The 71,559-nt window shown below is 47.9% G+C and overlaps 1 protein-coding gene and 1 pseudogene across 1 annotated transcript; one reads left to right on the top strand and one right to left on the bottom strand.

The window, feature by feature from the left end:
* The first annotated feature begins 36,116 nt into the window (after positions 1-36,116).
* Positions 36,117-37,276, top strand: LOC131481196 (protein CDV3 homolog; annotated as a pseudogene).
* A 17,158-nt stretch (positions 37,277-54,434) lies between these two features.
* On the bottom strand, positions 54,435-55,747 carry LOC131481198 (UL16-binding protein 1-like). Its single transcript, XM_058668902.1, has 4 exons — positions 55,385-55,747; positions 55,300-55,333; positions 54,990-55,079; positions 54,435-54,442 (listed from the first exon to the last, which is right to left on the bottom strand). Exons 1-4 carry the CDS (start codon positions 55,745-55,747, stop codon positions 54,435-54,437), a joined length of 495 nt encoding a protein of 164 aa, XP_058524885.1.
* Positions 55,748-71,559: the final 15,812 nt, after the last annotated feature.

Consider the following 71,559-nt stretch of genomic DNA (forward strand, 5'->3'; position numbering starts at 1 on the left):
ATATTCAGTCAGGGCCCTGTCCTCTATCTCACAGGAGCCTATTGACATGGAGGGCTGTCCCTTAGCTCCAGGTTCCAGGATCAGGTGTGTGGCTCCTTCTCAGGCCCCGGTTCCCTCCCTCTACTCATAGGTAACTCTGTGGCCACCTGATGGTGTGTTTCTCTCTCTGTGGGGAAGCACACAGTTTGTGTGAACTCACATTCCTGCCTCCCTCTCCCAGACCACAGTATCCTCTCCCTCTCTCCTCTCAATCTCCATCCTTTCTCCTTCACTCCTCTGCTTCTCTTTCCCTCTCTCTCCCTTTCCCTCCTCTTCTTTCCATCCCTGTCTCTTCCTCTCTTCTCCCTCTTCGTCATCTCCATCCACCTCTTCACATCTCTCTGCACTTCCTCTTTTCTCCCTCTGCCCTTCTCATCTGCCCCCTCCCCTCCTTCTAGGTCCTCTGCCTCCTCTCCCTCTCCTTCTAGCTCTGTCTCTCTCTCCCTCTTGCTCTCCTTCTCTCTCTGCCCTGCCAGGCTCTCGCTCCTCTGCCTCTCCTTCTCTCTCTCTCTCTCTCTCTCTCTCTTTCTCTCTGGATGCTCTCCGTCTCTCCCTCTTCTGCCTCTCCTTCACTCTCTATCTCCCTCCCTCCGTTCCCTGTCTCTGCACTCTCTTCTCCATCTCTAAGCTTTCTCCCTTTCCCTGCTCTCCCTTTCCCTGCTCTCATCTTCCTCTTCCTCTGTCTGTCTCCTTGCCCTTGTCTCCATCTCCCTGTAACTCTCCCTCCTCTCAATCTCCCTCTCACTCCTCTCTCTCCCTGCTCTTCCTCACTCCCCCTGCTTCCCTCTCCCCTGCCTTTCTCCCTCTAGCTGCCCTCCCCCTTCCTCCCCTCCTTATCCCTTCCCTCTTACCAGCTCAGTGCCCTTCTTCCCTGCAGGCCCCAGTCTTCCAAGGGTTAACTCCACAGCTTAGCTTGTTTCTAAGGGGTAACAGAATGGGCAATCTTGGCCTAATGCATTTTAGCCCCTGGCTTGACTGCAAGTTCCTCTTCCCTGCTTCCTCTTTGTTAAGATGCCCCCAGGGGAGCTTAGGAGCCCATTGAGCATTGGGATAATACTGGGAGGGACTAGGCAGACTATAAAAGATGCAGGCTGACCCCAAATGAACTTGGCATTCTGTTTACAAAAGTGACGCACTGCGTGTTGTCTTGTGTTGTCTTGTGTGTTGTCTTTTTGTAACCCTAGTCCCTCCGTTCGGCTCGACTCAGGGTACACGGCGACGTGGGCGTTCCCGACATCTGGAGGTTCCACCAAGATCTTGAAAGAGAGGATATGAGGAAGGTTTGTCCCGGGAGGCTGGCCAGCTGATTAAGGTAAGTGGGACGAATTGTAAGTCTCTCCTAAACTGGTAGGAGAGGGAGTTTTATTTGGAAATAAAGTCAGGTTTTAGTTTTATTTTGAAATATAGTGAGGGTTTAGATTTATTTTGAAGTATAGTCAGTCTCTAGGTTTATTTTGAAGTATAGTTAGGTCTTGGTGTTTAATTTATCCTGCGAAAAGGACGATAAAGTGGGTTGAGCCTTCTCCCAGGATAAATTGGTCACCTTCTTGAAGGACATTTACATCAAATTGGGAACGCTGTTAGTCGGAATAGGATGACCGGAAAATTAAGCAATTCAAGCAAGGTTGATTAAAAAAGAAAGAAAGAAAGAAAGAAAGAAAGAAAGAAAGAAAGAAAGAAAGAAACATGTTCTGTAACTTAATTTAAACCTAAAACGTGAAGTGTACCTATATATTTGTTTTACAAAATATCTAAAGATTAAAGTATGTCGAAGAAGAGGTTAGAAGCCGGCAAAAAGTTTAAGAGTTATATGTCTCTGTTCTGATGTGTTTGGTGTTTGTGCATATGTTTGTTTAGTCATATTGTTGGTGTTCTATTATTTTTGTCCAGACAAAAACTAGATTTTGTTTTAATATTATTTCTCCAGTTCTATCTTTATCTTGAATTGTTAAGTTGTTGTTCTTGTTCTGAATTAGGTGTGTGTGTGTCTGACTGACGAGATGGGACAGACCATGACTGACCCCCTTTCTCTGTCCTGATAAATAATTTTAGAGAGGTCTAACAAATTTAAAGGTTCATATGACGTTTTCTTGCTTTTTAATCTTCAGCTTACAGTGTTGTTCTGGTATTGATCAAGTCTAACATACAGTACATGTTCATTTAAATGCTAAAGGTACTTTTTATTTTACTCATTTAGACCTCTAAATTCTTCAGAGTTCTGAACCAAGTCTCATGACTTTGGGGGTTCTAGTAGGATCTGGAACTCTCAAAGATTGAGACAAAAATTTGAATAGTGTAATTGTCATTCAAAATAACTTGTATTATAATCTCATAATATTTTAAATTATGCTAAATTTGTTGCATCATATATGCTATTAAATAGATGAGTACTTACGCTCATTGGTCAAAATGTTTCCTAATAATGAAATTAATCCAGATTGTTAATTACTTGTGTTCTTACTTACAAGGAAGTATGTGGGATTTTTGCCTTACAGGAAAACAATAAATTCTTTTAAATTGTATACTGAAATTGGTTATGATGTGCATAATTTCTGAATTTTGCTTTTAAGACAATGGAGTTGGAGTCTGATTCCTTGTGAGAAACAACAGTGTTGTAACATCTCTTTTTGTTAACTAACTTTGGTAAATTCCTAGGTAATCTCCCAAGACAACAGCCAAATTGAATTTTTTTCAGCTCTCTTGACTTCAACAAAACAAAAGCTAAGGAGAAGCTCCAGGCCCTGAAGCCATACATAAAACAAGGGAGGGGCATACATGGAGTCTGCCCTTTGAAGAATTTGGGACCTTGATCTTGCCCCTGTTGTAGTGATTCTTATCTGCCTGCATTTGAAAAGGGGTGAATTCCCAAATCAGCTAGAAGGTTGTTTGAAAAAACTTTTCTTTCCTGGTTTTGAGGCAGGTTCATGTTAAAATGTGTTTCCATGAATTGGGAGAAATGGTTGAAATTTGCTTAAAGCCATTGTTTTTGAAGTTTTTGAAGTATGCATATGAAGAACCTGGAAGTTTTCTGCCTTTTGTGATTCCTCCTTAATGGCTTGGCTGGGGGCTGTGTGAACTCCAGCCCTGATAGTCTACATGACACCAGGCAGGACACCTGGCATGTCACTTAGGCAGACCACTCCTCAGGAAGGAGGTACCTGGTGTTTGATAAGATCCACCACCATATAGCTCATTGATTTGTACTTTTTAAAAGTTGCTAGTTTCAAACCCACCAATAGAAGCCTGCTAGATCATGACTGTATAATCAATAGCCTGAAATGTACAAAAACTGGGGGGCTTGGGCTCTGGGGCCTGCTCTCTCTTTCTCTCGGGCGCTCTCTCTGGCTCATGGGCTCGCTGTTTGCCAGCCCTGTGGATCCTGCAGGTTGCCCCTCCCCACCCAGCCATGCTGGGCTGGGGGAGGTGGCTGGGAGACCTAGGTTAGTTTGAATAAGCCACCTTTTTGCCTTAGCACGGACTTCAGGCTTGATGATTATCTGGGGATTTCAGAAACCAGCACAACACATACATAAAAATGCTAGTAAATATCTAAAAATAAAAAATATCTCTAATTTTGAAAGCTGTTAAAAAATTGAAGCACTGAACTTTAGATAGTCTCTGTTTAATTGGTGACTTTATCAAATGTCTATCCAGCTTCAGTAAGCTCTATTCTTGTTCCAACCTTTGAATTTGTTAAAATTCTTAAAAAGTTATGACATGATTTTATACATTAATTCCTGTGTTTAATTCTCATGATCTATAGAGCTGTGTTTTCAAGAGTATTTTCTGTTAGGTATTACTTTGAAATATTTGGGTGATCATTTATATGTCACAGAAGTTTTTGATATGTTACTGTTCGAATCAGTTTGATTAAAAGGATGGACATTATAATGAAGAATCTTTGATCAGATATTTTAAGGCCTCTTGGCATATTTAATAGGTTTAATTCTTCTGGTTTTGGGAGTTCTATACGGGCCCCTAGCAGCCTCAAACTCAGAAGAATGTGCTTCAAAGGATGTATCTTTCAGTTGGTAAAGTTAATTGTAGCACAGACAACTGATTCAATCTGTAAAAAAAAAAAAAAAAAAAAAAGAAGAAGAAGAAGAAGAAAAAAGAAAAAATGGGGGGCATTTCTAAAGTTTAATAGTAACCTATAGGTATGGTTTATTCAGATTATTAAAAGCAAAATGTAATTCTAAACAATTGGTAACTTTAACACACGTAAAAGAATTCTCAAGTAGCTGTTACAAAAGCGGGTTTTGTTTTATAATATGTGTTACCTGATGTACATGTTTATGTGGAAAGCTATGTAGTCTATCTTAATTGGCTTATACATGAAAATATTCATAAATGTGAATTGCTAAGCTAACTCCTTTTGGAAATAATGTATGGATACACAATTAAGCTTTTGGAGAGGCATGTCTGTTTCTGTTTTCTCAGGACCTACAAAGCCTGTTCAGCTGAATAGTTTCGAATGTATTCAAATGGACTTACTATTCAGGACTTCAACAGAGAAGCCTTTCAAGTGCCATGATGTACAACACCTGACAACTTCTGCCTTCTATCAGGAACTACTACATGGACCCTCATACTGCTGCTGTTTCCCCACGGCACCCCCTCTCAGCGGGAAGTAGTTAAGAATGGATGATGCCATCCCTTTTCCCTAAAAACTTTTGGGGTCCATTTCTCTGTTTGGAAATGTAACAGCCAGATGGGATGATAGGCATTTAGGGTCTCTGGTTCCTGGTAAAACTGTCTTGTATATATGTAACATCGTAGCACTATGAGATTGTTAAATGTTAGTGTTTTTGTGATAGGAGTTAGACTGGGTGGTAGGCAGTTAGGGTATTCTGGGTCCCCAAGTCATTTTTCTTCCCAAATATAAAAGGGAACTTCCCCACCATATTTTAGATTCACCAGAGCAGTCTCTTCCAAGGGACAAGGGTGCTATTAGCATACCAATTCCTCACCTGAAGCACCAGCCATTACCTCTGGCCAAGGTGTGGGAAGGTCTCAGGCCTATCTCTTTATCATTGAAAGGAGGGCAGGAAGTAATATGCAGATGCCTAAGGCCTGGAATGTCCTGTCTAGCACCTCTCTGGTCTTTTTTGTCCCAAAGGCAGATACCTGGAGACCAGGAAATTCCTTTGCCCTTGGAAAAACCCCCTCTTTGAACTAAAGCATACTATAGGGCAGTGGTTATCAAAACAGCGTGGTACTGGCACAAAGATAGAGAGGAAGATCAATGGAGCAGAATAGAAACGCCAGAAGGAAACCCACACAGATACAGCCAAATAATCTTTGACAAAAAGACAAACGACAATCCAGGCAAATGGGAAGGTCTGTTCAACAAATGCTGTTGGGACAACTGGTTGATAGCCTGCAGAAACAAAAAAATAGATCCACATCTCTCACCATACACTAAGATCAGATCTAAATGGATAACAGATCTAAACCTACATCCAGAAACCTTCAAACTTTTGGAAGAAAATGTTGGAAACACACTGGAACACTTAGGGGTAGGCCCTCACTTCCTAAAAAAGACTCCAGATGCAGTAGAAATCAAGACCAAAATAAACAATTGGGACCTCATCAAACTAAGAAGCTTCTGTACAGCTAGAGAAACAATCAACAAAGTAAAAAGGCAACCCACAGAATGGGAGAAGATCTTCGCACACGACATAGGTGATAGAGGGCTAATATCCAGAATATACAAAGAGCTACAAAACAACCAAAATGTCAAAACAAACAGCCCACTCAAGAAATGGGCACGGGAAATGGGCAGACACTTCACAAAGGAACAAACCCAAATGGCAAATAAACATATGAAAAAATGCTCAAGTTCCCTGGCAATAAGGGAAATCCAAATTAAAACATCAATGAGGTACCACCTAACGCCAGTAAGACTGGCCCACATGAATAAAAGCACCAACGACACTTGTTGGCGAGGTTGCGGGGAAAAGGGAACCCTACTCCACTGCTGGTGGGGCTGCAGGCTGGTACAGCCTCTATGGAAATCAGTATGGAGAATATTCAAACAACTCAAATTCAACATACCATATGATCCAGCAATAGCACTCCTAGGAATATATCCAGAACACTTGTTTTATGAGAAACCAACATGCACTCCTATGCTCATAGCAGCACAATCAGTAATTGCAAAAACATGGAAACAACCAAAATGCCCATCAACAGAGGATTGGATAAGAAAGCTATGGTTCATCTACTCCATGGAATACTACTCAGCCATTAAAAAAAACAAAATGCAGTTCTTTGTGGCCAAATGGGCCAAACTGGAAACCATAATGCTAAGGGAAATGAGCCAATCCCAAAAGGTTAAATACCACATGTTTGCCTTAATTTAAGATGATATGATGTTATGTATAACATGTTATGTTTTGAATGTTATATGTTGTGTATAAACTAAAATTGAAGTGTAGGTGAGGTGGTCACAGAAGGTGGCTGGGAACTCGCATTTACTTTTAACATTTTGGTTACTCATTACTATGTCAATTAATTCCATAATGATGTAAATTTTTGCTGATGGTATGTTGGAGCTTTCAATTCACTGGGATGATACTCTGCTGGCTCTATCTTCAGACCAGAGAGGGTATACCTAAGAAGCCGTTGAACTTGACTGGACAATAAGATGCTGGACTCTATGTTTGGTATACGCTTGCAATGGGGGAATCTCAACGGAACTTGAGCTGTGTTCATGCAACAAGGTGGAGGAATCGACCATGGTGGGAGGGTTTGGGGAGGGGTGGGGAGAATCCAAGTATCTATGTAACTGTGTCACATAATACAATGTAATTACTGAAGTTAAATAATAAATAAAAAAAAAAAACCTTGTAAAAAAAAAAAAAAAAAAAGGTCCCAACACCCCCCATGCATGGGTCTTTTTCTATCTCAGAACCCCCTCTGGTCACTAGGACGGGAGTCTTTCTTAGCTTTTCTAATAAATCTTACTGTAAAACTAAACTGTGTCCGCATGAAAATTCTTCTTTCCTGCGAGACAAGAATTTGAGGTTGCTGCAGTATTCGGGGTTCAAAAACCCTACAACATTTTCAACAATACTTGTACATTGTTAAGACCTGGGTACTCCTCATGTCAGGGAAAGTTGTTCTAATGGCATTAGACGGGCAGCATGGATGTTAAAGGAATGGAACAGAGTCTTAGCCTTGGGACTGATGGTCGTGGCCATGATTGCAGTACTGTTTCCTCTTCTCTGCCGCCTACTCAGGCAACAAGCCCGGGAGCAGGTCATCATTTGACAAACCATGACGGCCTTAGCTGTGGAAAACCGTAGCGCTCAAGTCAGGTTGAGCATGTTGTGATGGGCAGCCAGAGACGGGTAAGATCTGGCAGAGCTGATGACCAACCTAAGACAGGGATCCCACGTGCCCTGGGTGGGGCTCCCCATGACGGGTAAGGCGTCAACTGACTGCTGGACAACCTAAGACAGGCGTCCATTAAAAACAAAAAAAGGGAGACATGTAGGCCCCAGTCTCCCAAGGGTTAACTCCACATATTAGCTTGTTTCTAAGGGATAACAGAATGGGCAATCTTGGCCTAATGCATTTTAGCCCCTGGCTTGACTGCAAGTTCCTCTTCCCTGCTTCCTCTTTGTTAAGATGCCCCCAGGGGAGCTTAGGAGCCCATTGAGCATTGGGATAATACTGGGAGGGACTAGGCAGACTATAAAAGATGCAGGATGACCCCAAAAACTTGGCATTAGGTTTACAAGAGTGACGCACTGCCTGTTGTCTTGTGTTGTCTTGTGTGTTGTCTTTTTGTAACCCTAGTCCCTCCGATTGGCTCAGGGTGCACAGCAACATGGGCGTTGCCGAAATTCCCAACTTTCCCTCCTCCTGCTCTCCCTCTTCCCTTCCTCTCCTTCTCCCACCTTCTCTCTCTCCCCCTGGCTCCTCTCCCTTCACCGCCCCCCTCCACCTCTCCTCTCCTCTAATTTCTCTCCTCTCCTTCTCCCTGCTAGCCATCTCTTGCCCACCTGCTCTGACCACTGCTCCAGCTGCATGCTCGGCCCCAGGACCTAGGCTGCTCAGGTGCCACCCTCACCTGGGAACAAGACCTGTGCTCCTTGCTGCTTTCACTCCCACACACTCCAAAGACAGCTCCCTTGTTCTCCTTTCTGACTCCCCTGACTTGCAAAGCTTCTGAGCTGGACCCACAGGGGGCTGAAGACAGGGTTGCACACACAACCAAGCTGAAAATTCCCTCAGGTCACATACTTACCTGCACACCCCGCAAGGGGAAGAGGGAGCAGAACGCAAAGAATAAGCTTGAGGACTTCCACAGGCACCATGACTGAGCAGTGCCTGAAGCCGTCCCCTCTTTGTGGCAGAGGGAAGAAGAGTGGATGATCAGCTGCACATCCAAGACTTCTGGAGCTCCCACGACGGCAGCAGGAAATGCTGCTCTGGAGGGAATCTGCTGTCACAGGAATATTGGATGGAGTTGCAGGTTCATTCTGGTGACTGATATGAGTCTGCTTCCCTTTCCCTGCTCTCCATGGGCCTCTCTCAGAGGCTTCCTGCCCCCCTTTCCCAAAAGTGCACAAGCTAGTGCAGCTCAGGCTCTCCCTGGCCCCTGGGGGTGGTTACAAGCAACAGGACCTTCCTGCATCCCAACACCCTGGACTCAACTCTGCAGAGCACAGGCTCCTGTCTACCCTGTAGTCACCCTGTAGGACAGGAGCAGGGCTCAGTTCACATTCCCTTGTCCAGGACCAGGGCTGTTGGGGTTAGAAGCCACAGCAGCCCTTGGACTCTCCTCGCAGGACCCGAGGAAGGGACCATCCACATCACACAGGCCCATAAGTCCAGGCAGTCACCCAGGCTTGCCAGCAGGACAAGGGGACAGCCAGCCTTGTCTCTCTCAACACCATGAGCAAGGACCTGGCTGTCACAATCACCAGGGAGACACACAATGAGCTCTCTGTGCACCAAATGCACACACTCTGGGAACCCCACAATCCTCCAGAATAGATCCTGACTTGAGGGAATCTATGAGATGGCAGATGTAGAAAACCCAGTGAGATGTAAGAGAATACAGAGTGGGCCTGTCTGCCTTCTGGTGGAGAGACAGGGAGCCTGTCTTGGGTCCAGCGGGGTGGCTGCAGAGAGCCTGTCCCCTGTGTGGCAGTTTGGCAGGCAGCAGGGGTAGCCTGTCCCAAGTCTGGCCCCATGGTGAGGTGGCAGGGAGCAGTGGGGAGCCCTCCAGTGCGCTGCTGAGTTCTAGCTTAAAAAAGAAAAAAAAAACCTCCAAAAAGCAAACTGCACTTCTTAAAACTTTGAGCCACTTCATTCTGCCTGCAGGTCTCATCCCTGCACTTCACCCCTCCACTTGCCCTGGTTCCAGCACCTGCCCAACTCACTAGCGCAGAGGCAGGAGGGCAGCAGTAGACCGGGGTCTCCTGCTGGCTCTGGGCTCCTGGCTCTTTGGGGACCAACACCACTGCTGAACCGGTGCGGAGCCGCTTCAAGTCAGAGGTGGCGGCAGCATGGAGCCAGGAGTGCAAATGAGTAGGCTGGCCAGCGAAGGAGGAGGCAGGAAGACAGAGCTGCAGACAGGTGGGCGGAGAGCAGAAGGGAACCCTCTGAAAACTTCTGGCTTTCCCCCCAGTGATTTTTCGTAAGTGTATTTACGTCACTGGCTTGGCACGGGCAGGGGAGAACTGGCGCGTGCCTCCGCGGGGGCCTTATTAGTTCTTGGCGTGGGTGGGGCAGAGACGGTGGCCGGCAGCCAAGGAGCCCAGTGTTCAGGAAGTCGCTCAGGGTATTTCTTGGTGGAGTAAACGGTGACCGCAGCTGGTGGGGAAAAACTACACACCAGGGCGCGGGGGGGCGGGGGGGGAGGTGGAGCGGGGATGGCAGGTGGTGGGATGACATGGGCCAATGGGGACAGGGGAGGCTAGTAACTCCAGCGGTGGGGGTGGGGCGAAGACTGCTACACAGGCAAAGAAGCTGCAATGCCTCTCTGGGAGTTGGAGGAAACAGAGACCTCAGCTGGGCTGGTGGAGGAATAGGGCACCCCGGGGTGGGGGAGGCGGTGGAGACTTAGCTGGCCCTTTCCTCGCGCTCCCCCGTTCCAGGGTCTCAGGGTCTCGCCCTGCCTCCTACCCAGCCTCTACCTGAGATTCCAACTGGGAACCTCAGAAATGCCAGGCTGCTCACTCTGCTGAGCTATATGAGCTTCTCACAACAAATCCGGCTCTTGCCCTAGTAACACGGTTGTTTTATTTTTCTTTCCATGTGCTGCCAGCCCCATTGAGGACGTAGGCAGGCAGCAGAGGCTGAGGGGAGCACACTGTCCGCAGCCTTAGCTCAGATGACAGCCTTGCCTAGGGCAATATCACCTGTGCAGGTGAGGGCTGCTAACAGGACTGGGGAAATGTGGAAGAAAGGTCCAGGCCCACTGAAAGTAGGAACAGCAACAGCAATAACTCTGCGTCCATGTGAGTTTAGGAGAGAGCGGGTCCCTGGGGGAATGAACACACACCTCCACCTACACGGCCCAGCACAGTCACTCTGCAGAGCCTCTATGGGCATTTCCCTGATGGCCAGTCCTGGGAAAACGCAGAACTTGATACCAAGAACTCCAACTTCCTGAGCTGCAACAACCCATCCTCTTTGCTTGCAAGTGAAGAGCTACAGTAAGCTGCTCCATAAAGGGCATCTTGTTAACTCATCTGGATATTAATGCCAGGTAGGTTAGGAAGGAAGTCAGGCGGCAAGGACATTTGAAGGAACCCTGGGACATAGGTGGACCTCGTGAGGGTGGCAGTGAGCAGGAGATCAGTTCAAATTTAGGTAAACAGGTGGCAGACCAATGCTTGGGTTCTCAAGGCTCAGAAGAAACACAAGGAGTCCATTGAGATTCCACTGTAGCACCATGAGAATAAGCTACACAGAAATCAACCAACAGCAACTGCTGGGAAGGATGTGTGGGAATATTTATCCTAATCCAATTTTAGTGGGAATGGAAATTAATGAAGACACTGTGAAAGTCAGTATGGAGAGTTCTGAGACAACTGAGAATTGATCCGGCATCCAACCAGCCGTCCCACTCCTGGGAATGTATCTAAAGGAAGTGAAATTGGAATCAAGAGGTTAACCTGCAATCCTTTGTTGCCCTGCAGCACCATCCACTTAACTAAGACACGGAAATAACTCAGATGCCTGTCAACTCAGGAATGGATAAAGAAATTGTGCTACAGCTACTCTGTGGAATACTACTCGGTCACAAAACGTCTTCCTGTTCGCACAAAAATGGTCCCAGCTGGAAACCATTATGCTTCCTGAAGTCAGTCAGTCCCAAAAGGACAAACATCGTATGTTATCTCTGACATAAGCAGGCCAAAATGCAAAGAAATACATACACACCTATTTAGGTATGTAAATAACTCTCTATATGCATATGTATAAAGTATACAGGGGAGATTTCATACCAGGAAGTAAAACGACTACCCAGTATGCATTCTACTCCTGACTAAAAGTAGAAATCTTAATGAAATTTATAAATACGCATTGACATTATGATATGCGGTTTTCTACGTTTTCCGATACTTACCATGGCATGACACATTTAAACACCAGAAAGTTAAACTTGTAACTTGTCCTAGGGACTTTGCTATTGTGATAACATGGAGGAAAATGAGAGGAGAGGGGGAAAAGAGGGAGGAAGAGGGGTGAGATAGAGAACCCCTATAGCTACAAAGCTGTGTCATGGAAATAATGAATAAAGCGTTTTGTTGGTTGTTCGCCCTCGCTGCCTCATCGCTGACTGGTTATGTGCTCTCCCTCCTCATTCTGATTGGTTGCTGGCTTTCCCTCTTAGGATGGTTGCTCATCTCTAGTTGATTGCTGGCTTTCTCTCCCCTTCCTTACCTGACTGGAGCGCACAAACTCGGGATTCCAGGCGGCTACTCCCCATGCTGAGCCACCCAGGCTGCTGCTGCAGCTTCAGCTTCTTCTGCTTCAACTGCTTCTTCTGCTTCTGTTTCAACTTCTTCTGATTCTGCTTCTGCTTCAGCTGCTTCTGTTTCTTCCGCTTCCTCTTCTGCTTCTTCTTCTGCTTCAGCTGCTTCTTCGGCTTCTGCTTCTTCTGCTTCCTCTTCTGCTTCTTCTTCTGCTTCTGCTTCTTCTGCTTCAACTTCTTCTGCTTCTTCTGCTTCTGCTTCTTCTGTTTCTGCTTCTGCTTCTGCTGTTTCTGTTTCTGCTTCTTCTGCTTTTTAAAATTGCAAAGTCAGATATACAGAGAGGAGGAGAGACAGAGAGGAAGATCATCCGTCCAATGATTCACTCCTCAAGTAACCACAACCGCTGGTGTTGCGCCGATCTGAAGCCAGGAGCCAGGAACTTATTCCATGTCTCCCACATGATTGCAGGGTCCCAGAGGTTTGGGCTGTCCTCGACTGCTTTCCCAGGTCACAAGCAGGGAACTGGATGATAAGCAGGACTGCCAGGATTAGAACCAGTGCCCAAATGGGATCTCGACGTGTTCAAGGGTAGGACATTAGCTGAGAGGCCATGGCCGGGCCCCTGTACACGCTTCTTACATTTAGTGGCAACAAATTGGGCTCTTGTCGTAGTAATGCAGCTTTAAAAAAAGAAAAAGAGGAAAGAGAGAGAAAGAGAGAGAGAAGAAAGAGAGTGAGAGAAAGAGAGAAAAAAGTTTGTTCTTCTGGCTACCTGAAAAAAAAACCGGGGGGAAAAAAACTCCTAGATAATATACCCCAAAGCCAAGGGGCCGGATAAAATGCCCCTGGAAGCCCAGGGGCCAGTGGGGCCAGTCCAGGGCTGAGGACCAACCAGAAAAAAACCCAAAATATCGTATAAAAATCTCGTAGCGTTCCAGGGAGGCTCTGACCCAAGGAGCTTATAGAGGGAGGCTGCCCTTCCCACTCTACTTCCGTTCCACACCCACGCTGATGCGCCAGTCTCACACTTATGACTCCGCACCTGCTCCCTGACCGCCCTTCCCGCCTCGCTCCTCACTCCCCACTGCCCTCCCAGAGCTGCTGGCTGCCCCTCATCACTGCTGGAGCCTCATCCTCCACCGTGCCTCTCCCAGGAGGGTATAAGGTTTAGGGCCCTCTGTCCTCCACTGTGGCGCCCAGCGCTTACAAGGCGAGACTTGATGAGCAACAGTGCAGGGCCCCCAAGGCGGCTGACACAAATCCTCCCCTGTTGGTCAGGCTCCTCTCTGGTTGCTTTTTGCGAGACCAAGGGCTCCCCCTGGCGGTTTGTGCTCCTTGCTCCTGGGGGTCACTATCACTAATGGCTCCTCTCTGATTGCACTTGCTCCCTGAGAGCATCCCTAAGTAACCCCTTGCTAGCTGATCCTGCTCTCTGGCCAATAGCGCCACTCACAGACTCTGGCCACTGCCACTGCTGCTGACTGGCTGTCGCTTTTGCTCACTGCAGAATCCGACTTTTAAAGCTTGGCAGCCCCTAGCTGCAGGCAAGGACCTAGATTGCATGGTATCTAGGCCAGTGTGACACTGCTGGGAAAAAAGCAGCGAACAGCTGGTGGGTTTCCTGGGTCTGGTTAATGCCCAATCTGTGTTAACCACACCAGTGTGCCAGCGTAGTTCACTACTCTTATTTTCTTTTGTTTTCTTTTTTTTTTTTTAAATGTGTTGGGAGACAGATACCAGCACGCCAACACACAGGGTCTAGAGAGTCTTGGGTGAGTATGTGTGGGTCCTGGGTAAGCAGGTAGGGCCCCAGGCTGCTTCTGCACACTGCCAGAGGACCAGGCTTAGGGATGTGAGGACATGGGGACTGTGGATTGCTCAGGGAAGTGGGTCTGGAATGTGGGAGGGAGGTCTGCTAAGAGAGAATGTGACAGGTGAGGAGTGACTTCTTGGGGACTTCAACCAACCTGGCTACTGCACATGCAAGGAAGCTGAGACTGGGTGGTTTACAGGAGGGAAACCAGAGAACCTTTTGAGGCTAAACCAGTACACCTGCACACGTGGGAGACCTGAGTTAGGATTGTTAGTATCAACCATCTCCTACTAGCACACATACAAGCCATTGCTGGGTCCTGCCTGGCAAGCCTCAACCTCAGGACCCGCCAGAGAGTGTTGGAGCCGGGGATGGACCATGTTAGGCTGGGCCTTCACACTAACCAGCTCACAAGAACTCTGGGTCTGGGAGCAGATTCTGTGGGGGGATAGGCTTACCCCTGTGGGACTGCCATGGCAGCTGGTTTGCTCAAGGTCTGGGGGTGGTGACGGGCTGAGCTAGGCATGACCACAGAACTCAACAACACCATGGGGACAGGGGTTGAGAACAGGCAGGGCTAGTCCAGCCTGCAATACCCACAGGCACACCCAAGAATTGGATATGGGACAGGCTGGGCTGCAACGTCCACCAAAGGCCAACATCGAGACACAGACTGCCTGGTGGGTGCTTAGTACCTGCTGGCTCATGTGAGATTTGGGTCTGGTAGTGGGCCTGGTGGGGGAGCTTGGGGAACTTCTGTCTACAGTGCTGGCACCCCATATGTGTCGGGAGCACTGCATGTGTGCCCTAAGATGGTACTGAGACCTCTCCTCCTCTTGGAGCTTAGCGGTACACAGGTTTCAGGAAGTGCCTTCTGACTGACCCATAGCTGCATGCTTAGCGCGAGTGCTATGTGTGATCAGAGCTATGATTGGCATGCCTGTCATGTGCGTTAGTGACCTTTAAGCTGATTGGACTAGGATTGTATTTAGTAGTGGGGGTTCCAGGAAGAAAGGGGACAGGACAGGAAGAAGAAGACGGAGACGGACGGACAGACTGTAAGTAGTTATTCCAATATCCTTCCCTGGACCCAGCGCAATTCCTTCTTCCTCACAGCTCATGAAGTTCACGCCCGTCCAGCCGTCCACCAATCAGATGTAACCTGCCATTCCACCTGAGAATCCCACCCCCAATCTTCCAGCCCCCTCCCCAACTCCGCCCACTCGCCAATCATCCCTAGGCATTCACCTGCAGGCGCCAATCCCCTGGGGGCCTGGCCTCAATCCCTCCCAATCTCCACCCCCACACCTGGCAGACAAATGGCCCCCCCAGGTGCAGCTCTCTCTCTTATCCCTCCTTCTCTGGTCTCTGTATCTCTGCTCTCTCTCTCTGGTCTCTCTCTCTCTTCTCTCTCCCTCTCTCTTCTCTCCTCTTCTTCTCTCCCGCTGGAGATCTGATAGCAGGGTGTGGGAAACTCCCTTGTCAGGATGCAATGCAAAACCTGAGTCAGTGTAGATTTGTTGGGCTTTGCTTCAGCATCAGTTGGCAAGTACTGGGCCTGGAAGCAAACCTTGTCAGGCTAGACTGCAGAAGTACCTGGAGAGTGCAAGATCAACTAGCAGTGTATGCCTTGGTTGAAGTGCATGAAGGACAGAGCCAGATCCCGTACAGACAACCACACACAAGAGTCATTTCAGGAATCACATCAGAAGAAGTTTCTTTGGGGATTTCCTCAGCTGAACTGCTGGACTCAGAATTCTGATCATGGGGAGAATTGTAAGATCTGGGGTCTGATTGTGGAGTGCACGTGTCAGAACTGGGTCTCCTCAGTGGCTTAGAGCTGTGGAGTGCATGGTCAGATGCAAAAGGAGGATATGGCCCGTCACTGGGGTCAGCAGGGAACATCTGGTACCATGGCAGAGGAAGGGAGACGGCACACATTGTTCAACTACCCTGGCCAAGCATTGACAGCAAACAGCTGAGTGAATGGAGACTCAAATGTGGCTTATGTCAGCCAATGGACCTTGGAAGGGTTTCCTCATCCTTGGAGCAGCAAGATCAACAGCATCTCAGAACTACTGAAAACACCTAAGCAGAACCTCAGAGCATGCTCCATATTGGGGACCCTGGGAGGAGATGAGGTTGCTGTTCCCCATCCCTAGGTAATGAGGTGGTTGGGAGGCGGTATGCAACTTCTTCCTCATCTTCTCCCTTTCCCCAGACACAGGAAGAAGAAAAAGCAAAGTTAAAAGCAACATTCTCACTAATTCTGTCCCTTCCCAACTTACTCAAATATGTAAGCATGATAGAACATAAATTTATAAGATGAAAAATTAAAATAGTAATAAAAAACATGATCATGACAAGGAAAAGTGAGTTACTGCACAAGCTGGCATAGGAACGTAACGTAGACTAGCACAGACTCTCATTAATTGCTTGCAGGATGCAAAAGTGCATCAACCTCCTTCAAAGAGAAGTTCTTTCTTACAAACTCATTTGATGCAGCCATCACACAATCTCGTAATTGCACAGATGAGATGAAATTTGAAGTTCTGGGAAGAGCTTGCACACATATGGTTATCATAGCTTCATTGGGAGAACTCAGGGCAAGCAAATTATCTGTCAGAAGGAGTGTGATAAGCACACTGGTGAATACACACAATGGTGAAGCATTCCACAATTTAAAAAATAAGCTATAAAAGACATGGACAATCCAGAAAAGTATATTGATAAAGAGCAAAGCCAGTGTGGGACACCTGCACAGATCAACTTCCAAGTTGATGACTTTGTGGGAGAGGGAGAAATACACAGTGCAACATGAGCGGTTTGCAAGGGGTGGCAAAACTGTCGAGGAGGGAGGGACATACAGGAGGAGCACGGAAGACCTGAGCACAGTTAAGACTTGTGCATGATGTCATCATGGTGGACACAGGACAGTATGCACTTGACAAGACCCATTGACTGTACCTCACCTAAGCTGCAGGTCTTAGTGAATAATAATGTAATCAGTGTTAGTCCATCAGTAAGGGCAAACAGATCAATTGAACTGATTATTTTCATAGTAGGGAGAATAGCCAGGGTGCAGCAACTCTTCTTTTTACCCACTGTTCTCTTCTATACTTACCTGGATAAGCCTATTTATTGAAAACGAAAATGATAACCACAATCTCAAAAGATGACAGGTATGTCAGCACGTGGCAGCACTCAAAGCAGTGCCAGGCCTGGACAGCAGCAGAAAATCTGCTCACATGGATTGCAGGTGATGGAACAGTGCATGGGGGCTTCCTTGAGGGTGCTGATCACCATGGGACAGGGTTGGGACAGGACAACAGGCAATAGGGCTGATGAGCCCGCACAACATGCACTACAAAACTCAGAACTTCCATGGTACATTGCATAGGGAGGGAACACAAAACATCCAGGGTGGAGATGAAATGGAGATTCAGGAAAGGTTCCAGTGCTCTCTGTGCCTCTGGAAGGAGTGGAGGACGCTTGTTCACCAGCCAACAGAAAGGAGCACCTGCATCATCAGAGGCACAGTCACAGCTCCTGCTCAAGCCTGGGGTTGGGCACTGTGGAACATGACCCCAAAGTGATAATGCAGTGAAAAATCTCAGTACAGGGGATGCTAAGTGCAGGGGCAGAACTGGGAAGACTGCCTTTCCTAACTTTTCTGTATTTACCGTGTCATGACACCTTTAAATACAAATGTTTAAGTTATAACTTGTCCTAGGCACTTTGCTATTGGGATAACATGGGGAATATGTGAGGAGGAGGAGGGATAGTGAGGGAGGAAGAGGAGGAAGACTGAGGAACCCCCATACCTGCAAAACTGTATCATGAAAATAATGAACAGAACAATTTAAAAACAATAATATTGAGTATGTGCAGGAAAAGTTGAACAGCCCTTGACATCCTGCTACTGTCACTGACAGAGAATGAATCCAAGCAGAGGATGGGTCACCACTCAGCATGTGGTCAAATCCTTGCAAGGTCAGACTGTAGGTATGGCTGTCCTCTGACATGAGCTGCACAGTGCTGACCTCAAGAAACTCCAGAGTCCAATGGCTGCTGCACAACACCCTTCCCACCAGGAGACACACCAGGAAAGCCAAGGGCACTGAACTCCATGTACTTGCTGCCTCCCTTGTTGGGCAGCTCAGCTATGCCCCATGCAAGTCTTGCTTCCTCCCTCACTCCCCTCCCTCTGCTGTGGCAAAAACCACAACAGGGGACTCAGAAATAGCAGGATGTGGAGCCTCCCTCCTGTTCCCCCAGTCTTCCCCTTCTAAAAACCTGTGTCTCACCTTCCTCCTCCCAAACCCCATCCTCTCCACCTGAGCCTCCCAGGGCAAAGCCAAGAAGCTCAACAGAGCCAGGAGGCACGGAATATACTCCCTGCCCAGAATCAGTGTTCTTGAGCCCAACACTAGGACCAAACTACCCACTGGGAGTCCTGAACAACCCAGCCCTGAGGCTTCCTTTCCCTTTGGGGTGCTTCTCAGGGTCCCACCTACCACCTGCTGACATCAGCAAAGTTCCATTCTTTCTGCTCCTCCTGTCCCTCAGCCCCCCATCCTCCATCCCCTTTGATTCAGGGTGATTTCTGGGCAGCTGATAGGGAACCCTGGCTTTGTGATTCTTTCAACAGCAGAAGACACTTGGGGGACAGGAGGGAGGGTTAGAAAGGTAAGGGGGCTGCCTCCTTGCAGAGTTCCTCCCCTTTGCAGGATTGCAGGAGTGGCACAATCTCTCCCCACCCAGAAAGTTCACCTGGCCCCAAGGGAGGCTCTCCCACGTGTTGCCATTAGACTTTCAGCTTAAAATAAGGCAAGAAAAAATAGCCCAGAAAAGTCAATTCCCTTTCTTAAAAGTGAGCCACTTCCCAGGCCATTCTGCTTGTAGTTTCCAGCTCCTTCCAGCACCAGCCCAGAGCCAGGAAGGCAGCAGCACAAGCAGAATCAGCAGACAGGTGAACCTGGGGCGCGCAGGCATAGCAGGCTCCTTGCTCAGGACTGGCTGGGGGCAAGGGTTCCTTCACTGACGGCTTCCCTGCAATGGTCCTTCTCTCCTGGCGCAGACCATCCACTACACTGCAAGCTGCTGGATGACTCATAACTGATATTCTTAGAAGCGTCCCGAAGCACAATAAACTCCAGGCTGCTAAGAGTCATAACTGTTGCGCTTAGCCGCCTCCCGCAGACTGGCTCCTCCAAATACCTCCCCACCACCTGGCCCGTAACTGTGGACTGCCTCCGGGCTCCTTCACTGAAGGAATTCCAGGCGACCACTCTCCATGCTGAACTTTAGAGGATTCTTACATGCAATGGCAACAAATTGGACTCTCGTCTTAGTAATGCGGCATTTTTTTAAGGAGGTTTTTTCCGCCGGCCACGGGGGGTGGGGGGGGGAAGGGGGGAAGGAAAAAAATCGCTCCGGGAACGCCACCACAACAGCTACTCTATGGAAACAGGAAGCCGGTCCAGGGCAGCCGACCACCTGGAAAAAAAAATTCGGAAAAATCCAGGGGACGTTCCCCCGACCTAAAGCGCTTATAAAGGGTGGCTGCCCTTCCCACTCTGCTTCTGATCCACGCTGGCGCTGTCCCTACACGCTCCATGATCGCCCTTCTTGCCTTGCTCCATAGTTCCATACTGACCCTCTCAGAGCTGCTGGCTGCCCCTCTTTGCTGCTCTCGCTACCCTGTCACCTCCAGCTTGCTCATCCTTCCTGCCCCTCAATGTGGGTAGCTCTCTCAGCAGGCAAAGTGAGACTTTAGCCACTAAGCTACCGCACCCACCACAGTGCCACTGACTCCTGTGTTCTCTTGTTGGTCGAGCTCCTCACTGTCGCACTCCTCAAATCTTGCTTCACTGGAGGCGCTCACTGGCTGACTGTGCTAGTGTCACTGACTTAGGGTTCACTGGCTGCTCCAGCTCCTCCCTGCTGGCCGGGGCTCCTGGCTGCTCTCTGGTCACACTTGCTCCCTGATAGCATTGCTCACTCTGAGCTCCCTTGCTGAGCGCACTCACTCTCTGACAGTGCTCCTCGAGGGGCACACTGGCTCCCTGGTCAAGCCCCTGAAGCTGCTTGCTGGCTGCTAGTGTCGCTGGCCTTGGTTCCCTGGCTGATAATGTCCCTGACCGCTTAGCTGACTGTGTTTGCTTGCTGCTCACGCTCCATGGCCATCACCCTTGCATCCCTGATTCTGTGCTGGGCCACCAGTGGAGCTCCTCACTGACCGCATTTCATAGCCAAGAGCACCAGGCACAGACTACTGCAGCCCCTACAGCTCCCTGCTTATGCCTTGGAAAAACAATGGGGATAATTCAAGTCCTTGGCCACTGTACCCACAAGGGAGATCTACAAGAGACTCCTGTCTCTCAGTTTTGGATCAGGTCAACTCCAGCCATTGTGGCAAATTGGGTAGTAAACCAGCAAATGGAAGCTCTCTCTCTATTTCTCTCTCCTTTTCTCTGCATTTCTGCCTTTCAAGTAAAAATTAAATAAATATTATTTAAGATGCAAAGACCATCTATCTTTCGCTACAAAAAAACCCACCTGTCACCCATACAAAGATACATACAACTGAAAGTAAAAGGATGGAGAAAGAGACTTCATACCAATAAAAAGGATGTCTACTATCACCATTATTCAATTTAGTGCTTAAAGGTTTAGCCAGAGCCATTTTGCGGGAAAAAAAAATCAAAGGATACAAATTGGAAAGGAATTTTAAATGACATGGTCCCATCCATAGGTGTCACAAGGACTCCACTAAATGATTATTGGAATTTGTAAAAAAAAAAAAAAATAAAACCAATACATGAAATCAAGAGTCATCGTACATACAAAGCCATGGCTGAAAAGAATTTGTAAGATTAGTACCACTCACAATAGCTATCCAATTTTTAAAATACCTAGGAACACATTTAACCAACAATGTGAAAGATCTCTACAGTGAGAATTACAAAATAGAAGACACAAGAAAATGGAAAATTTGCTCATGTTCATGGATTGGCAGAATTAACATTCAAATGTCCATATCACTCAGAACAACTTACAGATTTAATGAGATCCCAATCAAAATACAAAGGACATTTCACTAAGGTAAGAAAAAAAGCCTGCTAAAACTCATGTGGAGACATAAGAGACCCTGAATAGCTAAAACAATCTTAAGCAACAACAAAGCTGGATACATCACGATGACACACTGAAAGACACGCTAGAGGGCAGTTATCATTCAAAACAGTCTGTGGACAAACAAACAAAAAATGACACGAATGTCCTCAAAGGATGAAGTTCAAATGGCCAACAGACACGTGAAACATGCTCCGGCTCACTAGTCAACAGGGCAATGCCAGTAAAAACCACAGTGAGAAAATGGCAGCAGAGGGTCCAGACAGGTTGGGGAGGACAGAGAATCTTTAGACAGGGTGAGGCACAAGAAGCAGATTACAGGGGGAAAGAGGGGTCAGTCAGCAGACAGTGTGGGGTACCTGGAGACAACCTGGACACGGGGAATGGCAGCAACGGCGGAAAAGTGTTCCAGTGGACAGAAAAAACCACCAGCAGCCGGCGAGCAGCAATCCAGGTCTGGCAGTCTTGGCCTCAGCACCACCAGACATCCAGCAGTGGTCTCTGCTCAGCTCTTGTGGCAGCCAGGGGGAAGTTGGGTTCACAAGGGAAGCTTGGCAGGCGAATGCAGTCTGAAACCTGCCAATCTCGCTGAACAGTTTGGGCCAGCCACAAGCAGAAAAAAAAGCAGGGGACTCCAGACACCATCTTGTGTGGAGAACCAGAACACAGAGTTGGCCAAATGGCCCAGCAGGGGCTCCTTTCTGGCTGATCACATAGAACTGATTGTGCTGGGAGGACAGCACCAGCTTTGCCCCCTGCAGGGCATTTGCAGTCCCCAGAACTGAAAGCCAGCAGCCCCAATTCTCCAGCAGTGCCCCGCTGGGCGACATCTTATGCAACAGGGCAGCGAGTGTGGATTGATTTTGTTTTAAAGATTTATTTATTTTTTACAACAAAGTCAGATATACAGAGAGGAGGAGAGACAGAGAGGAAGATCTTCCATCTGATGATTCACTCCCCAAGTGACCACAATGGCCGGTGCTGCACCGATCCAAAGCCAGGTACCAGGAGCTTCTTTCCAGGTCTCCCACACGGGCGCAGGGTCCCAAGGTTTTGGCCATCCTCGACTGCCTTCCCAGGCCACAAGCAGGGAGCTGGGCAGGATGTGGAGCTGCCGGGACTAGAACCGGCGCCCATATGGGATCCCAGTGCATTCAAGGCCAGGACTTAGCCACTAGACTACGCCATCGGGTCCATGAGTGTGGATTTTAAGTGAAAGCCCAGAGTGGGCTTGTTTCTAGCTAATTGCACAGAGCTGAGCCCACTGAGAAAGCAGCGCCAGCCTTGCATCATACAGCGTCTGTGTAGTGCCTGGAGCTGATGGCCAACAACCTCAGATTTCTGTCGCTGTCCCCATGGGTGCCTTCTTGCACAGAAAGGCAAGGGCTCAGAGCATTGGTAAGCTGCAGGAGCAGCAGTGGTAAACTGCGCGTGCACTACATCAGTGGCACTCAGATGTCAGTGCCATGGGGCCAGGCACTGTTAGGCTGAAGGGAGGACAGCTGAGCTGCCCAAGAGCTAAGCTGGGAACAAAGTCACTTCCACCTTAGAGCACTGCACAGGCTCTACAGAAAAAAACAGTCCTGTTGAGGCACACTACCGCTGCTGGGCTTCCCTGAGGAACCACCAGGAGGCAGAGGTCGACAGGAACGTTTATTCGAGCATGCCCGGGTCTCCAAAGAAAAGGAAGGCCTCGACCCTCCAAACTTTAGGGTTTTTAGACAAAAATCAGCCAATCAGAGGGTTAGTTTTCAGTATCCTACATTTGTATGGGACCTTTACACTAGTGGTTAGTTCAAAAGGTAGGTTGGGGCCTTCTATCGGGATGATGGGACAAGTGTCGTGTAGGCAATATGGTTCCCTCAGGGTACCTGGGCAACTGCCTGTAAATTGCCAGACCAGGGGTCACACAATCTCTTAGCAGAACAAGCAAAGCAGAAGTTACAGAAGCAGGAATACAGCAGTTAGCACCGAGCAGGGGCAAATGGTTAGATTTTTGAACTAGATGTTCTTCAGTTGCTGCCAAGTTTCACGCCAAATTCCCTGCAACATTTGTCTCTGTCTCTTGCACCAAAAGGGAGAGCTGCAATGGGTGTGGGTCAGTCAGGCAAGGCTGCTGTTGAGTTTCTTCAGAGATCTCCTCTGCATTCACTCTCCTCCTCACATTTACTCTCTGTAAGAACTTGTGCAATAAATTGGTCTTCCATACTTAAAAACAAAGAGAGAGAGAGAGAGAGAGAGAGAGAGAAAGGAAAATGCATGCTTAGATCAAACCTTAAGCATTTCTCTCATTCTCCCAAATCCAGCCCTTCCACAGCAGGGTCTCTGGGTCAGTTACCAGGGAAACTGACTCCTTCGGTAGGCAGGGTCATATCCCTACTCAGCCTGATGAGGATGCAGAAGACAGATGCTCCCCATGTTTCCCATGATAGGACATGAGTTCAGGTTCCCTAACGAGGGGGTTGGAGATGGTTGTGTAGGCAGACAGCTTACTATGAGCACAGCCTGGAGGTTCCCAGGGGTTCCAAGGATTTCCCACATCTTAACAAGTGGTGAATATCCCGCAAAAGGAAGCTTTGTGTCACATGTAACTTGACAACTGCAACCCACCTGTGACTTGCCAGCCCAGATGGGAACAACCTTTATTGTCAAAAAGCTAGGCAACAGCCCAAGGTCTCCAGGGCAGAAGTTCTTCCCCAAGCCTCTCCACTTTCCTACTCCAGGGAGTGGACTTTAGCTGACAACAAGCCTTGTTAGTTCATTGTAGCCTTGATGACTCTTGTAGTTTCCTGCTGCCAGGGTATCGAGAACCTGGCCACATTCTGCTCTAACAGGAATCTAGCGCGACCTGCGGCCGTAGGAGCTGGGTTGGCAAAGGCCTGCTCTCCTGCTCACCCTGCCATGCACTGGTGAAGACACCCCAGTGACACTGACTCATCATGTGGAGCTGCTATGGATGCTGGCTGCCCCACCTGCCCCCTGTGACACACATCCCACGCCCCCACTCAGCCTTTATTAAATGGGACTCCTGGCTAACACAGGCCTGACCTGGTGAAGCTTTCTTCATACTAATATGCTATGAACTAGCTGTTGAAACCTAGCTTGGGAAAGGGTCTCTCTGCCTTTCCCTACACCAGCCTTGCCTGTGACAGCAAGAACTTCTCAGAACGCAGGGGCTGAGCTTGCCTGTTGAGTGACTGTGAATGAATGCTGTTGAGTGACATGTGGTCTGATTTTCCTTGTCTCATTTCTAGAATGAACAGGTGTAGCCCAGGAAACAGGGGTAGACTCAGTGATGTCCCTCTCCCATCACCTCACTCCACCCATCTGTCCCTGCTTCCCTCCCACTCAAGAGAGCCCCTTACTTACCAACTATAATCAAGCAGATAATGAACATGACAGGGATCAAGACGCTGATGCTGATGATCACGGCCTTGGACTGGACTGTTTTTGGGGTCATGGTTGATGGTGCTGAAATGGAAGCAGAAACCTGGAGACCCCTGTCCAGACCCCAAGCCCCAGGAGTTGCCTCCCCTGCACACAGCTGCCACTCTCTTATGTGCTGGGCCTAGGGTAGCAGGGAGGCAGGATGGGTCCTGTGCTCAGGGAAACATCTGCCAGAAAGGGAAGCTGGGCTGACCAGGCTGACTGTCCTTCCTGCTGTGGCCAAGAGGAGTAGATGCTGGGAATGGGGGTGGGGAGGGGCCACAGGAGCTGACGTTGTGGGCATCTGAAGGATCCCAAGAAACAGCAGCTGAGATGGGGGAAAGGGAAGAGTGTTGGAGAATGTCGTGAAACAAAGTGCAGCCACAGTATGGGGGCTGGCGGGAAAGGCAGAGGGAGGGACTGACATACACATGTACACAGGCCTACACCCTCATGTGCACACACAGGCATGCACATGCCACATTCACACACAAAAACACTCACAGATGTACACTCACAGTATCTGCACTTTCATACACACACAGGCAGAGCACACTCATACAGCACACACACACAACCACACTCACAGCACACACACCTTCAGATGCACACCCACACCCACATGCCATCCCTAGGGAAGACCTCTCCCTCCCAGCCCTCGTCCTAGTTACCTGTGGTCCCCAGCATCTCCTCACTGAATGGACTGAAGCTCAAAAGCCACGTGTGACAGTCTCCTGCTACGGCATTCTTCAACAACTTGGTCATGCACTCATCATTCTCCAAGGCTGTCTTCAGCCACGTGGCTCCAGCTTCAAGCTCTGTCCACGTACTGTTGTCTGAGCTAAAGAGCAGGTTTCTCTGTCCATTGAAGCCAAACACCCAAGACCAGTGTATTTTCTCACTGCCTTCCGTTTCACAGCGCATCGTGCCCTGCAGGGTGGGGACATCTGTCCCCATTGGGAAGAGATGGGCCAACATCAGTCTTCATAAATACTTCGTCCCACCTGGTATCCACTGCTTCTGTCCCGCTGGTATTTCCTGGCATGCTCTGTGCTGGGTACCCTGCCCTTATCCCTGCATAGCAAAATTGTTGCTTTGATCTACACATGAAAAAGGCCCCATGTTCACAGGCTCTGCTGTCCTCAGGGTGCCTTTTCACACTTACCGCTGTTTGGGAAGATCTCGGACTTAAGGCCCAGCACCTTCTTCTGGAGCTCCTCAGTCACATATTTCAGCATTTCAATCTGTTCCTTCCAGATCTTTGTGCTGTGGAGCTTCCTTCCTAGGGGCCACAAGGGGTTCACCTCACCACCACAGTGAAAGGAGAGAAACACCATCTCATCCATGTGCCCTTGAATTTCACACCATGGCTGTTGAGGCTCCGGCTGAAGAATGATGCTGACATTATACCTCAGACTGTGAGGGTCTGTGAAAGAATAACACAGGTGAGCCTCACCCAGGCACCGGCTCTGTGCCAGCAGAAACATCCTTCTCAAGGGCAGGGGAACTTGAGAGCACATTCCTGGGCTCACCTCTGCATCTCCTTCTGCCTCTGAAGGATCTCACTCCCCATACCTGCCTCACCTCCACTCTGCCCACCCACCAGTGACGAGCCTGCTAGGGCAGTGCCAGGCCTGGATGGCAGCAGAAAATCTGCTCACATGGATTGCAGGTGATGGGACAGTGCATGGGGGCTTCCTTGAGGGTGCTGATCACCATGGGACAGGGTTGGGACAGGACAACAGGCAATAGGGCTGATGAGCCAACACAACATGCACTACAAAACTCAGAACATCCATGGCAGGCTGCATAGGGAGGGAACACAAAAACATCCATTGTAGAGATAAAATGGAGATTCAGTAAAAGGTCCAGTGCTCTCTGTGCCTCTGGAAGGAATGGATGACGCTTGTTCACCAGCCAACCTGGATAGTGCCTGATCTGAATAATGACAAGGTCCACAAAGAGGAAGCACAGGCGGTCAGGAGGCTGATGCAGCCACTCCAACAAGAATGTTGCAATCTTTGTCCCGTTACCAGATTTTGGCCACCCCTCTGACCCAGGCCCCACTAATCAGAAAAACTAGGCTCTTTCCCAAAGGACCCACAGCCCACAGCAAGTGCATTGCTTCCGGTGGCCTTTCCCAGAGGACGTAAGGCCATCTGCTGGGGGAGCTACATGGCAAGAAGGAAAGTCCGCAGAAAAGTGGGTGTTTGAGGCAGTGGTTAAGCCTTGGCTTGGGCTGCCCGTATCCCACATCAGAGTGCTTGGGTTGAGACCAGGCTCTGCTACTCATTCTGGCTTGCTGGGAGGCAGCAGGTGGCCAGCCATGTGGAAGACCCAACAATATTCTAGGCTCTTGGCTTTGGCCTGGTCCTACCCTGGCCACTGTTGGCCTTTCTCTCTCCCTCCTCTTCCTCACTCCCTGCTTTCCCTCTCCCCTGCCTTTCTCCCTCTAGCTGCCCTCCCCCTTCCTCCCCTCCTTATCCCTTCCCTCTTACCAGCTCAGTGCCCTTCTTCCCAACTTTCCCTCCTCCTGCTCTCCCTCTTCCCTTCCTCTCCTTCTCCCACCTTCTCTCTCTCCACTCCCCCTGGCTCCTCTCCCTTCACCGCCCCCCTCCACCTCTCCTCTCCCTCTAATCTTTCTCCTCTCCAGCTCTCCCTGCTAGCCATCTCTTGCCCACCTGCTCTGACCACTGCTCCAGCTGCATGCTCGGCCCCAGGACCTTGGTTGCTCAGGTGCCACCCTCACCTGGGAACAAGACCTGTGCTCCTTGCTGCTTTCACTCCCACACACTCCAAAGACAGCTCCCTTGTTCTCCTTTCTGGCTCCCCTGGCTTGCAAAGCTACTAAGCTGGATCCACAGGGGGCTGAAGACAGGGTTGCACACAAACCAAGGTGAAAATTCCCTCAGGTCACATACTTACCTGCACACCCCGCAAGGGGAACACCCCAAACCTGAGGCAGAAGAGGGAGCAGAATGCAAAGAACGAGCTTGAGGACTTCCACAGTCACCATGACTGAGCAGTGCCTGAAGCCGTCCCCTCTTCACGGCAGAAGGAAGAAGAGTGGATGATCAGCTGCACATCCAAGACTTCTGGAGCTCCCAGGACGGCAGCAGGAAATGCTGCTCTGGAGGGAATCTGCTGTCACAGGAATATTGGATGGAGTTGCAGGTTCATTCTGGTGACTAATATGAGTCTGCTTCCCTTTCCCTGCTCTCCATGGGCCTCTCTCAGAGGCTTCCTGCCCCCCTTTCCCAAAAGCGCACAAGCTAGTGCAGCTCAGGCTCTCCCTGGCCCCTGGGGGTGGTTACAAGCAACAGGACCTTCCTGCATCCCAACACCCTGGACTCAACTCTGCAGAGGACAGGCTTCTGTCTACCTTGTAGTCACCCTGTAGGACAGGAGCAGGGCTCAGTTCACATTCCCTTGTCCCAGGACCAGGGCTGTTGGGGTTAGAAGCCACAGCAGCCCTTGGACTCTCCTCGCAGGACCCGAGGAAGGGACCATCCACATCACACAGGCCCATAAGCCCAGGCAGTCACCCAGGCTTGCCAGCAGGACAAGGGGACAGCCAGCCTTGTCTCTCTCAACACCATGAGCAAGGACCTGGCTGTCACAATCACCAGGGAGACACACAATGAGCTCTCTGTGCACCAAATGCACACACTCTGGGAACCCCACAATCCTCCAGAATAGATCCTGACCTGAGGGAATCTATGAGATGGCAGATGTGGAATTCAAAATCATGTTTCTAAGGAAAACCCAGTGAGATGTAAGAGAATACAGACAGACCAAACAAGGACATTGAGGGCCCGGTGCAGTGGCCTAACAGCTTAAGTCCTCACCTTGAACACACTGGCATTCCCATATGGCCGCTGATTCTAGTCCCAGCAGACCTGCTTCCCATCCAGCTCCCTGCTTGTGGCCTGGGAAAGCAGTCGAGGACAGCCCAAAGCCTTGGAACCCTGCACCCATGTGGGAGACCTGGAAGAGACTCCTGGCTCCTGGCTTCAGACTGGCTCAGCTCCAGCCATTGTGATTTACATGGGGAGTAAATCAGAGGATGGAAGATCCTCCTGTCTCTCCTCTCTGTATATTTGACTTTCCAAGAAAACAAAAAGTAAATCTTTAAAAAAAAAAGGAAAGAAATAAGGAAATTGATGAGTGACATGAATGAAAACACATTCAGGAATCAAAGCTCACAAAGAACCCAATAGAAATGTTACAGAAACCTACCATGAGTGAAATTAAAAATACGATTGACAGCTTTGATGCCAGAATAGACCAAGTATAGGGAAGAATTTCTGGAGGACAACACTTTGGAAATACCCAAACCAGATAAAAATAAAGAGAACTCCCAATGGAACTGCTGAACTTATGTAGACAAGGGGATGCTGGACGGTCTGACATGGTCTGTACCAGCAATGTCGGGGCACACTTCAATAACCGAGTGATTGAATTATCCTCCTGATGAAGGATTACACCATTGTAATAATAAGGAGAAAATCAGTGTGGGCTGAGAATTAGGCGGAGGGGGAAGGCAGAGAAAATCCCAGACCCTATGGAATTGTACCATGAAATTCAAACTAAAAAGCATAGTTTTAAAAAAGAAATAGAATGACATCAGTGATCCCCTCCAAAATATATGATGGGATTCCCATAAAAGGCTGAGTTAAGGGCCTGACACAAAGGCTCAATTGGTTAATCCTTCTCTTGTAAGCACTGGGATCTCATTTGAGTACCAGTTCATGTTCCAGCTTCTCCATTTCCCATCCAGCTCCCTGCTTGCAGCCAGGGAAAGCAGCAGAAAATGACCCAAAGCCTTGGCATCCTATATGCTTACAGGAGACCTGGAAGCAGCTTCTGGCTCCTGATTTAGACATTGCTGCACTTGGGGAGTGAACCAGCAGACAGATCTTTCTCTTTGTCCCTCATGCTCTCTATGGGTCTTCCTTTCCAATAAAAGTGGATACATCTTTTTTTTGTTGTTGTTATTTTTTTAAAAAGCTGAATTAATGGTGCAACTGGGTGCGGCACAGTGGCCTGGGAACAGAAGTCCTTGCCTTGAATGTGCCAGGATAACATATGGGCACTGGATCTAATCCTGACAACCCTACTTCTCATTCAGCTCCCTGATTGTGGAGGACGGCCCAAAGCCTTGGGACCCTGTTCCCCTGTGGGAGACCTGGAGAAAGTTCCTGGCTCCTGGCTTCGGATCAGCACAGCACCAGCCACTGCAGCCACTTGGGGAATGAATCATCAGACAGAAGATCTTCCTCTCTGTCTCTCCTCCTCCTCTCTGTATATCTGAAATTGCAATGAAATAAATAAACAAATAAATATTTAAAGAAAACAAAACAAAGAGTGAGACTCATAGTAAGTGAATAACCATAGTGTTATTTTCCTGGTAACTTGATGCTGTCCTCAGTATTTCCTTCAGAGGAGTGTGGATTTAGGGATCACAGTGTAAAGAAGGAAAGCCATCCACAGTGGTTCACACTCTTACTCAGCATTACAAACAAATGCTTCAAAACCTGGTGCGTGTGTGGGGGGGTGCTGGCTGCACACTGGCAGAATTGGCTAATCCTGCTTATAGCCTGGGAAAGTAATGGAAGATGCCTCGAAATGTATATCCTCCTTTTCACTGTAGAATCTGCCACAGAGTGAGCCTGTCCTCCTTCCAGCGGGGAGGCGGGGTGCCCATCTCGGGTCCTGAGGGGAGGGTGCGGGGAAGGTGCAGGGAGGCGGCAGGGAGCCTGTCCTGGTCTAGGGGGGAAGAAGCAGCAAGCCCATGCCATGTCCTGCAGGGAGCCCATATGGGATCCTGGGGCGTTCAAGGCGAGGACATTAGCCACTAGGCCACACCACCACCGGGCCCAATTGTTTTTTTTTTTTAAATACAGGGAAAATAAGTTATAAGAATAACAGAGACTTCATCACCAACAGACCAAATGTGTAAGACATTCTGAAATGAATACTAAATCACAAGATACCATTAAACTCAATAAAAGGCAAGTAGAAACATCATTCAGTCAACAAAACGATTACCCTGAGTTCTTATCTAGAGATATTACCATTGAATATAAACGGATCCAAATTACCAACCAAGACACTTAGATTAGCCCAGGGTTAAGCCTAAGATCCCTTTACGTGTTGTCCACAAGAAACTCACTTCACAGAGATACAGAATGAAAGCGATGGGTTGGAGAAAGATACATCAGACAGGGCCCAGCATGATAGCTTAATGCTTAAGGTCCTAGCCTTAAACACGCCAGGATCCCATATGGGCGCCGGCTCTAATCCCGGCAGCCCCACTTCCCATCCAGCTCCCTTCTTGTGACCTGGGAAAGCAGTCGAAGACAGCCCAAAGCCTTGGGACCCTGCACCCTTGTGGGAGACCCGGAAAGAAGTTCCTGGCTCCTGGCTTCAGATCGGTGCAGGACCAGCTGTTGTGGTCACTTGGGGAGTGAATCATCGGACAGAAAATCTTCCTCTCTGTCTCTCCTCCTCTCTGTACATATGCTTTTCCAATAAAATAAATAAATCTTACAAAAAAATTTTTTTAAAAGATACATCAGGCAGAAGAGAACCAAATGTGAGAAGTAGCTGCCTGATGCAGACAACACACACGTCAAACAAAAATGTAAAAAGAGATAAAGAAGGGCATTACATATTTTTGATATATATTCAATTCAACAAGACATTACAGTCATAAACATATGTTAACCAAGACAGCCCAAAGATATATAACAATTGTTATTAGACCTGAGGAGTGATGGACTCCAATGCAATCACAGTGAATGTCCTCAACATCTGAGTCTCACCAAGGACAGATCCTCCAGAAAATCAGCAATGACCCACTGGAGTGCACACACCATGGAGCCAATGGACCCCACGGGCACTGATGGGAGATTCTTCTACTTGCTCTCTGACCAGCACATGGAACATTTTCTGGGCCAGACTACAAGTAATCTCAGCAAGTTCAGCAAGATTGGAAGCATGCTCTGTGTCTTCTCAGACCATCCTCTGCTGTTTTCCCGGGCCATAGCAGCGAGCTGGATCAGAAGCTGAGCAGCCCAGGACACACACTGGTGCCCACACAGGAGAGGCTGAGGATGAGTTCACTACACCACTGTGCTGGCCCCTCCTCAGTGCTTTCTTCCTGCAACTCCTCAGTCTCAGATTTTAAATTTACATTTTTGATCCAACCTGAGTTGATGCTTGTGCATGGTGAAAAACAGGGATCTAATTCCATTCATTCATATATCTATATCAATATATACATATAGATATACACACATATGTATAAATATGAATCTGCTAAGAACTAATTAAAGTTTAAAATAACAATAATAAAAGTTGAAAAGGTTACCAGTTGTTGTTTTTTAAGATTTATTTATTTTTATTGAGAAGTCAGACAGACAGAGAAGAGAGACAGAAAGGAACATTTCCATCCATTAGTTCACTCCACAAGTGACCGCAACAGCTGGAGCTGCATGGATCCAAAGCCAGGAGCCAGGAGCCTCTCCCAGGTCTCCCATGCCTGTGCAGGGTCCCAAGGCTTTGGGCCATTCTCAACTGCTTTCCCAGGACACAAGCAGGGAGCTGCATGGGAAGCGGATCGGCCGGGATTAGAACCAGCGTCCATATGGGATCAGGGCATGTGCAAGGTGAGGACTTCTGCCGCCAGGCTAGCACGCCAGGCCCAATTTCAGTTTTTGATATTCTGTCATGTTTGTGTTGCTCTGTCAGTGCAGAGTAGGAAACAACTAATCAGGTCATTTCTATATCAGACAAACAAAAGTGAAAAGCCAAAATTTATTTTAAGAAATAAAATGTAGGATTAAGAGCCCAGAAGAAGAGTCAAAGCTCAGGTGGAGACTGGGAATTGAGGCCCACCAGAGAAGTGGTGTTCTGGTTTCTAGGAGTTGGGTTTGGGTAAGGGGCCTTAGTGTGGTGTGAAGACACTTGTTGTGTAGACCATCTGGCTGCTGTCACGTCCACATGTAACTACTAAGTGAACGCATTTCTAACTTGCACATTCCCTCCTCATCTTTAAGGAGTCCTTCTCTGTTTCCTCTCAAGGTGCAAGGCAAGGGAGGCAGTGATGGCGAAAAACAGGACATTTTGCCATTTCCCCCAGAGCCGTTCTCTGTCCCCTGCCTCACAGCTGAAGACAGAGGAGGGAGAGAGATGAGGATGAAGAGAAACACATTAGGTCTTTGGGAATTTGAACAGCTCAGTTTCCACAGTGAATCCCTCGCCGTTTCCTGCCTCCACTTCCCTCTGAGAGATACAATCCCCAAAAGCCTTTTTCAGGGAGCAGAGACTGGAGGTCTCTTCTGAAGTTCTTCATGTTGATCTGGGGGTGCGATCCCCAGCCATGCGGTGTTGCGGAGCTGTTCTTGGGGAAGTTTCTGGTATTTCTAGTGCAGGAGATTCTGCAGCTGTGAAGTCTGCATGCTTTTCAAGAGTCTCTCAGGAGGGGATGCCAGACAGTTAAGCAGGAAACTCGCCACAGGGACATGGCTATTATAACATGGGGGAATAGGAGAGAGGAGTGAAAAGGGAGGGAGAGAAAGCAGGGAGACAGAGAACCCCTATACACAGAACTGTATCATAGAAAACAAGGAATCAAACAATGTTGAAAAAGTGAGTGTCCAGGAAGAGCTGAGCAACCCTTATTAGCATCGTGCCACTGTCCCTGGCAGAGGACAGGTCACCCACTCAGCATGTGGCCAAATCCTTACAAGATCAGACTGTAGGCATGGCCGTCCTCTGATGTGAACTGCATAGTGCAGACACCTCAAGTGGCAGGAAAAACCTAGAGTTCAGTGACTGCTGTTGAACACCCGTCCCACCACAAGATAGAAGAAGTCCAAGGGCGCTGATCTCCCATCCATGCTCCCTCTGTGGGGAATGGCCAGGGCTCAGCTCAGTCCCAGGCATGTCTTGCTCCCTCCCTCACTCCCTCCCCTGGCAAAAACCACAACAGGGAACTCAGAAACTACATGATGTGGCCCCTCCCTCTTGTCCCTCAATCTTCTCCTTCTGAGAACACTTGTCTCATCTTACTATTCTCAAACCCCATCCTCTCTGCCCTGGTCCTCCCAGGGCAAAACCAGGAAGCTCAACAGAGCCAGGAGGCACAGAATATACTCCCTGCCCAGAATCAGTGTTCTTGAGCCCAACACTAGGACCAAACTACCCACTGGGAGTCTTGAACAGCCCAGCCCTGAGGCTGGCCTTCCCTGTGAGGTGGGTCTCTGGGTCCCACCCACCACCTGCTGTCATCAGCAAAGTTCCATTCTTTCTCCTCCTCCTGTCCCTCAGCCCTCCATCTGAAGACTAAATTACAGTTCCAGCTTAAAAACAAACAAACAAACAAACACCTCAAAAAGTAAACTGTGCCTCTTAAAACTTTGAGCCCCGCTGATAGTCCTTGGTGAGGCTCTCGGAGTCTTCAGGGTTGGGATACAAGCCTCATCCTGTCCCCCTGCTCCATTCTGGGGACCCCCCCTGCTCTATGGGTATGACCTCCTGTTAACAGGTTGTTAGGATTGCTCCTGATTCCCCCCACATGCCTTTGTAGTTTTGCTATTGTCTAATGCTGACTTAAGGCTGTTGTCTATGAGTTACCAGTTATGATCCTCATAGGTTATACTTCCCGTCTTCCTCACACCTACTAGGGTGATGTAAGATTTCTGTGCTCTCCCTCCCCATTTCCAACTATCATAGGGCCTCACAAGTTTATTAGGTTTTACAATGCTTGATGTAGATCATAAGCAATCTGACTCATAACGATTGTTGGTTCATTGGTTACTTCACAATATCCTATTGCGTGAGATACAGGCTGTTTAGGTATATAGAATATGGCTGAATATAAACCAAAATTGAAGTGTCTATGAGGAAGTCACAGGTTGTGGTTGAGAACCTGCATTTCCCTAGTAACATATTGGTTAATCAATACCATGTCAATTAATGCCATAATGTTGTAAATATTATGTTGGGTTTTTTACTTGATTGGGATGATACTCTGCTGGCTCTACCTTCAGACCAGAGATGGTCTCACCAAGAAACCATTGAACTTACCAGGACAATAAGATGCTGGACTTTATGCTTGGTCAAAACCTCCAATGAAAGAATCTCAACTGAATTTGAACTATGGAAATGCAACAAGGTGGAGCAATCCACGGCGGGGAGAGGGCTTGGGGAGGGGCGGGGGGAATCCCAGTGCATAAAAAAATGTGTCACATAATGCAATGAAATTAATAAAAAAAGAAAAAAAAGAAAAAAAAAACTTTGAGCCACTTCCCAGATCATTCTGCTTGTAAGTCTCATCCCTGTACTTCACCGCTCCACTTGCCCTGGTTCCAGCTCACACTTGCTCGCACCTGCTTGCTCCTCGTGGACCAACACCGCTGCTGCCCCCGGTGTGCTGCAGGATGTGCGCTCCGTGGGGTGTATGCCCTTGGCGGTTTGCGCAGCCGCGGGGTGTGCCCCCTAGGGGAGGTGGCCGGGAATGGTGTGAAGCCCGACCCGGGTCCGGCGAGGAGCAGCGGTGAGCTGTGGGGACTCCCTCTTGGGTCCAGTGGAGAGCCCGTCCCGGTCCAGCGAAGAGGGGGCGGGGAGCAGCGGGTGCCCGGGCCCGATCCGGCGGGGAGCCCGTCCCGATCTGGCGGGGAGGGGACTGGGAGCCCGTCCTGGGTCTGGGGCAGAGGGGTGTGGGAGCCCATCTCGGTCCGGCCAGGAGGGGAAGGGGAGTCCGTCCCGCGTCTGCGGGGAGGCGGCGGGGAGCGGCGGGGAGCCCTCCAGTGCCGAATTCTAGCTTAAAAAAAAAAAACCCTCAAAAAAGTAAACTGCCCTTCTTAAAACTTTGAGCCATTTCCAAGGTCATTCTGCCTGTAGGTCTCATCCCTGCACTTCACCCGTCCACTTGCCCTGGTTCAAGCACATGCCCAACTCACCAGCGCAGAGGCAGGAGGGCAGCAGTAGATCCGGGTCTCCAGGGCACACCTGCTCGCTCTGGACTTCTCTCGGCCAACACCGCTGCTGCTCCCGAGCGCAGCCGCTTCCAAGTTGGAGGCAGCGGCAGGGAGGGCGGACCGCGACAGGGCAGGACGGCGATGAGGCCCGCCTACTGAGTGCCAGCCGATGAGGAGGCAGGGCGGCAGGAAGGCGCGGGGCTGGCGGGGTGGTGGGAGGTGTGGGGCGGGGGGGATGACGTGGGGCGTATGGTGACGGGGAGGGGGCGATAAGCACTTGGGCAGTGGGGGTGGGGCACAGATTGCGACTCAGGCAAAAGGGGCTGCCATGCCTCTGGCGGGTTGGTGGAGGAAACAGAGACCTCAGCTGGGCTGGCAGAGGAATAGGGCACCCCGGGGTGGGGGAGGCGGTGGAGACACAGCTGGCCCATTCCTCGCGCTCCCCCGCTCCAGGGTCTCAAGGTCTCACCCTGCCTCCTACCCAGCCTCTACCTGAGATTCCAACTGGGAACCTCAGGAATGCCAGGCTGCTCACTCTGCTGAGCTATATGAGCTTGTCACAACAAATCGGGCTCTTGCCCTAGTGACACGGTTGTTTTATTTTTCTTTCCATGTGCTGCCAGCCCCATAGATGATGTCGGCAGGCAGCAGAGGCTGAGGGGGAGCACACTGTTCCCAGCCTTAGCTCAGATGACAGCCTTGCCTAGGGCAATATCACCTGTGCAGGTGAGATCACCTGTGCAGGTGAGGGCTGCTAACAGGACTGGGGAAATGTGGAAGAAAGGTCCAGGCCCACTGAAAGTAGGAACAGCAACAGCAATAACTCTGCGTCCATGTGGGTTTAGGAGAGAGCGGGTCCCTGGGGGAATGAACACACACCTCCACCTACACGGCCCAGCACAGTCACTCTGCAGAGCCTCCATGTGCATTTCCCTGATGGCCAGTCCTGGGAAAACGCAGAACTTGGTACCAAGAACTTCAACTTTATGAGCTGCAACAACCTGTCTCACTCTTTCTTGTTTTTTTTTTTTTTTCTTTAAGATTTATTGCCCTCTCCCTGAGCTCCGGCTCGCTGCCGCGGCGCGGTCCAGGGAAGCCGGCGGGAGGGAGCCGCTAGCGCCTTGGCCAGCTGCGGGGTCGGGGTGGCGCCGCGCCAGGCCTGTGATCGCCCAGCTGACTTTGAGCCCTAGTGGCGGGAGAGGGCCATGGGCCCCACCCATCCGGGCCCAGGAAGCCTCGGCCACGGCCGAGAAGGAGGTGCGGAGCTTGGACAACTTGTTCGCCAAGAGGGACAAGAAGAAGAAGGAGCAGCCGGCGGGAGCAGCGGCTCAGCGGGTGTGGGGGATGGGGCCCGGGGCCGCCGCCAAGGCTGTGACCAAGGATGAAGATGAATGGAAAGAATTTGAGCAAAAAGAGCTTGATTACAGTGGCCTTCGAGTTCAGGCAATGCGAGTAAGTGAAAAGGAAGAAGATGATACTGAAAAGAGGGAAGATCCAGGTGATAACTGGGAAGAAGGTGGAGGGGGAGGTGGCCGTGGTGGCATACAAAAATCTTCAGGTCCCTGGAACAAAACAGCTCCACTACAAGCAGCTTCCGCTCCAGTAATTGTTACAGAAACTCCAGAACCAGCGATGTCTAGTGGTGTGTAGAGGCCACCTGGAGCCAGGCTAACCACAACCAGGAAAACGCCACAGGGACCACCAGAGATCTACAGTGGCACACAGTTCCCATCCCTGCAGTCCACTGCCAAGCATGTAGAAAGCAGGAAGGATAAAGAAATGGAGAAGCGCTATGAAGCAGTAAGGCACAAAATAGAGGTAGAGATGAGGTTTCCAAAAACCAGGCCCTTAAACTCCAGCTGGAGAATCAGAAAAGCAGCCGCAATCAGTGCTGTGAGGGATGGTCTTTGCTAGCCCTGCTAAGCTCATGAGCCCACAGCTGGGCACCACAAGCAGCCATTCATCCCCTGAGCTCTACTGGATCTGCAGCGCCCCATGCAAAAAGGGACCTTCCCTATTGCCCTCTGGAAGTTAAAGGGCCACAACTGCTCTCTGTGTGGGATGTAGGGGAATTTTCATTGGTTACCAAACAAAAAAAGCAAGACAACAAGGGGTGTGCTAGATTTATGAGTGCTCTCATAATTACTCTGCACATTCAGAATTCAACCCCCCCCCCCCCAGCTAGTGGTCATTTCAAAATATTTTATGTTCAGATACTGAGCCTCCATCAGGGTTGACCACCTCAGACTTGCTGCCCTCCCTGTGGACTTCCTCTGCATCCCAGCTCTGGAGAAGGTGGTTACAGCTGTTGGGTGTTGAAGCAAACATTGCAACTAGCCCTGCTGGGTTCCTACCAGAAGTCCTACGAAAGTCAGCGGCCTGGGTTCTGGTCTGCTGTAAAACAGACACTAATTGTAAGTGACACTAATTGACCTGTCCTGTGCCCCACCCATAAGAAATACTCCGCAGTAGGCTATGGCCCCATATGACTACCTGGAACATACTGCCAGCTGCTCTGGCTAATAATGTTGCTGATGGGTAGGACTGCGTGCATGCACACTTGCGTGTGTACCTTGGTTAGGGTTTTTAGTAGGAAGTGGTGTTGGATTTTGTCGAAAGCTTTTTCTGCATCTATTGATACTATCATGTGATTCTTGTTTTTCAGTTTTTGGATGTGGTGTATCACATTGATGGATTTCCGAATGTTGAACCACCCCTGCATTCCAGGGATGAATCCTACTTGATCTGGATGAATGATCTGTCTGATGTGTTTTTGAATTCTGTTGGCTAGGATTTTGTTGAGAATCTTAGCATCAATGTTCATCAAAGAGATAGGTCTGTAGTTTTCCTTCTCTGTTAGTTCTCTGTCTGGTTTTGGGATTAAGGTAATGTTGGCTTCATAGAATGAGTTTGGAAGGGTTGCCTCTTTTTCTATTGTTTTGAAGAGTTTGTAGAGGATTGGGGTTATTTCTGTTCGGAATGTTTTGTAGAATTCTGTAGTGAAGCCGTCTGGGCCTGGGCTTTTCTTTGTTGGGAGGTCTTTAATCACTGATTCAATCTCTGCTTCAGTTATGGGTTTGTTCAGGTCGTTTGTTGCCTCTGGGCTAAGTTTTGGCAGGTGGTAGAAGTCTAAGAACTTTTCCATTTCTTGGTGGTCTTCTGATTTGTTGGAGTACAGTGCTTTGTAGTAATTTCTAATTATGTTCTTCATGGTTGCGGTGTCTGTTGTTATGTTGCCTTTCTCATCTTTGATGCTGTTAATTCTTGCCTTCTCTTGTTTTTTCTTTGTCAGTTGGGCCAGTGGGGTGTCTATCTTGTTTATCTTCTCAAAAAACCAGCTTTTTGATTCATTGATTTTGTGTATCTTTTTTTATTTCTATCTGATTAATTTCCTCCCTTGTTTTGATGATTTCTTGTTTCCTATTGTGTGTGGGGCTCTTCTGCTGTTGTTTTTCCAATTCCTGGAGGTGTGTGTTTAGTTCCTGTATTTGGTGCCTCTCTTGGGCCTTGACAGGAGCTCCAATTGCGATGAGTTTACCCCGTAGCACTGCTTTGGCAGTGTCCCACAAATTTTGGAATGTTGTGTCAGAGTTTTCATTGGTTTCCATAAATTTTTTGATCTCATCTTTAATTTCTTCTCTGATCCATTGTTCGTTTAATAGCATATTGTTCAGCCTCCAAGAGTTTCTGTATTTCCTGGGGCATTTTGAATTGCTGATTTCCAGTTTCATTCCTTGGTGGTCTGAGAGGGTACATGGTATGATTCCTATCTTTTTGAAGTTATTTAGGTTTGCTTTGTGTCCTATCATGTGGTCGATCCTGGAGAAGGTGCCATGCACTGCTGACAAAAATGTATAATCTGTGGCCTTAGGATAAAAAATTCTATAAATATCTATCATGTCCAGTTGTTCTATTGTTTGTATGAGCTCTGTTGTTTCTTCGTTGAGTTTTTGTTTTGTTGATCTGTCTATTGTTGTTAGTGGGGTGTTAAGATCACCCACTATTATTGTGTGTATATCTATGTCTCCCCTTAAGTCTGTAAGTAATTGCTTCACGTAGCTAGGTGCGTTTGAATTTGGTGCATATATGTTCACAATGGTAATTACTTCCTGATGGATCAGTCCCTTCACCAATATATAATGTCCTTCCCTGTCCTTTTTGATGTGTGTCAGATTGAAGTCCACATCATCTGAAATTAAGACAGTTACCCCAGCCTTTTTTTCTCGTCCATTGGCATGAAATATCTGTTTCCAACCTTTCACTTTCAGTTTCTTAGAATCTCTTCTGGTTGGATGTGTCTCTTGCAGGCAACAGATAGTTGGGTGCTGTTTGATAATCCATTCCGTTAATCTGTGCCTTTTGATTGGTGAGTTCAGGCCATTTGTGTTAAGAGTTAAAATTGAGAGGTTGTGATTTTGCCCTGTCATACTTGTTTTTGTGGGTGTTGATATCTGTGTAATTGCCCTTCCTTGTGTGGACTTTAATGGGAAGGCCTTCCTGTTTGCCATCTTTGCTTATGATTCACCTCCTTTTTTTCTGGATTTAGTGCATTTCTAAGGAGATTTTGTAGAGCTGGTTTTGTGCTGGCATATTCTTCTAATTTCTCTTTTCTATGAAAGTATCTGATTTCGCTCTCAAATACGAATGAGATCTTTGCTGGGTACAATATTCTTGGTTGACAGTTGTTCTGATTCAGGATTTGGAAGATCTTTGTCCATTCTCTTCTTGCTTGTAAGGTCTCTTCAGAGAAGTCAGCAGTGATTCTGATTGGTTTTCCCTGGTATGTGATCTTTTCTCTGCTTCGTACTTGTCTCAGGATTCTTTCTTTGTCTTCGTTGGAGTGGAACTTGAGCACCATATGTCTGGGTGAAGATCGCTTTGGGTCATATCTGCTGGGAGTCCTCTGACCGTCCTGGATTTGGGCTGGGTTCATGTTCCAAGAGTTTTGGAAGTTTTCCTGTATAATTTCGTCGAGCACCATTTGCATTCCTGACTCTTTTTCCGCTCCTTCAGGAAGGCCAATAATCTTAATATTCGATTTTCTGAGGTTGTCTTTCATTTCTTGTATGGTCTTATTGGCTTTGTTCAGACTTGTCTCCAGCTGTTTAATGAGCTGGGTATGTTCGTTTTGTGTGTCTTCTGTTTCAGAGATCCTCTCTTCTGCTGTATTTGTTCTGTTGGTTAGGCTCTCAATTTTGTGCTCTAAGTCAAGGATTTTATTTTTCATTTGTTGTATTTCTGAGGCTATGTGGTTCTTGAATTCCTTGAAGTCCTCCCAATTCTTCTCATTGTCTCTGACATATTTTAACATTATTTTTTTGAATTCCTTGTCTGGTAGATCTTCTATGTCTTCATCTCGCATCTCCAAAATAGACATTGGCTTTCGATCCTTTATTGGTAGGGTGCTGGCTCTCTCATCTGGATCATTACCTTTTCTGGTATTTCTTCCCATTGTGTTAGTGTTTCTTTTTTGAGAGACCTAGGCACCAGCGTGCTAAGGGGTCTCCAAGCACTATCCTGTAGAGATCGGAGTCTGCAGGCGTGGAGTAGCAGGGTGTGGGAATTTTCAAGGCACTTTTGGTGCGTCTCCAGAACACTGGACCTCAGGGCGCCACTTCCAGGGCCCAGGGGATTCAAAGTGCACTCTCAGCTCGTCCCCTACAGGTATGCTATCACAGGGCGTGGGGGAGTGAAGGTACTCCCTGTGCCCGCCCTCTGTGCACGGGATCACAGGGCTCGGAGGATTCTAGGTGCTTTCTCAGTGTGTCCCCAGTGCCAGGGGACTGCAGGGCGTGGAGATTCCAGGTGCTCTCTGGGAACGCCTCCTGCATGCGGGTCAGCAGTGCCCTCCTGTTGCGTCTTCCTAGCACGGGACTATAGGGCGTGGGGTGTTCCAGGTGCTCTCTGGAAGCGCTTCCTGTGCAGGCCCGCCCACGCCAGCACTTGCAGGGGGACTGACCGCCCCAACGCTAGCACGGGACTGCCCAGCCCAGAGGCGTGCTCGGGTTCCTGTGGGACAGCACTGCCCAGCTGAGTGCCAGACCACAAAGGCACGGGGGAGTATTTAGTGTGCCTTTTGCCTTTCTTCTCAGCACTCAGGACCGGTGCGCGTCACCTCCCAGACACAGTTTTGGTAGTTTCAAGGCACTCGTCCTGTGTCCCCAGACGCTGGAATCTCGGGGGGGGGGGGGGAAGGGGAGATGAGTTCCAAGGGTGTTCAGGCTCTGTGCATACCCCTGGGGGCTAACTCCCAGAGCCTCCGACCCACCAATGTCCCCACCCAACTCACTCAAACCTTAGGTTCTTGCAGTCTGCCTCTTCCTCTGGTGGGAACCCTCGCCGCGGGTGCATCTCCAGGAGACTTCGTCCAGTGCAGGTCCTGGCAGGTCCCAATGGGACCTGGAGACTGCGGTGAGTGCAGGTCCTGGCGGGACTTGGCAACTAGGGTGGGCGGATGCCAGTGGGTCCTGATGCCAGCGGGTCCTGATGGCTGCAGCGGGTGCAGGTCCTGGCAGGTCCTGACGACAAGTCTGGGCAGGTGCCAGCGGGTCCTGATGACTGCCAGTCCTGACGGCCACAGCGTCTGCGGGTCCTGAGGGCTGTGGGACGGTTGCGTCTCTCAGTGGTTGCACTCAAAGGTGACTCAGCAGGTCAGGAGCGGAAAGCAGTCTTTCTTGTCCTTTGTTTTGTTTTATTTTTCCCTGGTTACTCTTCCGAGTTGTGTGGATTTTTTTGGCTCCACACTGTCCAGGGAACTTCACGTTCTTCTCCCTGTAGCTCTATGCTGCTCCACTTACGCTTTTGTCGCGTTCTAGCCCTCTCTGTCTGTGACCTCCCTCACAGCCTTCCTCCTATGTCGGCCATCTTGCGAATCTCCCGATTTTATTTATTCTTTAAAAAGTCAGATATACAGATAGGAGGAGACACAGAGGAAGACCTTTCATCTGGTGATTCACTCTCAGCGAGGTCTCAATGGCTGGAGCTGTGCAAATCTGAAGCCAGGAGCCTGGAGCCTCTTCCGGGTCCCACACACATAGTTACAGGGTTCTAAGACTTTGGGCCGTCCTCGACAGCTTTCCCAGGCCATAAGCAGGGAGATGGATAGGAAGCAGGGCTGCCAGGATTAGAATCGGCACATATGGGATCCTGGAGTGTTCTAGGCAAGAACTTTAGCCACTAGACTACCTCTCTGGGACCTAATTTTTGTAGCTTAATATGAAACTAGCAGATAAAAGCACATGGGTGCATCTCACACCCAAGAACATTTTAACAGTGGATTACGTTTTTCTTTGGTACCAGTGTATCTGTGATATAAATATTTCATCTTTACAGAATACTTTCAGAGTTACATTGAATTATGTACAAACATTGTCCATTGTCCACAACAGGCTAGATATTCTTTTGTGAACCCAGTTAAGTTTATCTACTACCCTGTCACTCTCTGCAAAAGAGGTGGAAAGAGAGGTGTAAAGAGAGGAAAGTCTAATGGCTAGGGTCCTCAGCTGGCAACTGCCAGGATCCCATATGAACACCGATTCTAATCCCGGTGGCCCCGCTTCCCATCCAGCTCCCTGCTTGTGGCCTGGGAAAGCAGTAAAAGGATGACCCAAAGCCTTAGGACCCTGCAACCGCGTGGGAGACCCAGAAGAAGCTTCTGGCTCCTGCCCGTGAATTGGTGCAGCTTCAGCCATTGTGGTCACTTAGGGAGTATAAATCAGTGGATGGAAGATCTTCCTCTCCTGTTTTCTGTATATCTGACTTTCCATTAAAAATATATAATAAATTTCTACCTTGAAAAAACAGGTGGAGAAAGAGAGGGAGGGAAAAAATTAAACTAACCTTGGAGACGTTGAAGCTGTGGGGAGGTTGGCTCAGCTGAGAAAGCAGGAAGAGGACAAAAGAAGCCAAGGTGACTGTGTTAAGGAAGACACAGAGAGAGAGAGAGAGAGCGCAAGTGCTTGACCCTGAGGATGCTGGGTGGGAGTAGGAACTTAGGAGGAGAGGTGGAGGTTTCCTGGGGTGAATGTTTGAGAGTTAGACTGGAGAGGAAAAGAATGAATTAACAAATCTTAGGGTTGAGAATGTGCTAGATCCTGAGAGGGAGAGAAGGACTGATAGAGTGAGAATGCAGAAGAAGACTTCAACAGCAGATCTTTCATTATTTGCCATAGCAGTGGTAGAAGTTGTCTGGATCATAGCACATGGAATCATTGTCTAAACTGTGTTGAGTCACAGCCACACTGTAGAGGAAAATGAGTTGGCATGTTCAGAGGTGTGAGAATTATAGAGTTTTGAGAATTTTAGGAGGCAGGCAAGTGGCAACTATATGGGGCTTCAAATCTCTGCCTAGCTGGAAAGCCCAGAACCCAAGGTGTTGGGACTAGTGTACCCTTAGATTTTCGAGGAGGGTAAAGTTTGAGAACTGATGCGTGGAGAGGAGCATATTGAGAGGGGAAGAGGTTCCATTCACCCACCATCTGCAGCAAGCAGTAGGCCACCTTTAATCTGAATGGAGTGGTATATTGCAACAGAAATCTCTGAGAACCTATGAAATTTTGTCCACAAGCAGTCCATATTGGAGTCTGAGAGGGTGTTGGGAGGAGGAGGATGAAGGTCAGGTTGAGGGCCGGGAGGCAAGCACAATGAAGGAGGCGTAGTCACTGGCTGAGGCTGTGCAGGTCTGCGTCCCAAGGCCACAGCTGGCCAGACAGCAGTGGTCCACAGTGCTGGAGCATCTGTGTTCATGGTGGTGTTGTGCCTGTGTGCACAGTGGGAAATCCCAGATGCAGCTGTGAGTTCAGAGTGCAGGGAAACCCAAGAGCCAGAGAAGTCCCAAAAGGATGTTAGGGATGTATGCTGGACTGATCAGAGGGTGAAGTTGGAGGTCCTTTCCTGGAGGCTGGTGCTGTCCAGGAAAGAAGTGGCCTGAGCAGGAGGGTCAGGGGATTGTTAGGAAACACTCCTCCCAGGTTTTGAGAATCAGATGTAAAGCTGGAGTTCATTTCAGAACCAGAAATCCACACAGAATTGAGTTCAGCTTAAAACAAGCTTTATTGGGAGCACTTCCTGTGAGATTCACTGATCTGGTGCAGACAGTGGGACAGAGAAGGGGCATGAGGTGTTTTATGTAGGAGCTGTAAGGTGGGAGTTGGGGGACAAAAGAAGGTGCCTTATAAGGTGCTGAAATGTTAAAGGTTCTGACCTTGGTGAATCCATCTGGTGAATCTCAGAGCAGCCTTACCAGCCACACTTCTCAGCCTCCTCCTAGGCTGCCCCACATCCACCATGGCTAGGCCTTACAAATAAAATGGAAAGGTTAAAAGGACATCTCCTTACCTCCAATTGACTCAACTGAAGAAGACTTCAGGCAATCCAAAAGAAACAACACCATTCAAGTTAGTGGCAGTGTTTTCACAGGGCCAAAACACTACTTAAACTGAATCTGAGAGAGAGACTAGGAAGAAGAAAGACCAGCTGCCTAGGAACATCTGGAGCAAAGGGAGGCAGGTGGGAGGCCTGAATGCAGACCCTGAGGTCAAGTCCCCAGAGCAGCCAGCACAGGAGCTCAAACATCATCCCAGGCAAAGAACAAACACAAAACTCTTCATACAGAAGAGGAACTGTCAAGTCTTTCTTTTTTTAATCAGTTAACTCAATAATGTTTCAGGAACTGTAAAATAGAATACAAATTTGTGCATGACAGCCACAACATAAAGACAGCATCTGAAGAGAAATCCTGCAGACATAAAAGGCCATGGAGAAGGGAAACAGAAGACCTGCAAAGAGCACAAACCCCTTCAGAGACAGCCAGAGACAAAGGCTAGACCTCAAGCAACGTGAGGAATACAACACAACAGAGATACCAGCTAGGAAACAGAAGCAAATGGAAACACTCGAACCAAAGAATACAAGAGAGCAAAAAGGAAGAGAAAGACACACCATTTGAAAGAGCAAGGCAAAAGAAAGAATTTCAGAATTGGAAAGCAGTTTATTCAAGCACGCACAATAAGCACAAATTTGGAAGAGGAACTGAATAAGGTTACAAAAACTCTCCAAGAACTGAACGACACCTTTAAAAAGTGTAATATAAGAGTTACAGGAGTTCCTGAAGGTGTGGAAAGAGAGGCAGGATTGCAGGGTGTATTCCAAGAAATTATAAAAGAGAATTTTTCAAACATTGGGAATGTAAGCCAAGTACAGGAAGCACAGAGGACACCAAACAGATTTGACCCAGAAAGACCCTCACCTAGACACATCATTGACAAGCTCCCTTCCGCTGAACATAAAGGAGAGATACTGAAACAGGCCCACAAGAAAGAGCAGATAACATATAGGGGAACACCCATCAGACTCACTGCTGCCTTCTCAGTGGAGACCCTTCAGCCCAGAAGAGAATGGAGTGATATTTTCCAGATCCTAAAACAGAAAAACTATCAACCCAGAATACTATATCCAGCAAAGCTTTCATTTGTGTTTGAAAATGAAATAAAATGTCTCCACAGCAAGCAGAATTTGAAAGACTTTGCTGTCACAAAGCCAGCCCGACAGACATTACTCAAAAGCTTGCTGATGACAGAAAAAAAGGAAATTAAGCATGCCAAATGATGGCCAAAGGGTAGACTGAGGAAAGATAAAAAATTAGGGAACTGTATTCTTTGCCTGTTGAAGACCATTCACCAACTGTAAACCTATGAGAAAGCCCCAGAAACTTGGGACAAAGAACTTAAGGCAGTTGATATGAAAATGTCTGGGCCAGGAACTCCCTAATCCTCAAGCTTCGATAATAGACCAAAGAGAGGTGCTTCTCTCCAACGCTGTGTAATTATTAGTAGGCGTCTCAAAGAACACATTTTTTACTGATTGACACCCCCTTGATTGACATCTGGTTTCAGACCCTCCTTCCCAGGCTACATGACCCTCAGTCTTTACAAATTTAACGCTGTGAATAAACCTTGGCTCTTCATCACCAGTCAGTAGTCCACTTCATTTTTACTTTTGAATGACGTGTAATTATTCAGATTTTTGGTGCAATGTGATGTTTCTGTGCATATATACATTGTGTCCATGTACAAACAATAATTATTGTATACATCATCTCATGTTTTCTCTGTGTAATGCGAATGTTAATATTCTTGCTTCTAACTCTTGGGAAATACACTGTTGTTAGCTATAGTCACTGTACTGTGGAATAAAAAACAAAACTGCCCCTTCTAAACACTGTAACATTGGAGGCCAGTGCAGAGACATAGAGAGCTAATCCTGCAGTGCTGGGGCATAGCAACCTGAAAGCTTCCCCACAGTGGGCTCATGGCCTGTGTGGGCCACAGGGCTCTGCAGCACTGCCTGGGTGTCTGTGTGTGAGGGGGAGCTGCCAAGATCCTCCTGTTCACCTGTTTGAACCCGTGTCTTCCTGTCACCACATGCACATTTTGAGGTCCAGGCACCATGGCATGTGTGAGCACAGCAATATGTATGTGTGTGATACCCAGTCGTTTACCATGGTGTGTGGGCTCTTGAGCTCTCTCAAAGAAAAGCAGCCCCAGGTCCAAATCTCCACCTGAACAATGGGGAAAAGGGCAGGCATTGCTCACTGAACTTGGGCAACAAGCTGGTGGTCTAGTAGTCATGCTGCCTGGGAACTATCAGGGAGGTTAAGGGATGAGGGATTTGTCTGGGACCAGTATCTAAATCGAGGCATTGGCCAAGGCCTTGAGCAGCTCCAGCCCTCAGCATCCAGAGCTATTTCATACTTGGAACAGAGTTTAGCAGAGGCTTGACTGACTTGGTTGAAAAGGCAGAGAGAGAGAGAGAGAGACGGAGACAGAGAGAGAGAGAGAGAGAGAGAGAGAGAGAGAGAGAGAGAGAGAGAGAGAGAATAATGACTGCTTTTAGAGGATGCCCTGGGATAGGGCTTTTTTTTCCCCTAGTGGGAACTGTCACTGTGGTCACACAGTGACAAGCCCTGTATGAGGAAGGCTTTTCAAGATGCATCTGATGGGGCCACAGTGCCTCGTCTTCTTCAGGAGACTCAAACGATTTTACAAATGATCGTTGGTTTCATTTTTAGACGCATTTCACAAATGATCTTTAGTTTCATTTTTAGAATTCAGATTAGACAAGTGAAGATGAGTGGAATAGGTTCCTATCTTTGTGAAAGAAAGAATTCAAGCATGAAACGTGTGGTGTGGGAGAATGATAAAGCAATGTAGCAAAGTTTAATGAGCTAAGGCATCCATCAGAATGGATTGGCACCTCTCCAGATAGAATGTAAAAGAGTGGGTCACATATTTCAACTGGGGAAACAAGGTTATACTTTGATGGCAAGGCCAAGCAGGTGTCTCAGGAGAGGCTGGGCAAGTTGACAAGCCGTCTGTTCACACGGGGCTTAGAACGGCATGGGGACCAGTTCTTCCCACCTTTCTCCTTTCCCTTCTCACTCTTCTGCACAAAGGGCTTGCTGAGTATGAATCTGGTTAAAACAAATTCCTTCACTGCTCAGTGTTACCACATTGGGTAATACACCTGACCTCCCAGAAGCAATTCCCGCAGCATGCCTTCTTTGGGGGCGGGCTGGGAAGCCCAGTGTTTCAGCCTGGGTAACTCATGGGGAGCAACATTCCTTGAGGGGCCAAGGCTGGGCCCAGCTGTACAATTATCAGGATGTGAGGCAGGATTTTCTCCTGTCAAATACAGGGCTGCTTCCAACATGTGCAAGGTTTTGTTTTCCTGAGGTCCCTTACACACACAGGCTAATTTCCACCTTCCTGTCTGACAAGGGCATCTTTCTGAGCAGCAGATTTTCAGTGGTCCTAACTGCATCAGTCTCCCATGGGCTTTGATCCAGAGTGTTGTTATTACACTGCAAACCATATCATGTCCCTCCCGTGCTCACAGCCTGCCAACAGCCCACTGCTTGCTGAGGACCAGGGTAAAAGGAAGCAAAGGGCTAAGCTTACGCCCTTCACTCCATTATCCCTCACTGCTGTTCTCCCAGCTGCTTCAGCTACCAGAGCCTCTTGGTTTTCTCCTAGGACATTCCAGGCCCAAATCTCTGGGTCTGCCTTCGGCCCAGGTGCCCAACTCCATCAAGCCATGTTCAACTCTTACATGGTTATGAACACCATCCTCACAACTGTGCTACTTAAGCATAGTAGTTTTCTGTCTCTCTTCCTTGCTATAACTTCCTGCCCTCCTGCCATTGGATGGGATGGGCTGACTCAGAATGTCCACCTGCCATCCTCCGTGTGCAGAGGCACACATCTCCTGTTGTTGATGCCCCACAGTGCAGTACATCAGTGCTCCTGACACACATGGCCTTTGGGATCGAGGACCTCAGGACTTTGTGGGCCTCTATAGTCTTGACACTGAAACCACCACCTGCTCTGCCTCCTTCCCTTTCCTACGTCAGAATCCAGCTATTAGAGATTCAATGTCAAGAAAGGAAAGACTGAGGTGGGAAATGGAAATGGAGGTGGTGTGTGTAAAGGGGCCTACAGATGAAGATTTGTATTTCCTAGATCATGAGAAAATTGCTCACTTGGAAATGGGTCCAAGAAAGGATGCTGTAGGGCTGACACAGTGACATAGCAGGCTAACCCTCCACACATGGCACCAGCAACTGTTTGGGTGCCAGTTTGAGTCCTGCTTGCTCTGCTTCTGCTCCAGCTTCCTCCTTATGGCCTGGGAGATCTGCACAGCATCAAGACCTTGGCCCTGACACCCATATGGGAGAACCAGAGGAAACTCCTAGCCTAAGCTCAACTCAGTTCCAAGTGTGGTGGCCACTGGGGGAGTGAGCCAGCAGATCCAAGATCTCTTATTTTGTCTCTCCTTCTCTCTATAAATCTGCCTTACGGATAAAAATAATCAGATCTATACATACATACATACATAAGTTAATAAATTTAAAAAAACAGGGTGTGAATAACCAGCTGGAAAGGTAGAACCATCCACAGTTCAATGACCCAGCATTTGCTTTGAGTGCTACCATGTGCTGACATGCCTGTCATCTTTTTGACATTACGGTTGTCTCCTTTTTTCTGCTTAAATAAATAGACTTATCCAGGTAAGTATAGAAGAGAATAGTGGGGAAATACTAAGTTCTTGCTCTCTACCAATTCACCTCTACTATGAACATATTCTGCTCAATTGATCTATTTGTCCTTACTGATGGACTAACACTGGTTTCATTATTATTCACTAAGACCTGCAGCTTAGGTGAGGTACAGTCAATGGGTCTTGTCAAGTGCATACTGTCCTGTGTCCACCATGATGACATCATGCACACGTCTTAACTGTCCTAACAACTTCTATACTCCTCCTATATGTCCCTCCCTCCTCTACAGTTTTGCCACCCCTTGCAAATCACTCCTGTTGCGCTGTGTGTTTCTCCTTCTCCCACAAAGTCATCAACTTTGAAAATGATCTATGCAGGTGTCCCACACTGGCTTTGCTCTTTATCAATATACTTTTCTGGATTGCCCAAGTCTTTTATTTTATAGCTTATTTTTAAAATTGTGGAATGCTTCACCATTGCGTGTATTCATCAGTGTGCTTGTCACACTCCTTCTGATAGATACTTTGCTTCCCCTGAGTTTGTCCCCCCAATGAAGCTGTGATAACCATGCGTGTGCAAGGTTCTGCTTAGGTGTTTTTGGTAGTTCTGAGATGCTGTTGATCTTGCTGCTCCAAGGATGAGGAAACCCTTCCAAGGTCCATTGGCTGACATAAGCCACATTTGAGTCTCCATTCACTCAGCTGTTTGCTGTCAATGCTTGGCCAGGGTAGTTGAACAATGTGTGCCGTCTCCCTTCCTCTGCCATGGTACCAGATGTTCCCTGCTGACCCCAGTGACGGGCCATATCCTCCTTTTGCATCTGACCATGCACTCCACAGCTCTAAGCCACTGAGGAGACCCAGTTCTGACACATGCACTCCACAATCAGACCCCAGATCCTACAATTCTCCCCATGCTTGGATTCTGAGTCCAGCTGTTTAGCTGAGGAAATCCCAAAGAAACTTCTTCTGATGTGATTCCTGAAATGACTCTTGTGTGTGGTTGTCTGTACGGGATCTGCCTCTGTCCTTCATGCACTTCAGCCAATGCATACACTGCTAGTTGCAATTGTTGAGTCTGTCTTCAGCCCCGACTCATATATAATCCAACTGGATTCTTCAGTTGAGCGCATCCATGCCCATCGTATACTCAGGCCTCAATTACACCGGCAGAAGCGACAGCCTAGTTGGAGCAACCCCCAATGACCCCCACCTGGCCTGCCCCCAGTCCTTGTTCCTGTGCTTGCCACTATGTGCAACAGATTGGTCCAGGCTGCCCCACATCCCATTCCACTGGCATATATGTCAAATGACATTGAAACCTAATTCTTCCCAGTGCTTCTCAACACTATGTCAATTAATTCCATAACATTATAAATTGTGCCTGATGTTATGTTGGGGCTTTTAATTGATTGGGATGATACTCTGCCGGCTCTACCTTCAGACCAGAGATGGTCTCCCCAAGAAGCCGTTGAACTTATCTGGACAATACCATGATAGACTCTATGCTTGGTATATGCTTGCAATGAAAGAGTCTCAACTGAGCTTAAACTGTGGTAATGCAACAAGGTGGAGGAATCGACCATGGGGGGAGGTTAAGGGAGAGGTGGGGGGAATTACAGCGCCTATAAAATTGTGTCACAATATGCTATGTAATTAATTAAAAAAAAAAAGAAACCTAACTCAACCCAACTGGCCTCACTATCCATCCCACATTCATGCCAACTGGTGCCACTGCCTGTATAGCCAGGTCTACCACCAGGTTCTCATGTTCACAAGTGGGAGTTGCAGAACATCACAGAGGTGTCCACAGTTTTCCTATTGGACCCATTCCCAGTCCTTGATCTTGCACACTCCAGAGACTTCCACAGACTAGCTTTACAAGATTGGCTTCCAGGCCCAGCACTTGCCAATTGATGCTGAAGCAAAGCCCAACAAATCTACACTGACTCAGGTTTTGCACTGCATCCTGACAAGGGAGTTCCCCAAACCCTGCTATCAGATCTCCTTCAGTGAGAGATCCTATGCACATCGGTAGGTCGTGGCCCAGCCTGACTTAGTCCTCCTCTTGTCCTGACAGGTACAGTGGCCTTGCCCAACTGGCCCACACCCATTGCTGTTCTTTTTTTTTTTTTCTGTTGGTTTTTTTTTTTTTAATTTTTCTTTTATTTCTTTTATTTTTTATATTTTTAATGCATTTTTTGAATTAATTTACCATTGCTGTTCTTATTGTTGGGTGCTTTAGCCCAGCCATACCTGGCCCACACCCAGACGCAGCACTTGCATGGTTCAGTGTGTGTCAGGACATATCCCACCCCATTCTATCCCTACTCTGGTTCTCATGAGCACCAGTGGGTGTTGCGGTTAAGTCCTATCTGCCACAGCCCTGACCCTGTCCTCATTTTATGTATAACAAAATTTCTCTTATAATCAAGTATTATTCAAAAACATGACCTCCATTACTCATAGGATATTGAATTTACTATACACACCACAAACAATTTTGTGTAAACATGTTTTACTGAGCAGATGAAATATGTTAAAGATTGCTGAGGTGGGAGAGTACAATAGCTTGATTGACCAACCCTCTGTCTGCAAACTCTAGCATCCTGTATTGATGGCAGTTTGTATCCCATCCACTCTACTTCCCTTCCAGGTCCCTGCTGATTACCTGGGAAAGCAGTCGGGGATGACTCAAAACCTTGGGACCCTACACTCAAATGGGAGATGCTGAGGTCCCTGGCTCCTTGTTTCAGATCGGTCCAGCTCTGGCCAACAGCTATTTGGGGAGTAGTCAGTGTTGTACTGAATTTTGAGATCCCCAGAAAACCAGAGTCTGAAGTCGATGCTAATGCATAAAGGACAGTTTATTCAGGTTAACCTGGGTCTCCCAGCTACTGCCCCCAACCCAGCAGGGCTGGGAGGGGAGGGGCAGCTGCAGCCAAGGCTGCAGCAGGAACAGCTGGGCAGGAAGAAAAAAAGAGCGAGGTTGAACAGCACAGGGTTCTTATACATTTCAGGCCAATTGCATGTAATCGCACAGTCATGATTGGTCAGTTAATCTGTTAAAAGAGCAAGTGGGCAGGCTTCTATAGATGGTTTTGAAGCAAACAACTTTCAAAAAGTACAAACTGATGGGCTATAGGGCAGTGAGCAACTTATCTAACAAGCACACCAGGGACCTCCTTGCTGAAGAGCGCTCTGCCTACCTGGCCTGCCAGGTGTCCTGCTGGGTGTCACACAGTCTGCCAGGCCTGGCGCTCACACAGCCCCCACCCAAGCAAATAAGGCAGAAATCACAAAAGCAGAAAACACCTAGGTTCTTCACCAGCAGATGGAGGATCTACTCTCTGTCAATCTGCCTTCTTAATAAGAATAAATAAATTATTTTAAAAGTTGTATAGTTACTTTATCATATAAATACATATACTAATATATAAATATTCATCTGCCACAACTTAATTTACTAACAAATCTCTCTATGTGTAATCTCTAAATCTTCCTCACCAGCTATTTGATTATTCTCTTAAATACATTATCTAATACTTCTGTATAATTTTGTATTAATCCCGACCCTAGCAGGTCAAATGAAAATTGCTTTCATGGGGCTGGCTTTGTGGTGCAGTGGGTTAAGCCATTGCTTATAACACTGCCATCCCATATGCAAGTGCAAGTTCAAGTCTAGGTGCTCCACAACCAGGAAGATAGTGGAGGAAGGCTCAAGTAGGCTCCACCTACACGGCAGACGCCGATGGAGTTCCTACTGCTGGTGTGGATCTGGTCCAGACGCAGGTGTTGCATCCGCTGGGCAGTGAATCAGCAGATGAAAGAGCTCCTGTGTTTCTCTGTTTCTTTGTCATCTCCCCTTCTCTCTTCCCCCTGTCTCCTCTCTCTCTTCCTAACATTCAAGTACATAAATTTGCAAAGAAAGGCAGAATGAAAAAAGGGAAAGAAAGCAAGCCAGCCAAGAAAGAAAGTCTGCCCCACCCCAAGCCCTGCACACGCTGTGTTGTCTGGTTGCGTGGAGACGACTCAGCACTGTACCGCAATCTCTATGATCTGTTCAGATGTGGCTTTCAAGAAGAAGATCGTGTGTTAGCCTTCATCTTTATCCCGTATCACTCAGGTTCTTCCAAACTCCATGTTGTAACTTACATTATCTGTGTGGATCAAGCTAGAGTCAACACCTAAGGAATGAAGGCAGAAATAAGCAGAAGAAAAACTGATAAGGTTCAGGTCTAGATGGGATGGGAGATGGTGGACAGTTGGACTGTGGCCTGCAAGACCATGTGCTCAGGGCATATTTGCTAATTATGCTAAGAGCCCTGGGGCAGATACTGAGAAGTTACTAGGCAGGAATGAACATTCCCCTGAGTCCCACAGGTCTCATTCTCCTTGGTTCCTTCCAGTATAAAAAGGGACAGCCCAGAGGGCAGGGATGGACTTGGGGAATTCACTTTCCCATTCTCCTACCTCACCCATCTGCCTCCCGCTTCCCTCACAATGCTACCTTCAACACCAGCTATGCTTAAAGGGTCCACTTACATGCCAAAGCAGAGCTAAGCCAGTGAGGAGCAGGAGGGTCCAGAGGCTGGGCCTGAGGACTGTCGCTTTGGAGGGTGATGCTTCTGGGGTCGTGGTTGGTGTTGCTGAAATGCAAGCAAAAACAGTTATGGCCCCTGTACAGATTCCTGCATCCAGAAATCTTCCAGTTTCTGCAGTTGGGCAATGTGGCCAAGCACACAACTGCCTCCCGTTTCCATGCTGGTCACTGTGACAGGCTCTCGGGTAGCAGCGAGGGAGGATATGTTCTACACCCAGGGAACGATCTGCTAGACAGGGGAGCCAGGGTGTCCAGATACATGATACTCTCACTGTCCCAGACGAGGAGAGGGACCAGGTGGTGGTTGAGATGGGTCACAGCAGTCCATATGGGTTCTGCAGGATCCAAGAGAGTGTGCAGGCAAAACAGGGAGGGTGTGATTCTAGCAAGGGAGCACAGTGAAGGTTGTCTAGACACAAGGACTGCCTCAGCTAGAAGGCTGGAGAAGAGGCAGGGTGAGTGGAGTAAAATCCATGCCCTGAGGAAGAGACAACGCAGAGGAAAAGCAGAGGTGGGAGGAGATGCAGGGAGGACGCTGGGCTGGACTCTGCTGTTCTGGGGAGAAGGCTCCAGGTTGGATCACTCTCAGACACACATTCACACATGCACACACAAGCACAACACAATCATACACACACACTCACACCCACACATGCACACAACACCCAGACTCACAACACACACAAGGAATCCACACTCCTACCCACACATACACAGAGCAGCCACACTCACATCACACACATGTGCACGCATACACACACACACACAATTGTTCCCAAAGTTCTTGCTCTTACCTGTGGTCTCCAGCATTTCCTTCCAATGCGGCAACAAGTTCTCAAGCCAGCTCTGACAATCTCCCAATGACACTTTGTGGAAAAACTCCATCATGTGGCTGTCATTCTGCCATGTCTTCAGCCATCTGGCTCTAGAATCAAGCTCTGTCCATCTTCTTTGCTCTGAGTCAAGGTGGAGAGATTTCTGTCCACTGATGTTGAATAGCCAGGACCCATGTGTGCGCCCAGTGGCTTCACGAACACAGCACATGCTTGCCTGCAAGCTGAGGGCATGTGTCCTCACTGGAAAGAGATCAGCCAAGATTAGTCTTGACAAGCCCTTGTCCCCATCTGCTATCCTCTGCCCCCATCCCTTCCATTGCTCCCGGCCCTGACTGTCCTCCTGGTCCTGCCCCAATCTACACCTCTAAAGGAAGACCGCTGTCCAATTCTGCCCATGAGAATCCTGAGTCCCTGGTTTCACAATACTTGTCATCTGCCACCCTGGTCTTTTCCCACTCACCCCTGCTTGTGTCATCTGCTGGGTTCATCTCAGCCTATTGGTTTATGAGGGTGTCAGCCACATCTTTGAGTATTTGCTTCATTGCTTTTTCTTCATTGTCAGGGATAAGTGTTTCATTCCCAAGGAGAATAAAACAGTTGGCCTTGTGACAGGTACCAGTTAGAAAGATTTTGCCATCTATATAACCCTGGACATCACACACTTGTTGGCCAGATCGGGCTCTGGGGATGACAGTGAAGCGATGGCAGAGAGAATGAGCATCTGTGAAGGAAAAAATGCAAGTAACATTGATGACAAGAAAACGACTCACAGACAGTCCTTCCTCCAGTTCTAGGACACTAAGCAGCCCATGAACGATTGGGCTGGAAATCAGGGAGATCACCTCCTGGCCATGGCACCTGCATCCCTGACTCCTGACTTCCTCACTCCTGTGCTCCTTGTCATTCATGCTGGTTCTATGAGGTACACAGGATCACCTGGAACCAGGGAGCTGGGGACAGAAACTTTGTACAAACACATTGTGCACGTTCACACTCCAACTGAACAGCAACCCTGAAAGAAAGAGACCACGTGGATGAAAGCTGACAGCACAGGGGTGTTCTGGAAAGACTGGTGCGGATGGTGCTGGCCCTGGCAGCAGCAGGGAGGCCCCGTGTGCATGCTCCCTTTGGCGGCTACTTTCTCCTGGGAGCACTCGGCAGAGCAGACTCCAAGATGCAGAGGAAAGGCAAAACAGGTGTGGATCAGAGGAAGAGAATTCCAGAAACAAGGTTCCAGGGCATGTCAGGGACAGTAGGAGATCAGAGCACATCAGTCAGTCTGGAAGGTTTCTAGAGGCAAGAGTGACAAGAGACAGACTCACACAGGCACCTACATAGAACCCAGAGGGAATTACAGCACACGCCAGGAACAGCACATATGTACATCAAGAAACAAGAAAGACACCAGATCAATGAGCTAAGTGTATACCTGAAGGAACTAGCAAAACAACAGCAAAACAACCCCCAAAACAACAGAAAACAAGAAAGGAAGGAAAGAAGGAAAGGAGGATGGAAAGGTGGGAGGGAGGGAGAAGGAGGGAGGAGAGAGCAGCTATGCTGGCATACTGGAATATTTAACACTAATTGGGCTTTAACCGGGCCCAGAATACCCACCAGCTTTTGGCTGCTTTCTTCCCAGCAGTGTAGCACTTCATTAGTGCAAGGCAACCTAGGTCACTGCCTTGATGTGGAGGGTCCCTGGTAGTGCAACTGGGAAGACAGCAGCAGATGGTCCAGCTGCTAGGGCTTGTACGCCCATGTAGGAGATCCAGAAGAAGCTCCCAGCTCTTGGCTTTTGACTGGCCCAGCCCCAGCCATGTGACCACTTGTGGAATGAACTAACAAATGGAAGATAAACTCTCACTCTCTCACTCCTTCTCTCTCTCTCTCTCTCTCTCTCTCTCTCTCTCTCTCTCTCTGTTTGTCCGTCGCTTGCTTTCTTTCTCTGCCCCTCCTTCTCTTCATCTCTCCCTCCTTCTCTCTCCCTTCTAAGTGCAATTCTGAATTTTGAAAGAACTAAATCTTAAAAAAAATCTGTCAACCCAGAATGCTATATCCGCAAAGTTCTCATTTATAAATGTACATAAAATACCTTCCAAAACAAACAAAAATTGAAATAACCTGTCACCATTCACCAGCTTTACACATGATACTTAGGGCCATGCTGCACACAGAAATGGAATAATAGCCGTCATAAGGAGACAGAGTGAAGGGACAACATCTACTGAAAGTGCAAAGGCAATCCAAAACAAATAATATGAATATTTATGGGAAAGCAGCAGGATCAAGTTGATATTTATCAGTAATAACTTTGAAGGTATGCTCACTTCGGCAGCACATATGCTAAACACGGGAACTCTGAAGGGAAGTGGATCTCATGATCCAATACAAAGACACAGACTGGCTAAATGGATTAAAAAGTAGGCCAGCACGGTGGTGTAGCTCATCAGTTCTCTGCCCGTAATGCCAGCATTCCCTATGGGGACCTGTTTGAGTCCTGCTGTTCCACTTCCAACCCAGCTCCCAGGTAATGACCTAGCAAAGCATCTGAGGATGGCCCGAGGCCTTGGACTGCTGAAACCATGTGAAAGACCCAGAAAACTCTGACACTCAGTTTCAGACCAGTCCAGCTCTGGCTGTGGCAGTCATTGGGTGAGTGAATCAGTGCATGAAAGATGTTTCTTTCCCCTCGCTCTCTAACTCTGATTTTCAGGTAAAAATAAAATAAATCTTTTAAAAAAGTATATATGCAATTGGGGCCAACGACATGATATGCTTGTTCACCAGCCAACAGAAAGGAGCACCTGCATCATCAGAGGCACAGTCACAGCTCCTGCTCAAGCCTGGGGTTGGGCACTGTGGAACATGACCCCAAAGTGATAATGCAGTGAAAAATCTCAGTACAAGGGATGCTAAGTGCAGGTGCAGAACTGGGAAGAGAGCATGATTGCATTGCTGGGAATGACACCGTGTCTGCCAGGACCTGTACGCATAAAGATCTGTACCTGTGGATTTCAGAGCACGGGGATCCCACAGGCCAGCCAGATGTGCAGCCAACCTGGATAGTGCCTGATCTGAATAATGACAAGGCCCACAAAGAGGAAGCACAGGCGGTCAGGAGGCTGATGCAGCCACTCCAACAAGAATGTTGCAATCTCTGTCCCGTTACCAGATTGTGGCCACCCCTCTGACCCAGGACCCACTAATCAGAAAACCTAGGCTCTTTCCCAAAGGACCCACAGCCCACAGCAAGTACATTGCTTCCGGTGGCCTTTCCCAGAGGACGTAAGGCCATCTGCTGGGGGAGCTACATGGCAAAAAGGAAAGTCCGCAGAAAAGTGGGTGTTTGAGGCAGTGGTTAAGCCTTGGCTTGAGCTGCCCGTATCCCACATCAGAGTGCCTGGGTTGAGACCAGGCTCTGCTACTCAGTCTAGCTTGCTGGGAGGCAGCAGGTGGCCAACCATGTGGAAGACCCAACAATATTCCAGGTTCTTGGCTTTGGCCTGGTCCTACCCTGGCCATTGTTGGGAGCGAACCAGTGAATGATCGATCTCTCTCACACACAAACATAGATGCAGATAAATAAATAATCAATTAAAAGAAAATAAAATACTCAGACATTCATATGTTGTAGGGTATCTTGATTGATAATGTACCCAAATAGCTGAAGCATGTTTGGGACCCCCTGCTGGTTGTAATTTCTGATGCACAGGGGCAAAGCAATCAATGGACATCATCTCAGGTCCCAGTCCCAGGCATACCCTGGGTCTGCCCTCCTCTCCACACAATGGCCATTTCATATTCCTAGTAGGTCAAATTCCAACGACAGTGCTTTGCAGCTAGTGAATCCCCTGTGGCATCAGGGCTACCTCCTGGTAGGCTAAGGGCAGTCTCGGATACTGCTGTCCCCATGACCAGGATAGCACATTTAGAAATCTAACACTGTAGAGGATATGCTAATATCCTGTCTCCTCTTAACCCTGGCCTGGCCTCGTGAAGTTTCTGCAAAGCAGTATATAGTAATGTTTGTGGCTTAGTTGGCCCTGTCATGCTATTGACATGTACTTATTTTTGCCCTTGAAGTGTGAAAGCTGACAGCACTGGAATGAATGAATCAATGAATGAATGAATGAGGCTGCACGGGCCTCTGTGCTCCCTACTCGTGACAACGTATGACACTAGAGGCATCTGTGGTGGCCAAAGGCCCTGTGTGGAGTTCATGGAAACTCCAGTGGACAATCATGACATGGCCTGCTTGTGATCAGAAGCCAGGCCCTGCACATGCAGTGTGGGCATGCACACCATGCATGTGTGACCCCTGGTTTGAGTCTGGGCTCTGGAACAGAGGAGCTATCGAGTCTTGGGCCTTAGTTGACCATGCTAGCTCAGAGCAGTCCTCATGGCATGGCCTCCTCACCTAGAAAGACAGGTCTGGCAGTCACAGAGGGACATGATTTTCTGGGTTGGCAGGAGCAGGGTCAGAGGGAACTCAGTCTGTTGGAGCAGGTGGTCACCCCATCCCAGGCCTCCAGCCTTGAAGCAGCAGCACCTTGCCTCACCTCACACCTTCGAAGCCACTGGACAGCCAAGGAGGAAGCAGTAGGCTCCAAATCCAGGACCCCACTCCTATCCCTGGAGGCCACCTAGAAATACAGGCAGGCTAGCACCTTCCTCTGACTCTCAAACATACAACTGGGATCCCACTGGAGGAAGATCCCAGCTAGGGTGGGTGTATTGTAGCTGGAACAGACTCTAGTCTGGGCTGGGAAAGCTTGGACAGTAGCCAAATTTGGGCTCCATTCATTTGTATGTATCTTTGCTTTTGACAGGGGAACCCTAGAGACCAGGTGGGAATACCTGAGCAGGAATTTGTATCTCTATCCCCTTACCTATCTATCTGGCATTTCCACTTTCCCAGGATGCACTTGTGTCTCATCTAGCATCAGGCAAGGGGAGACACCACCTTGCCCACCTGGAAGTTAAACACCCTGAAGCCCCAGAAAGCCTCACCATGCTCAGCTTCACCCTATCTGCATATTCAGTCAGGGCCCTGTCCTCTCTCTCACAGGAGCCTATTGACATGGAGGACTGTCCCTTAGCTCCAGGTTCCAGGATCAAGTGTGTGGCTCCTTCTCAGGCCTGATTCCTTCCCTCTACTCATAGGTAACTCTGTGGCCACCTGATGGTGTGTTTCTCTCTCTGTGGGGAAGCACACAGTTTGTGTGAATTCACATTCCTGCCTCCCTCTCCCAGACCACAGTATCCTCTCCCTCTCTCCTCTCAATCTCCATCCTTTCTCCTTCACTCCTCTGCTTCTCTTTCCCTCTCTCTCCCTTTCCCTCCTCTTCTTTCCATCCCTGTCTCTTCCTCTCTTCTCCCTCTTCGTCATCTCCATCCACCTCTTCACATCTCTCTGCCCTTCCTCTTTTCTCCCTCTGCCCTTCTCATCTGCCTCCTCCCCTCCTTCTAGGATCTCTGCCTCCTCTCCCTCTCCTTCTCTCTCTCTCTCTCTCTCTCTCTCTCTCTCTCTCTGGATGCTCTACATCTCTTCATCTTCTGCCTCTCCTTCACTCTCTATCTCCCTCCCTCCCTTCCCTGTCTCTGCACTCTCTTCTCCATCTCTAAGCTTTCTCCCTTTCCCTGCTCTCCCTTTCCCTGCTCTCATCTTCCTCTTCCTCTGTCTGTCTCCTTGCCCTTGTCTCCATCTCCCTGTAACTCTCCCTCCTCTCAATCTCCCTCTCACTCCTCTCTCTCCCTGCTCTTCCTCACTCCCCCTGCTTCCCTCTCCCCTGCCTTTCTCCCTCTAGCTGCCCTCCCCCTTCCTCCCCTCCTTATCCCTTCCCTCTTACCAGCTCAGTGCCCTTCTTCCCTGCAGGCCCCAGTCTTCCAAGGGTTAACTCCACAGCTTAGCTTGTTTCTAAGGGGTAACAGAATGGGCAATCTTGGCCTAATGCATTTTAGCCCCTGGCTTGACTGCAAGTTCCTCTTCCCTGCTTCCTCTTTGTTAAGATGCCCCCAGGGGAGCTTAGGAGCCCATTGAGCATTGGGATAATACTGGGAGGGACTAGGCAGACTATAAAAGATGCAGGCTGACCCCAAATGAACTTGGCATTCTGTTTACAAAAGTGACGCACTGCGTGTTGTCTTGTGTTGTCTTGTGTGTTGTCTTTTTGTAACCCTAGTCCCTCCGTTCGGCTCGACTCAGGGTACACGGCGACGTGGGCGTTCCCGACATCTGGAGGTTCCACCAAGATCTTGAAAGAGAGGATATGAGGAAGGTTTGTCCCGGGAGGCTGGCCAGCTGATTAAGGTAAGTGGGACGAATTGTAAGTCTCTCCTAAACTGGTAGGAGAGGGAGTTTTATTTGGAAATAAAGTCAGGTTTTAGTTTTATTTTGAAATATAGTGAGGGTTTAGATTTATTTTGAAGTATAGTCAGTCTCTAGGTTTATTTTGAAGTATAGTTAGGTCTTGGTGTTTAATTTATCCTGCGAAAAGGACGATAAAGTGGGTTGAGCCTTCTCCCAGGATAAATTGGTCACCTTCTTGAAGGACATTTACATCAAATTGGGAACGCTGTTAGTCGGAATAGGATGACCGGAAAATTAAGCAATTCAAGCAAGGTTGATTAAAAAAGAAAGAAAGAAAGAAAGAAAGAAAGAAAGAAAGAAAGAAAGAAAGAAAGAAAGAAAGAAACATGTTCTGTAACTTAATTTAAACCTAAAACGTGAAGTGTACCTATATATTTGTTTTACAAAATATCTAAAGATTAAAGTATGTCGAAGAAGAGGTTAGAAGCCGGCAAAAAGTTTAAGAGTTATATGTCTCTGTTCTGATGTGTTTGGTGTTTGTGCATATGTTTGTTTAGTCATATTGTTGGTGTTCTATTATTTTTGTCCAGACAAAAACTAGATTTTGTTTTAATATTATTTCTCCAGTTCTATCTTTATCTTGAATTGTTAAGTTGTTGTTCTTGTTCTGAATTAGGTGTGTGTGTGTCTGACTGACGAGATGGGACAGACCATGACTGACCCCCTTTCTCTGTCCTGATAAATAATTTTAGAGAGGTCTAACAAATTTAAAGGTTCATATGACGTTTTCTTGCTTTTTAATCTTCAGCTTACAGTGTTGTTCTGGTATTGATCAAGTCTAACATACAGTACATGTTCATTTAAATGCTAAAGGTACTTTTTATTTTACTCATTTAGACCTCTAAATTCTTCAGAGTTCTGAACCAAGTCTCATGACTTTGGGGGTTCTAGTAGGATCTGGAACTCTCAAAGATTGAGACAAAAATTTGAATAGTGTAATTGTCATTCAAAATAACTTGTATTATAATCTCATAATATTTTAAATTATGCTAAATTTGTTGCATCATATATGCTATTAAATAGATGAGTACTTACGCTCATTGGTCAAAATGTTTCCTAATAATGAAATTAATCCAGATTGTTAATTACTTGTGTTCTTACTTACAAGGAAGTATGTGGGATTTTTGCCTTACAGGAAAACAATAAATTCTTTTAAATTGTATACTGAAATTGGTTATGATGTGCATAATTTCTGAATTTTGCTTTTAAGACAATGGAGTTGGAGTCTGATTCCTTGTGAGAAACAACAGTGTTGTAACATCTCTTTTTGTTAACTAACTTTGGTAAATTCCTAGGTAATCTCCCAAGACAACAGCCAAATTGAATTTTTTTCAGCTCTCTTGACTTCAACAAAACAAAAGCTAAGGAGAAGCTCCAGGCCCTGAAGCCATACATAAAACAAGGGAGGGGCATACATGGAGTCTGCCCTTTGAAGAATTTGGGACCTTGATCTTGCCCCTGTTGTAGTGATTCTTATCTGCCTGCATTTGAAAAGGGGTGAATTCCCAAATCAGCTAGAAGGTTGTTTGAAAAAACTTTTCTTTCCTGGTTTTGAGGCAGGTTCATGTTAAAATGTGTTTCCATGAATTGGGAGAAATGGTTGAAATTTGCTTAAAGCCATTGTTTTTGAAGTTTTTGAAGTATGCATATGAAGAACCTGGAAGTTTTCTGCCTTTTGTGATTCCTCCTTAATGGCTTGGCTGGGGGCTGTGTGAACTCCAGCCCTGATAGTCTACATGACACCAGGCAGGACACCTGGCATGTCACTTAGGCAGACCACTCCTCAGGAAGGAGGTACCTGGTGTTTGATAAGATCCACCACCATATAGCTCATTGATTTGTACTTTTTAAAAGTTGCTAGTTTCAAACCCACCAATAGAAGCCTGCTAGATCATGACTGTATAATCAATAGCCTGAAATGTACAAAAACTGGGGGGCTTGGGCTCTGGGGCCTGCTCTCTCTTTCTCTCGGGCGCTCTCTCTGGCTCATGGGCTCGCTGTTTGCCAGCCCTGTGGATCCTGCAGGTTGCCCCTCCCCACCCAGCCATGCTGGGCTGGGGGAGGTGGCTGGGAGACCTAGGTTAGTTTGAATAAGCCACCTTTTTGCCTTAGCACGGACTTCAGGCTTGATGATTATCTGGGGATTTCAGAAACCAGCACAACACATACATAAAAATGCTAGTAAATATCTAAAAATAAAAAATATCTCTAATTTTGAAAGCTGTTAAAAAATTGAAGCACTGAACTTTAGATAGTCTCTGTTTAATTGGTGACTTTATCAAATGTCTATCCAGCTTCAGTAAGCTCTATTCTTGTTCCAACCTTTGAATTTGTTAAAATTCTTAAAAAGTTATGACATGATTTTATACATTAATTCCTGTGTTTAATTCTCATGATCTATAGAGCTGTGTTTTCAAGAGTATTTTCTGTTAGGTATTACTTTGAAATATTTGGGTGATCATTTATATGTCACAGAAGTTTTTGATATGTTACTGTTCGAATCAGTTTGATTAAAAGGATGGACATTATAATGAAGAATCTTTGATCAGATATTTTAAGGCCTCTTGGCATATTTAATAGGTTTAATTCTTCTGGTTTTGGGAGTTCTATACGGGCCCCTAGCAGCCTCAAACTCAGAAGAATGTGCTTCAAAGGATGTATCTTTCAGTTGGTAAAGTTAATTGTAGCACAGACAACTGATTCAATCTGTAAAAAAAAAAAAAAAAAAAAAAGAAGAAGAAGAAGAAGAAAAAAGAAAAAATGGGGGGCATTTCTAAAGTTTAATAGTAACCTATAGGTATGGTTTATTCAGATTATTAAAAGCAAAATGTAATTCTAAACAATTGGTAACTTTAACACACGTAAAAGAATTCTCAAGTAGCTGTTACAAAAGCGGGTTTTGTTTTATAATATGTGTTACCTGATGTACATGTTTATGTGGAAAGCTATGTAGTCTATCTTAATTGGCTTATACATGAAAATATTCATAAATGTGAATTGCTAAGCTAACTCCTTTTGGAAATAATGTATGGATACACAATTAAGCTTTTGGAGAGGCATGTCTGTTTCTGTTTTCTCAGGACCTACAAAGCCTGTTCAGCTGAATAGTTTCGAATGTATTCAAATGGACTTACTATTCAGGACTTCAACAGAGAAGCCTTTCAAGTGCCATGATGTACAACACCTGACAACTTCTGCCTTCTATCAGGAACTACTACATGGACCCTCATACTGCTGCTGTTTCCCCACGGCACCCCCTCTCAGCGGGAAGTAGTTAAGAATGGATGATGCCATCCCTTTTCCCTAAAAACTTTTGGGGTCCATTTCTCTGTTTGGAAATGTAACAGCCAGATGGGATGATAGGCATTTAGGGTCTCTGGTTCCTGGTAAAACTGTCTTGTATATATGTAACATCGTAGCACTATGAGATTGTTAAATGTTAGTGTTTTTGTGATAGGAGTTAGACTGGGTGGTAGGCAGTTAGGGTATTCTGGGTCCCCAAGTCATTTTTCTTCCCAAATATAAAAGGGAACTTCCCCACCATATTTTAGATTCACCAGAGCAGTCTCTTCCAAGGGACAAGGGTGCTATTAGCATACCAATTCCTCACCTGAAGCACCAGCCATTACCTCTGGCCAAGGTGTGGGAAGGTCTCAGGCCTATCTCTTTATCATTGAAAGGAGGGCAGGAAGTAATATGCAGATGCCTAAGGCCTGGAATGTCCTGTCTAGCACCTCTCTGGTCTTTTTTGTCCCAAAGGCAGATACCTGGAGACCAGGAAATTCCTTTGCCCTTGGAAAAACCCCCTCTTTGAACTAAAGCATACTATAGGGCAGTGGTTATCAAAACAGCGTGGTACTGGCACAAAGATAGAGAGGAAGATCAATGGAGCAGAATAGAAACGCCAGAAGGAAACCCACACAGATACAGCCAAATAATCTTTGACAAAAAGACAAACGACAATCCAGGCAAATGGGAAGGTCTGTTCAACAAATGCTGTTGGGACAACTGGTTGATAGCCTGCAGAAACAAAAAAATAGATCCACATCTCTCACCATACACTAAGATCAGATCTAAATGGATAACAGATCTAAACCTACATCCAGAAACCTTCAAACTTTTGGAAGAAAATGTTGGAAACACACTGGAACACTTAGGGGTAGGCCCTCACTTCCTAAAAAAGACTCCAGATGCAGTAGAAATCAAGACCAAAATAAACAATTGGGACCTCATCAAACTAAGAAGCTTCTGTACAGCTAGAGAAACAATCAACAAAGTAAAAAGGCAACCCACAGAATGGGAGAAGATCTTCGCACACGACATAGGTGATAGAGGGCTAATATCCAGAATATACAAAGAGCTACAAAACAACCAAAATGTCAAAACAAACAGCCCACTCAAGAAATGGGCACGGGAAATGGGCAGACACTTCACAAAGGAACAAACCCAAATGGCAAATAAACATATGAAAAAATGCTCAAGTTCCCTGGCAATAAGGGAAATCCAAATTAAAACATCAATGAGGTACCACCTAACGCCAGTAAGACTGGCCCACATGAATAAAAGCACCAACGACACTTGTTGGCGAGGTTGCGGGGAAAAGGGAACCCTACTCCACTGCTGGTGGGGCTGCAGGCTGGTACAGCCTCTATGGAAATCAGTATGGAGAATATTCAAACAACTCAAATTCAACATACCATATGATCCAGCAATAGCACTCCTAGGAATATATCCAGAACACTTGTTTTATGAGAAACCAACATGCACTCCTATGCTCATAGCAGCACAATCAGTAATTGCAAAAACATGGAAACAACCAAAATGCCCATCAACAGAGGATTGGATAAGAAAGCTATGGTTCATCTACTCCATGGAATACTACTCAGCCATTAAAAAAAACAAAATGCAGTTCTTTGTGGCCAAATGGGCCAAACTGGAAACCATAATGCTAAGGGAAATGAGCCAATCCCAAAAGGTTAAATACCACATGTTTGCCTTAATTTAAGATGATATGATGTTATGTATAACATGTTATGTTTTGAATGTTATATGTTGTGTATAAACTAAAATTGAAGTGTAGGTGAGGTGGTCACAGAAGGTGGCTGGGAACTCGCATTTACTTTTAACATTTTGGTTACTCATTACTATGTCAATTAATTCCATAATGATGTAAATTTTTGCTGATGGTATGTTGGAGCTTTCAATTCACTGGGATGATACTCTGCTGGCTCTATCTTCAGACCAGAGAGGGTATACCTAAGAAGCCGTTGAACTTGACTGGACAATAAGATGCTGGACTCTATGTTTGGTATACGCTTGCAATGGGGGAATCTCAACGGAACTTGAGCTGTGTTCATGCAACAAGGTGGAGGAATCGACCATGGTGGGAGGGTTTGGGGAGGGGTGGGGAGAATCCAAGTATCTATGTAACTGTGTCACATAATACAATGTAATTACTGAAGTTAAATAATAAATAAAAAAAAAAAACCTTGTAAAAAAAAAAAAAAAAAAAGGTCCCAACACCCCCCATGCATGGGTCTTTTTCTATCTCAGAACCCCCTCTGGTCACTAGGACGGGAGTCTTTCTTAGCTTTTCTAATAAATCTTACTGTAAAACTAAACTGTGTCCGCATGAAAATTCTTCTTTCCTGCGAGACAAGAATTTGAGGTTGCTGCAGTATTCGGGGTTCAAAAACCCTACAACATTTTCAACAATACTTGTACATTGTTAAGACCTGGGTACTCCTCATGTCAGGGAAAGTTGTTCTAATGGCATTAGACGGGCAGCATGGATGTTAAAGGAATGGAACAGAGTCTTAGCCTTGGGACTGATGGTCGTGGCCATGATTGCAGTACTGTTTCCTCTTCTCTGCCGCCTACTCAGGCAACAAGCCCGGGAGCAGGTCATCATTTGACAAACCATGACGGCCTTAGCTGTGGAAAACCGTAGCGCTCAAGTCAGGTTGAGCATGTTGTGATGGGCAGCCAGAGACGGGTAAGATCTGGCAGAGCTGATGACCAACCTAAGACAGGGATCCCACGTGCCCTGGGTGGGGCTCCCCATGACGGGTAAGGCGTCAACTGACTGCTGGACAACCTAAGACAGGCGTCCATTAAAAACAAAAAAAGGGAGACATGTAGGCCCCAGTCTCCCAAGGGTTAACTCCACATATTAGCTTGTTTCTAAGGGATAACAGAATGGGCAATCTTGGCCTAATGCATTTTAGCCCCTGGCTTGACTGCAAGTTCCTCTTCCCTGCTTCCTCTTTGTTAAGATGCCCCCAGGGGAGCTTAGGAGCCCATTGAGCATTGGGATAATACTGGGAGGGACTAGGCAGACTATAAAAGATGCAGGATGACCCCAAAAACTTGGCATTAGGTTTACAAGAGTGACGCACTGCCTGTTGTCTTGTGTTGTCTTGTGTGTTGTCTTTTTGTAACCCTAGTCCCTCCGATTGGCTCAGGGTGCACAGCAACATGGGCGTTGCCGAAATTCCCAACTTTCCCTCCTCCTGCTCTCCCTCTTCCCTTCCTCTCCTTCTCCCACCTTCTCTCTCTCCCCCTGGCTCCTCTCCCTTCACCGCCCCCCTCCACCTCTCCTCTCCTCTAATTTCTCTCCTCTCCTTCTCCCTGCTAGCCATCTCTTGCCCACCTGCTCTGACCACTGCTCCAGCTGCATGCTCGGCCCCAGGACCTAGGCTGCTCAGGTGCCACCCTCACCTGGGAACAAGACCTGTGCTCCTTGCTGCTTTCACTCCCACACACTCCAAAGACAGCTCCCTTGTTCTCCTTTCTGACTCCCCTGACTTGCAAAGCTTCTGAGCTGGACCCACAGGGGGCTGAAGACAGGGTTGCACACACAACCAAGCTGAAAATTCCCTCAGGTCACATACTTACCTGCACACCCCGCAAGGGGAAGAGGGAGCAGAACGCAAAGAATAAGCTTGAGGACTTCCACAGGCACCATGACTGAGCAGTGCCTGAAGCCGTCCCCTCTTTGTGGCAGAGGGAAGAAGAGTGGATGATCAGCTGCACATCCAAGACTTCTGGAGCTCCCACGACGGCAGCAGGAAATGCTGCTCTGGAGGGAATCTGCTGTCACAGGAATATTGGATGGAGTTGCAGGTTCATTCTGGTGACTGATATGAGTCTGCTTCCCTTTCCCTGCTCTCCATGGGCCTCTCTCAGAGGCTTCCTGCCCCCCTTTCCCAAAAGTGCACAAGCTAGTGCAGCTCAGGCTCTCCCTGGCCCCTGGGGGTGGTTACAAGCAACAGGACCTTCCTGCATCCCAACACCCTGGACTCAACTCTGCAGAGCACAGGCTCCTGTCTACCCTGTAGTCACCCTGTAGGACAGGAGCAGGGCTCAGTTCACATTCCCTTGTCCAGGACCAGGGCTGTTGGGGTTAGAAGCCACAGCAGCCCTTGGACTCTCCTCGCAGGACCCGAGGAAGGGACCATCCACATCACACAGGCCCATAAGTCCAGGCAGTCACCCAGGCTTGCCAGCAGGACAAGGGGACAGCCAGCCTTGTCTCTCTCAACACCATGAGCAAGGACCTGGCTGTCACAATCACCAGGGAGACACACAATGAGCTCTCTGTGCACCAAATGCACACACTCTGGGAACCCCACAATCCTCCAGAATAGATCCTGACTTGAGGGAATCTATGAGATGGCAGATGTAGAAAACCCAGTGAGATGTAAGAGAATACAGAGTGGGCCTGTCTGCCTTCTGGTGGAGAGACAGGGAGCCTGTCTTGGGTCCAGCGGGGTGGCTGCAGAGAGCCTGTCCCCTGTGTGGCAGTTTGGCAGGCAGCAGGGGTAGCCTGTCCCAAGTCTGGCCCCATGGTGAGGTGGCAGGGAGCAGTGGGGAGCCCTCCAGTGCGCTGCTGAGTTCTAGCTTAAAAAAGAAAAAAAAAACCTCCAAAAAGCAAACTGCACTTCTTAAAACTTTGAGCCACTTCATTCTGCCTGCAGGTCTCATCCCTGCACTTCACCCCTCCACTTGCCCTGGTTCCAGCACCTGCCCAACTCACTAGCGCAGAGGCAGGAGGGCAGCAGTAGACCGGGGTCTCCTGCTGGCTCTGGGCTCCTGGCTCTTTGGGGACCAACACCACTGCTGAACCGGTGCGGAGCCGCTTCAAGTCAGAGGTGGCGGCAGCATGGAGCCAGGAGTGCAAATGAGTAGGCTGGCCAGCGAAGGAGGAGGCAGGAAGACAGAGCTGCAGACAGGTGGGCGGAGAGCAGAAGGGAACCCTCTGAAAACTTCTGGCTTTCCCCCCAGTGATTTTTCGTAAGTGTATTTACGTCACTGGCTTGGCACGGGCAGGGGAGAACTGGCGCGTGCCTCCGCGGGGGCCTTATTAGTTCTTGGCGTGGGTGGGGCAGAGACGGTGGCCGGCAGCCAAGGAGCCCAGTGTTCAGGAAGTCGCTCAGGGTATTTCTTGGTGGAGTAAACGGTGACCGCAGCTGGTGGGGAAAAACTACACACCAGGGCGCGGGGGGGCGGGGGGGGAGGTGGAGCGGGGATGGCAGGTGGTGGGATGACATGGGCCAATGGGGACAGGGGAGGCTAGTAACTCCAGCGGTGGGGGTGGGGCGAAGACTGCTACACAGGCAAAGAAGCTGCAATGCCTCTCTGGGAGTTGGAGGAAACAGAGACCTCAGCTGGGCTGGTGGAGGAATAGGGCACCCCGGGGTGGGGGAGGCGGTGGAGACTTAGCTGGCCCTTTCCTCGCGCTCCCCCGTTCCAGGGTCTCAGGGTCTCGCCCTGCCTCCTACCCAGCCTCTACCTGAGATTCCAACTGGGAACCTCAGAAATGCCAGGCTGCTCACTCTGCTGAGCTATATGAGCTTCTCACAACAAATCCGGCTCTTGCCCTAGTAACACGGTTGTTTTATTTTTCTTTCCATGTGCTGCCAGCCCCATTGAGGACGTAGGCAGGCAGCAGAGGCTGAGGGGAGCACACTGTCCGCAGCCTTAGCTCAGATGACAGCCTTGCCTAGGGCAATATCACCTGTGCAGGTGAGGGCTGCTAACAGGACTGGGGAAATGTGGAAGAAAGGTCCAGGCCCACTGAAAGTAGGAACAGCAACAGCAATAACTCTGCGTCCATGTGAGTTTAGGAGAGAGCGGGTCCCTGGGGGAATGAACACACACCTCCACCTACACGGCCCAGCACAGTCACTCTGCAGAGCCTCTATGGGCATTTCCCTGATGGCCAGTCCTGGGAAAACGCAGAACTTGATACCAAGAACTCCAACTTCCTGAGCTGCAACAACCCATCCTCTTTGCTTGCAAGTGAAGAGCTACAGTAAGCTGCTCCATAAAGGGCATCTTGTTAACTCATCTGGATATTAATGCCAGGTAGGTTAGGAAGGAAGTCAGGCGGCAAGGACATTTGAAGGAACCCTGGGACATAGGTGGACCTCGTGAGGGTGGCAGTGAGCAGGAGATCAGTTCAAATTTAGGTAAACAGGTGGCAGACCAATGCTTGGGTTCTCAAGGCTCAGAAGAAACACAAGGAGTCCATTGAGATTCCACTGTAGCACCATGAGAATAAGCTACACAGAAATCAACCAACAGCAACTGCTGGGAAGGATGTGTGGGAATATTTATCCTAATCCAATTTTAGTGGGAATGGAAATTAATGAAGACACTGTGAAAGTCAGTATGGAGAGTTCTGAGACAACTGAGAATTGATCCGGCATCCAACCAGCCGTCCCACTCCTGGGAATGTATCTAAAGGAAGTGAAATTGGAATCAAGAGGTTAACCTGCAATCCTTTGTTGCCCTGCAGCACCATCCACTTAACTAAGACACGGAAATAACTCAGATGCCTGTCAACTCAGGAATGGATAAAGAAATTGTGCTACAGCTACTCTGTGGAATACTACTCGGTCACAAAACGTCTTCCTGTTCGCACAAAAATGGTCCCAGCTGGAAACCATTATGCTTCCTGAAGTCAGTCAGTCCCAAAAGGACAAACATCGTATGTTATCTCTGACATAAGCAGGCCAAAATGCAAAGAAATACATACACACCTATTTAGGTATGTAAATAACTCTCTATATGCATATGTATAAAGTATACAGGGGAGATTTCATACCAGGAAATAAAACGACTACCCAGTATGCATTCTACTCCTGACTAAAAGTAGAAATCTTAATGAAATTTATAAATACGCATTGACATTATGATATGCGGTTTTCTACGTTTTCCGATACTTACCATGGCATGACACATTTAAACACCAGAAAGTTAAACTTGTAACTTGTCCTAGGGACTTTGCTATTGTGATAACATGGAGGAAAATGAGAGGAGAGGGGGAAAAGAGGGAGGAAGAGG

This window comes from Ochotona princeps, chromosome 1 (genome assembly GCF_030435755.1).
Source record: "Ochotona princeps isolate mOchPri1 chromosome 1, mOchPri1.hap1, whole genome shotgun sequence".
Lineage (NCBI taxonomy): Eukaryota > Metazoa > Chordata > Mammalia > Lagomorpha > Ochotonidae > Ochotona > Ochotona princeps.

Bases quoted from the DNA above. Each gene is read 5' to 3' on its own strand.
- LOC131481198 (XM_058668902.1), bottom strand. From the start codon at position 55,747: ATGAATGACAAGGAGCACAGGAGTGAGGAAGTCAGGAGTCAGGGATGC. The intron at 55,334-55,384 runs GCAATGAAGCAA...ATAAACCAATAG, and splicing joins TCCCTGACAATGAAGAAAAA to GCTGAGATGAACCCAGCAGA. The intron at 55,080-55,299 runs GTGAGTGGGAAA...ATCTCTTTCCAG, and splicing joins AGCAGATGACACAAGCAGGG to TGAGGACACATGCCCTCAGC.